Below are 72,089 nucleotides of genomic sequence, written 5' to 3' on the forward strand. Positions count from 1 at the left end.
GTTTATACCAATGCTGGCTGAACAATGAAGAGAGTACTGTTAAAATAACTGGGGATGTTAACACTCGGTAAAGTACAGTAAAATAGTGCCTGTCAGATAAGATGGTCCAAAAAATTTGTGATTAAGTCTTTTTGGACCATCTTATCTGACAGGCACTATTTTACTGTACTTTACCGAGTGTTAACATCCCCAGTTATTTTAACAGTACTCTCTTCATTGTTCAGCCAGCATTGGTATAAACATAGGCATTTTCGTTCTTTTGTCTATCATGTGTATCAGACCCCCCCTCCCCCTCTCTCTCCATTGTGTTGGCGTGTGCAGTAATTGGCCGCTTGCGCACAAGCGCTTCCACGTCCGTCGCCCACCCTTTGGCCTCGCCCCCCCCCCCCGCCCCCCCCCCTCCCTCCCGATACGTTCCATTCATTGGCTACCATAGTCTGATGAGCTCCCCCTAAGTTTGTACCCATCATCATTTTCGTTCTTTTGTCTGTCATGTGTATTAGACCTCCCCCTCCTCCTCTCTGCCCATTGTGTTGGCGGGTGCAGTGGCTGGCCGCTTGCGCACAATCGCTCCATTGTGTTGGCGTGTGCAGTAATTGGCCGCTTGCGCACAAGCGCTTCCACGTCCATCGCCCACCCTTTTGGCCTCGCCCCCCCTCCCTCCCGATACGTTCCTTTCATTGGCTACCATAGTCTGATGAGCTCCCCCCTCCCTCTCCCTCCCCCCTCAACTCGCTTTTAAGGGATTACATCTTGAATCATTGCCTCACTTGATACAGCTAATCTGGCTGTGACGGTCCCACCTGATGACGGAGACTTGTGTTGCCTCCGAAACGTCGTGATTTTTGTTTTTATTTTATTTTACTTTCTACGTGACTTTACCGGAAAAAACCTAAGAAGATGATTCCTTGCAGTCACGAAAGCTTCAAATCTAGAATGGAAGATATCGGTTGCGGCCGAGCGGAAGTGACGTCAGGAGGTGGGCGAATACCTTGGTGACATGACGTCACTAGCGAAGCACACCTCCCCCTGACGTTTGACGTCGATGAGGTCACGCTGAGCGGCGACGTCAGAGAGCGGGGTCAGAGTTCAAGTTTGTTGACAACAGTGGAGCGGCAGTGTCGTGGTGAGCGCTGCGCTCCGCACCGACCAGCCGAGTTCCATTCCCGCTCGTGGCCAACACCGCCAGTGACGACTTTCTGAACCGGTCCTGAGCCTCCCCTACGTCGACTCAGCCTCAAACGAGTACCCGGTGCGGTGTGTCAACATCGCCACTGGGGAGACAAAGGCGGCCGGGCGTGGTGCTGGCCACCCACCCCCTCGTGTGCCGTCCCACCCTTAATAGGTGCTCGCTAACAGCACTTGCCCCTGCAGTCTGTACGGGGGATCGTTGTCTTTGTGTGTTGGGAGCAAGTTTGTGTGGCGTGTAGCCTTGGGAGTTGAACGGGCGACTGCTGGTACTGACAGTCGTTGACTGCGGTTGGACAGACGCTGATAGACAGACACACACAGACAAGACAGGCGGACAGACACAGACAAGAGGAACACAGAGACACAGAGACGACATAGACAGAGACAGGCAGAGAGAGAGAGACACAGAGGCGAACAGAGACACAGACGGACAGAGAGATGTTGAATCGAACTCACTGAACTCGCTCCATTGAAAGAGATTCCTCGATCTTTGCCCATCCCCGGAAGTCGTTCTCGTTTCTATTTATTTCATTGTGTGTGGTGTGTAGTGTAATCAATGTGGGATATCGATGTACACGGATATGAACAAGATCAGCAGACAAGACGTCTTTCGTACTCTTTGGTTCTTTCGGTAAAGTCACGTAGGTAGAACAAGTAAAATAATAATAAATAAATCACGACGTTTGGATCGCAACACGAGCGGTCGTCCTCAGGCGAAAACATCCAGACATTGTCGCGGCAGAAGTCACGTGAGCTACAGCTGAGCATTGTTGTAATGCGGTGGGCTCACTCGAAATTGATTTCTGTAAGACGAAGGTACTTTGAAAACCCACTGGCGATGCTCTTTTATATAAGCGCACAACTTGATCTATCTGTATTCTTAGTTCTTTCTTAAAATTATTCATTTTGATTTCATTTTTTACCTACGTGACTTTACAGAAAGAACTAAGAATATGAATCCTTGCAGTCACGAAAGCTTCAAATCTAGAATTAATCTGTGATGAATGCTGCACTTTCCGTCGTTTTCATGCAGGGGGCGCTATAACCCTACGCGCCCCCTGCATGAACGACGGAGGCACAGGGACAGACGTTCGATCACGTTGGAATCGATCTGCAGACGGCGGTCTTCTCGCACGGCCAGCTCTGTGTCGCCTCATCTCAATCCCGCGATCCCAACCAGGTGAAAGTCCGCATCGAACCGAATCCCCGGCAAGGCCACCTACTTAACGACGAGAGAAAATTCACACGAAATGTCGTTTTCAATTAAGTCTTCCAGATGTAAAATTGTATTGAAGAAACACAATTCAAAACATAATACAATTCAAAGTTGTTTCATTTTAAAACTTCAAAACGGAGCATCGGGTGCTTGCGTGGATGCGTCCGTGTGCAATTTTTTCGTGACTTTCCTGGCCAAGGCCGTAAATGGTTGTGAGGGGCACCGCAGGCAGTCAGGCTTGCTTCAACCCATGGTTGTGAACATCCAGACGTTGATCGGCAAGGGCCATTTCTCGTCCTAATTCGACAAAATCTACGTCAACACGTAATACAAAATTATAATTCGTGTTGTTGAGAATGTATCTCCTCTACGTGTAACTTTTGGGTGGTATGCCTTGTAATTGATGAATGATCCGAGTGTGCTCCCTATTTCAAAGACAATGAGTTGCTCCAGAGAAAGATGCTTCCTGAAAACACAAAAATACCCTTTTACCTGTATCACAAGAACAATGAGTCTCACCTGAGTTATCTGTACAGGTTACTTGCAAAACACACATTGTGTCCTAACATCACTTATTCAATGTTTGACCCTCATAGACAAAAGGTTGCATGTACGCACACAATCAGACAAGTATTCATTGTAACTTATTGACAGGCATATGAACAAAATTGAATTACTGCACTGAAATATACTGCATCAGGTTACATCCTATAAACTAGAAGCTAATTAAAAAAACACGCACCGTCTATGCATGTACAACATACTAATGCACCATTCAAAACGAGTCGACCATTGCATGCTGGCATCTGGGTAAAAATTTAGCAAATTCTAAACATTACCTACAAACTCCACAACTGAGATGCCACATCAACCATCGCCCCCTACTGACAGGCTCTTGTCCACATGCAGGCCGGTAAAGGGCCACCACCTTGTGCCACACAGGGGCAGCTGCTACTTGGGGATGCTCTTCGAGTGTTTGAGACGAGATACGATGCAAAACTCCGAATTGCCGAGGCAATTAAGCAAGGACAATATAAATGCAATTGATAACAGTGAATGCTTGGGAGCTTATTGGCATTCGCTCCTGGTTAGAGATCTACCCAACACACAGGTTCACAAAGACTGGCCGCTCTTACCCTGCAGGTTGAACCTAGGAATTGAGTGTTCAACTTCACATTCTTGTCATTAAAAGCCTGTGACAAAGGTGCATCTACTGGAGCGACATCGTCTCAGGCTTACACATCTACCGTGTCTCCAATTGACTTTGTATTGTCTCGGAGGAAGTCCACCCACACCTCCACTTCCACAAACTGCTGGGAGTTGCCTCGCTCTGCCTCACAGTCAGAATTCTTCTCCTGCTTCACGTTGCCTCCATCAATGTGAAAGTCCGATTTTGGAATTTAATCTTCATTTTCACATTTTACCTTCACTTCTTCGCTCTTCACCATCACCTCTTCACATTTCACCTTCACCTCTTCATATTTCACCTTGTTACCTTTAAAAGTGTCCAAGCTGGGATTGTCATCCGGTTCTTGTTTGATGAGGGATGGGCTCATTGCGGCACTGACTTTCACAAGCTGATTTCACACTCCACTGCTAGTGGATCTTCTGATGCTTGTGTGTTCTCTGGTGTATTTGAAGATTTGATGAACGTGCAAACGCCTTCCCACACACACTGCACTTGAAGGGTTTTTCTCCCGTGTGTATTCTCTGGTGTGTTACAATAGTAGATGAAAGTGCAAACACCTTCCCACACACACTGCACTTGAATGGTTTCTCTCCTGTGCGAGTTCTCTGGTGCCGTGTCAAATGTGCAGGACAATCCGTGCTGTATGCACACCGGTCGCATTGATGCCTTTTTGCACCGAGCCACGCCGACTGCCTTTGCTCCATGAGACCAATTCTGCAGAGGCAGCGACAGCTGCAGACAGACAAAAAAGAATACCCACACCATCTACACGTCAGTATCGAGGCACCGAGGAATGCATATACACAGTCACACGTGACTTACACGTCTATAGTTATTCATATATTTATGATATAGTAAAAAAAAGTGTCCCAAATTCATCACACGGGCTGTTATGGCACACAATGAGAGGATAAATGGTCATAAACATGCCTGGAAGCCCTCGTATCTTCAAAATGAACGTTAACCCAAAACTCAGCACACAATTTCAACTGTCTGGCTTCAAAATAAATGTTTATGAAAGCTAAATTCAGCTGACATAGCAAAGGGTGTTGAAAATAATACTATTTGTGTTCTGCACAAATGCATAAATTAATGTTCAATTGCAACTTAGAGGTGTGAAGCCAGGCACAGATGTCCTTGATTGCTGGGATGAGCAGTTCCGACTTCAGCTGCTGCACGTGTGTGCAGTGATCACTTCCTGACTCCATTCTTACAAAGAGTTCCAGAGGAAAAATAAAATAAACTACCGTTTTGATATAACCTCTGTGCTCAATAGAGTTAATAGACTTTACTGCAAATACAAACTTGACACTGTTACACACTCAGAGGTGGAGCCAGGATTTTCAGGAAGGGGGGGGAACCCCTCCAGCAATGAAAAATTACAGGAGTTGTTAGTAAGTAAGGAGTTGTTAGTGAGAAAGGAGTTGTTAATAAGAAAGGACTTGTCCCTTGCTTTTCATTCGACGCGTGTGATCGTCATCGCGCTCGCTGAACGTGTTGATGCCTTCAGGAAAGAAAAATAGACTTTTGTATTTGGGGGGGGGGGGGGAATGACCATGACGTATGTGGCATCAACCCGCATCACACCTGAGCTAAGCGCTCTGCAATGCTTACCCCCCTACCACATGGCTCTTCGCGCACCGTACTTCTATAGCTGCTCACAGCGTGCCGGGAGATTTTAGGTGGCGCTTCGCTCCTGGCCGATTAAGTCAATGGCTTCTCGGAGTTTCAATAAAAATCCGTGTGAAGAACGGGTACAACTGCCATCTTAAATATATAGCAGAACTTACACCTGTTTGTTTGTGTGAATCAGCAAAAACTCTCCAACGCTGAGCTCTGGCGTCATGAAATTTTCACAGCTTATGCTGTCTGGAATTTCTAAGCGAACGCCACGTCATTCCCTTCCCGAGTGGCAAACATCGACCTGACGTAGCAGTGGGTTCAGGTTGAATTTCCTTGAGTGAAAACATCCGATTTAGGTAAATTGAAGTGTTTCGGCTTCCTTCTTGCAAGCATCAATTTTTCAGGGTTTTTCATTGAATTATGAGGAAATATTAAATTAATCCAAGACAAGAATCCAAGTCCCGGGCAAAGCCGGGTAGTGAAGCTAGTTATTAATAAACCCCAATGATCCTATCGAAATTAGGGATTTCTATCGGATCGTTGGGGGGGGGGGCACGTGCCACCCCACCCCCACTGGCTCCACCACTGTCACACACTGGTATGGTTCACAGGTGGTGGTGTGTCCAGACCCACGCCTGGCACCTTCACCTGCTCAGTATTAATGCTTCCTCACTCCACCAAGTAATTCATTGAGGATCAATCAACACAGCCGAGACTGCGTGTCTCTCTCTCCGCGTGGTCGTGTGGATTTCCTTCCCGATCCCCGGGTTTCCCCTCCACATGTAGAGAGTGAACACCGCCACGCGTCTAGAGTGAACACCGCCACGCGTCTAGAGTGAACACCGCCACGCGTCTAGAGTGAACACCGCCACGCGTCTAGAGTGAACTCCGCCACGCGTCTTGAGTGAACACCGCCACGCGTCTTGAGTGAACACCGCTACGCGTCTAGAGTGAACACCGCCACGCGTCTAGAGTGAACTCCGCCACGCGTCTAGAGTGAACTCCGCCACGCGTCTAGAGTGAACTCCGCCACGCGTCTAGAGTGAACTCCGCCACACGTCTAGAGTGAACACCGCCACGCGTCTAGAGTGAACACCGCCACGCGTCTAGAGTGAACTCCACCACGCGTCTAGAGCGAACACCGCCACACGTCTAGAGCGAACACCGCCACGCGTCTAGAGTGAACACCGCCACACGTCCAGAGTGAACTCCGCCACGTGTCTTGAGTGAACACCGCCACGCGTCTAGAGTGAACATCGCCACGTGTCTTGAGTGAACACCGCCACGTGTCTTGAGTGAACACCGCCACACGTCCAGAGTGAACTCCGCCACGTGTCTAGAGTGAACTCCGCCACGTGTCTAGAGTGAACTCCGCCACGTGTCTAGAGTGAACTCCGCCACACGTCTAGAGTGAACACCATCACGTGTCTAGAGTGAACACCACCACGTGTCTAGAGTGAACTCCGCCACGCATCTAGAGTGAACACCGCCACGCGTCTAGAGTGAACACTGCCACGCGTCTAGAGTGAACACCGCCACGCTGTTGACGAGCCCTCACCTTGTTGTTATTGTTGTTGTGGGCAAGTCATCTCAGTCATCTCGGTCATCTCGGTCAGTCGACCCGTGGCACCTGGGTCTGCCCCGTGACCTCCTGCCAGCGGGCGTTCGACACTTCACGTGGCCTCAGGGTGCACATGGCCTGGCACAAGCGTCGTGGTGACGTCACCGCCACTTAGTGGCGAATGGCGGTTGTTGTTTTATCTCTCAAATGTAGTTCTACCTGATGACGACTGCTTGTGTTGCAATCGAAACGTCGTACTTTATTATTAAATTTATTTTCTACCTACGTGACTTTACCGAAAGAACCAAATAGTAATTCCCAGAGGTGTGGACTCGAGTCATGTGACTTGGACTCGAGTCAGACTCGAGTCATGAATTTGATGACTTGCGACTCGACTTGGACTTGCATAACAATGACTTTGTCCCACCTATGAGATGTGGACTCGAGTCATGTGACTTGGACTCGAGTCAGACTCGAGTCATGAATTTGATGACTTGCGACTCGACTTGGACTTGCATAACAATGACTTTGTCCCACCTATGAGATGTGGACTCGAGTCATGTGACTTGGACTCGAGTCAGACTCGAGTCATGAATTTGATGACTTGCGACTCGACTTGGACTTGCATAACAATGACTTTGTCCCACCTCTGGTAATTCCTGCAGTCACGAAAGCTTAAAATCAAGGAGGGGAATTGTCCGCCTATTGATTATTTCGAAAACTGCACAGGAAATCGGGAATAGATCGTAGAGCGAGAATCGATTACTAGTGTAATATAACAAATCGATTCTCATGAGGGCGGATGTTCGTGTTGGAATCGAATCGCGACGTCACTCGCCCGGGGTGTGACGCGGAACATCGTGCGGACTCTACCAACACCGATCCCGTGCGCGAGTGGGGGGTGGGCGGCATTTAATAGCAACTCAAACTCCTTTAACCCGGATTTTTACTAAATGGCATCAAGTAATTCCGCATGTTAGTAAATAAAATAAAACTACATAAAGTACTTGAGACGAGGGATTATAAAATGTGCTGCTGGTGACAGGAATAGAGAGTGGGAGTCCCCACAGGGAGTGGTTTGGTCGCATTGTGGTGCGAAGCCGCCGCCGCCATTTCGAGCAGAGGAGACCAGCGGCCCTCAGAGGCAAGCGACTCGGGAAGAAGAGACACGGGGAGAGACACGTGGAGACACGGAGAGAGCCGCGGGGAGAGACACGTGGAGAGACGGTGACGATGGCAGACACGGTGAGACGAGCGAGAGGCTCTCTCCTTCGCTGGTGGCGGTGACGCGGGGCCCTGAAATGCGACCGCGCGCGCCTCGGCGCCGCTTCTGCCGCGGGGCCGCGGCTTCTTCGCCTTGCGCCGGCGCTCGCTGCTGCTGTTGTTGTTGTTGCTGCTGCTGTTGTTGTTGTTGTGTGGAGATTTTGCCGCACTGTTTTCAGTGCAACAAACATCGTCGCGATCGTCGGGGCAACTTCGGTAAGGCGCGGCCTTGACGTTCTCGTCGTCATCCAGCAGCGGATGGGTCGTGGCTGCTGCTGCTCATGAGCGAGTATCGTGCTCCTCGTAGAAGTGCCTCCCGCTGTTTGTAGCGCGGTGGTGGTGGTGGGTGGTGAAGCCGGGTCAGATGTAACCCTCCCCCGTCGCTGAGGTGGTGGTCGGGGTTAGTTTCGCAGTAACCAAACCACTGCGCCACCGCTCCAGTACCCTCACACACAGACCACACACACACAGACTACACACACACAGACTACACACACACACAGACTACACACACACACAGACTACACACACACACACAGACTACACACACACAGAGATACTACACACACACACAGAGATACTACACACACACAGAGATACTACACACACACAGAGATACTACACACACACAGAGATACTACACACGCAGACTACACACACAGACTACACACACACAGACTACACACACACAGACTACACACACACACACAGACTACACACACACACACAGACTACACACACACACAGACTACACACACACACAGACTACACACACACACAGACTACACACACACACAGACTACACACACACACTACACACACACACTACACACACACACTACACACACACACTACACACACACACTACACACACACACTACACACACACACTACACACACACACTACACACACACTACACACACACGCAGAGATACTACACACACACTACACACACACACAGACTACACACACAGACTACACACACACAGACTACACACACACACAGACTACACACACACACAGACTACACACACACACAGACTACACACACACACAGACTACACACACACACAGACTACACACACACAGACTACACACACACAGACTACACACACACAGACTACACACACTACACACACACTACACACACACACTACACACACACACTACACACACTACACACACACGCAGAGATACTACACACACTACACACACACAGACTACACACACTACACACAGAGATACTACACACACAGAGATACTACACACACACAGACTACACACACACTACACACACACACAGACTACACACACAGACTACACACACACACAGACTACACACACACACAGACTACACACACACACAGACTACACACACACACAGACTACACACACACACAGACTACACACACACAGATACTACACACACAGATGACTACACACACACAGACGACTACACACACACAGACGACTACACACACAGACGACTACACACACACAGACGACTACACACACACAGACGACTACACACACACAGACGACTACACACACACACAGACGGCTACACACACACACAGACGGCTACACACACACACAGACGACTACACACACAGACTGCTACACACACAGACTGCTACACACACAGACGGCTACACACACACACAGACGGCTACACACACACACAGACGACTGCACACACACACAGACTGCACACACACACAGAGATACTACACACACACAGACTACACACACGCAGAGATACTACACACACACAGAGATACTACACACACAGACTACACACACGCAGAGATACTACACACACGACTACACACACACACGGACGACTACACACACACACGGACGACTACACACACACACGGACGACTACACACACACACGGACGACTACACACACACGGACGACTACACACACACAGACTACACACACACACAGACCACACACACACAGACTACACACACAGACTACACACACAGACGACTACACACACAGACGACTACACACACACACAGACGACTACACACACACAGACGACTACACACACACAGACGACTACACACACACAGACGACTACACACACACACAGACGACTACACACACACACAGACGACTACACACACACAGACGACTACACACACACGACTACACACACACGACTACGCACACAGACGACTACGCACACAGACGACTACGCACACAGACGACTACGCACACAGACGACTACGCACACAGACTACTACGCACACAGACGACTACACACACAGACGACTACACACACAGACGACTACACACACAGACGACTACACACACACACAGACGACTACACACACACACAGACGACTACACACACACAGACGACTACACACACACACACGACTACGCACACAGACGACTACGCACACAGACGACTACGCACACAGACTACTACGCACACAGACGACTACACACACACACAGACGACTACACACACACACAGACGACTACACACACACACAGACGACTACACACACACACAGACGACTACACACACACACAGACGACTACACACACACACAGACGACTACACACACACACGACTACACACACAGACGACTACACACACAGACGACTACACACACAAAGACTACACACACACACTACACACACACGCAGAGATACTACACACACTACACACACACACTACACACACACACTACACACACACACACAGACTACACACACACACAGACTACACACACACACAGAGATACTACACACACACAGACTACACACACACTACACACACACACAGATATACTACACACACACAGATATACTACACACACAGACTACACACACGCAGGGATACTACACACACACACAGAGATACTACACACACAGACTACACACACACAGACGACTACACACACACAGAAGACTACACACACACACACAGACTACACACACACACAGACTACACACACACACAGACTACACACACAGATACTACACACACACAGACGACTACACACACACAGACGACTACACACACACAGACGACTACACACACACACAGACGACTACACACACAGACGACTACACACACACACAGACGACTACACACACACAGACGACTACACACACACACAGACGACTACACACACACAGACGACTACACACACACGACTACACACACACGACTACGCACAGACGACTACGCACACAGACGACTACGCACACAGACGACTACGCACACAGACGACTACGCACACAGACTACTACGCACACAGACGACTACACACACAGACGACTACACACACAGACGACTACACACACACACAGACGACTACACACACACACAGACGACTACACACACACACAGACGACTACACACACACAGACGACTACACACACACACACGACTACGCACACAGACGACTACGCACACAGACGACTACGCACACAGACTACTACGCACACAGACGACTACACACACACACACACAGACGACTACACACACACACAGACGACTACACACACACACAGACGACTACACACACACACAGACGACTACACACACACACAGACGACTACACACACACACAGACGACTACACACACACACAGACGACTACACACACACACGACTACACACACAGACGACTACACACACAGACGACTACACACACAAAGACTACACACACACACTACACACACACGCAGAGATACTACACACACTACACACACACACTACACACACACACTACACACACACACAGACTACACACACACACAGACTACACACACACACAGAGATACTACACACACACAGACTACACACACACTACACACACACAGATATACTACACACACACAGATATACTACACACACAGACTACACACACGCAGGGATACTACACACACACACAGAGATACTACACACACAGACTACACACACACAGACGACTACACACACACAGAAGACTACACACACACACACAGACTACACACACACACAGACTACACACACACACAGACTACACACACACACAGACTACACACACACAGACGACTACACACACACAGACGACTACACACACACAGACGACTACACACACACAGACGACTACACACACACAGACGACTACACACACACAGACGACTACACACACACAGACGACTACACACACACAGACGACTACACACACACAGACGACTACACACACACAGACGACTACACACACACAGACGACTACACACACACAGACGACTACACACACACAGACGACTACACACACACAGACGACTACACACACACAGACGACTACACACACACAGACGACTACACACACACAGACGACTACACACACACAGACGACTACACACACACAGACGACTACACACACACAGACGACTACACACACACAGACGACTACACACACACAGACGACTACACACACACAGACGACTACACACACACACAGACGGCTACACACACACACAGACGGCTACACACACACACAGACGGCTACACACACACACACACGACTACACACACACAAACGACTACACACACAACGACTACACACACAACGACTACACACACAGACGACTACACACACAGACGACTACACACACAAAGACTACACACACACTACACACACACGCAGAGACACTACACACACACTACACACACACTACACACACACTACACACACACTACACACACACTACACACACTACACACACACACACACAGACTACACACACACACACAGACTACACACACACACAGACTACACACACACACAGAGATACTACACACACACAGAGATGCTACACACACACAGACTACACACACACAGACTACACACACACACAGACGGCACACACACACATACTGCACACACACACAGACTGCACACACACACAGACTACACACACACACAGATATACTACACACACACAGATATACTACACACACAGACTACACACACGCAGGGATACTACACACACACAGAGATACTACACACACAGACTACACACACGCAGAGATACTACACACACACAGACGACTACACACACACAGAAGACTACACACACACATACTACACACACACACAGACTACACACACACAGACTACACACACAGATACTACACACACACAGATACTACACACACACAGACGACTACACACACACAGACGACTACACACACACAGACGACTACACACACACAGACGGCTACACACACACACAGACGACTACACACACAGACGACTACACACACACAGACGACTACACACAGACGACTACACACAGACGACTACACACACACAGACTGCACACACAGACAGATACTACACACACGCAGAGATACTACACACACGCAGAGATACTACACACACGCAGAGATACTACACACACGCAGAGATACTACACACACGCAGAGATACTACACACGCAGAGATACTACACACACAGACTACACACACGCAGAGATATTACACACACGACTACACACACACAGACGACTACACACACACACGGACGACTACACACACACACACGGACGACTACACACACGGACGACTACACACACACACGGACGACTACACACACACACGGACGACTACACACACAGACGACTACACACACGGACGACTACACACACGGACGACTACACACACACACAGACGACTACACACACACAGAGACTACACACACAGACTACACACACACAGAGATACTACACACACACAGAGATACTACACACACGCAGAGATACTACACACACGCAGAGATACTACACACACGCAGAGATACTACACACACGCAGAGATACTACACACACGCAGAGATACTACACACACACAGACTACACACACACACGACTACACACACACAGACGACCACACACACACACGACTACACACACACGTCTACACACACACGACTACACACACAACGACTACACACACGACGACTACGCACACAGACGACTACACACACACAGACGACTACACACACACACACGACTACACACACAACGACTACACACACAGACGACTACACACACACAAAGACTACACACACACAAAGACTACACACACACAGACCACACACACACACAGACCACACACACACAGACTACACAGACGACTACACACACACAGACTACACACACACAGACTACACACACACAGACTACACACACACAGACTACACACACACAGACTACACACACACACGGAGACAACAGACATCACTTTTAAAGTTTCTTGAATTGAGTAAGGATATCATTGTGTGAAGAGCTTGAGGGAGGGGTTTTGAAATGTTCCTATTTTCAATGAGAAAACGTGGTGTGTATTAGTGTCTTTCGTTCACATAAAGTCCTGGTCACAAAAGCAAAGTTTGTGGGGAATAATTGCCATTTTCTATACTTTTTAGGCATAAGCAATTAAAAAATCACACCGAGTACCCAGGCACAACAATTGTGTTACATACTGTGATCACTCCCTCCACCCTTGACTGCTGGTTTAGGAACTGGGTGCTCCAGCTCATATTTCCAGATTTGTGTGACAGCAGCAGGATTCCAGCTTGGGCCTCATTTGTGTTATGTGTAGTCGCAGTAGTAGTGTTCATTGTGGCAGAGCCATCCTGAAAGGCTTGAGATTCAACATTGCTTCCCTATGTAAATGGTATCCGTAAATCATCCCATAACTCAAACATTAACGTCGGTGTTGTAAACAACATAGCAGCCATTTTACTTAACGACGTTAACACCGTTACGAACATCGTATTGAATGTAAATCTTCATATTCGTACACTTGTACACGTCACATTCATCAACGTAAACATCGTCTCCGTTACAACTCGCAGTTATCAGCGCGCCAACATCACGCTCGTTATCATCAGCTCCCGTCATCAATCGCCAAACTGCAGGCCATGCTCACGCCCACTCACAAAGTTACTGGCCCACTTGCACCCATTCACTCACTCGCCCGCTCGCCCAACCACGAGTTCACCCGCCGACTCGCCCACCACACCGAAGGTCACAATACTGCTCTTCCTGCATGTCTGCACTGTTCCACTTTGGAAATCCCTGCCATTGTCTCTATCAAAGCCCTGACAAGAACTTTGCTCAATTCAAGCAACGTGTTACACTTGGCTATTACAATTTATTTCTGATTGCCGGAATTTTTTGGCTTTGCTCCGCAGTCGTGCTGTGATGGTTACGATGTATACAATTTTGTGTACTGGTCAAACCATTGCCTTGTTAAAAAAATAATCAATTTAAATGTAAACTACAGAATTGTCTTCAACTTGACACCCCCCAAATGTGTTATGATGATTTTCAATTTTGGCTAAGGTTGCGTAATGTGCAGAACTACATGATGTTGCCAAGTAACATAGGGGTTGTGGTTATCAAACAAACTGTTCCTTTTTGAAAAATAGTGCTCGTGACTGAACGTGTACGAACGCATCGCGATGTGAATCTTTATCTACTCTCTCCCGGCCTGACGGTTCAGTCCCTGTGCCACAAGCAGTAGGGCTCCCATCTATTTACGTCACAGATGAGCAGTTGGGTTTGCTCCCATGTCAATACTTTCTTTGCTTATTGGCACACAGACATTCACAATAACAACAGCCGCCATTCACCACTGAGTGGTGGTGCTGTCACCATGGCTCTCGGAGGCCTCTTGAAGTGTCGACGGCTCACTGGCAGGAGGTCACGGGACCAACCCAGGTGCCATGGATTGATTGGCTGCGATTTAATGCGGCAGCAACCATTCGCCACTAAGTGGTTGTAACATTACCACGGCGTCTGTGCCAGGCTAGGTGTACTTTGAGGCCATGTGGAGTGTTCAAAGCTCTTGATGTTGCCAAGCCACAGTATAGACCCAGGTGTTTATAGGTTGACTGAGGTGACTGGCAGATGCACCATCTGTGCTCCCCACTGTGCCAACTTGCTGCGTTTAGTCGCCCAGCGCTCTGTTCGTTGTTGTAAGCGTCACTTCTCCGCCCTCCGCTGTTGTTGGAAGGCGACCGTCTCCAACTGCTCAGTGGCATTCTGCACAAGCCGCCTCCATGGAGGCTGATCCAGGCACCTCAGTCATTGGCAAGTCCACTCAGCTCCACATCCTCCTATACCACATAGGTCCAGCTATCTATTCTCTGGCCCATACTGCATCCGTTTAGCCCCCTCTATTTGACTAAACAAGCAGCTTGGGCATGGGGGCTGCATGACCCAGCCAATCGCAGACACAATCACCTACATATACAGCCACAGACGAACAAAGACAGAAACGAACACACCTCTCGTTTCGAAGGAGGCCTCTTGGTGAGTGTGCCAGCAGTGCAATCATCCATCTATTTCTGTCACAGATGGGCTGCTGGCATTGTGCCCATGTTGGTCTTGTTTACGAAGATGGCTTCAGCACCCCCACCATATCCGCCACAGACCGTTGCTCTTGCGGGTTATCTATTGCTCCTGCTGGTAGTGTATGTGAATAATCTGCGTTATTTTTGAGGAGTGAAACCCCAGGATGAACGTGTAATTGGCCGTGTGCGGTGAACGGGGGGGTTTCCAGATGCCGTGCCCGAAGCAGCAGCAGCAGCAGCGGCGCCGCTGCTCGTCCGAACGAGACGGCTGCCGCTTTGAGGTTTCCAGCCCCTCTCGGAGAAACCGGCGCCGGCTGGATGCGGAGGAGCGATTAGTGCGTGCTCGCCACCGGGACAGCTACCAGACCCGCTCACGCCTCTCATACAGGTGAGCCCCGGCTGCCTCCTGCGCGTCGCTAACCCCAACAGGCTCGCTCTCTAGAATGCGCCGCCGGTATCAACCCATTTAAATATTTAATTTAAACTCGTGCGACATTTGCGACCGCTTATTCTCGTTTCTTATGTTTGCTATCAAAGTCTATATCCAAGCCAATGAACTACGGTACTTAGTCATCACAATTTCATTGCCTTGGCTTGGCCTTCTCTCTCCACAGTTTCTGTTGTGAGAAACAGTTCTCGACAATGGGCAGCTGTCTGCTGGCCAGCTCCACAGCAGTCACACGCAGTAGGAATGACACGGTGCTAAGACGCCCAGACCCACACTCCGGCCTGTTGAGCCTGGGCTCGTATGGTGTGGATAGCTTTTTGTCTGGTGCCCAATGTGAACGAGTGGCAGACGGGCAGTGGAGGTGTAATGCAGTCCGATCTTAGTCCCAGGCATTCTGCCACCACTCGGCAAGGAACCGACTGAATGAGCTCCTACGATGAGCAGCCGCAGCCGAGGAGATGATTCCACAGCTATAAGCCGGCAGACCGTGAGCTGTTGTCACAAAGGTGCAGCCTCACCTTCGGCCTTGTTGACACTGGGGGCGCCGTGGCGATCGCAGGTGTTTATGCCGATTGGTGGGATTGGCACTGCATGGGTATCTGCAGCTGTTACAGTTTAGAGTACGTGCTGTATGAACTGTGGTGTGCACTACGTTAGCCAATGGCTGATAAGGTGTAGCAACGGCAAGAGTTGAGTAAACATTACGGCGACCCCCAGCGAACCGCATCTCATTGGTATTGGCACGGAACAGGGAGGTAGTGAGAGTGGCATTGAGAGAGAGGGTGGGGCAGAGAGATTTGAAAGAGAGGGGGGCAGGGGGGAGATTGAGTGAAGAGGCTATATAGGGAGGCAGATATCTTTTCAAATGGTGTTCTTCAGAGCAGCAGCAGCAGTGTTATATTTCACAAGCTGATGCCGTCGTTTTGCCATTGGTCTCCACAGCTCGGAGCGGTTGTGTCGCGCGTACGACGCGCCGGAACCCAGAAGGCGGAGGGAGGAGCGAGCCGCCGCTGCCGGCGATTTCTGCTGCGAGCGGAGCAAGCGACCCAGCTGCAGCCGGTGCTGGCGTTCACGCTCACGCCGGCGCACCCGCTCGCGCCGGCGCTCGCGTCGCTGCCACGCGCGGGAAGGCAGCTGCTCGCCTGACAGCTACGAGCGGCGTCAAAAGAAGCGGAGGCGGCGGCAGCAGCAGCAGCCGCGGAACCGGAGTGCATCGGTGAGTACCGGGGGGAGGGGTTGTGGTGGCGGCTGTGGTGGCGGCTGTGGTGGCGGCGCTGTTGGTGTTTGTTTGCCTGCCCACGCCGCGTAGTGCTAACGGCAACTCGCGTGCCATGTGAGGTCTTGGAGAGCGGCAGGGTCGATCGTTAAACTAATTTCTGAAATGATTTGCCTTGTTTACCGTGCGTGTGTACGCATTGTGTGTATGAACTGCAAGTGTGATGTTTTTTCTGTGGTAGGGAGTTGATAGCGTGTAAAATTTACGATGAAGTTCTTGATTTTGTTTTCTGTAATGGGTTAATGTGTGAGGTATTCATTTTCGTAAAAGTTTGTTTTTAACTTCTGTAATTTTTTTTGTTAACTCTTAGGGGTGCTTTTTGGTGTAGCGTTACGTGCCAAAGATTAACTTGTTTACATTCATAAACCCGTTGCAGGTAAGTGTGTTATCGCTAGTGTAGATGATTGCCTATTAGTAGCAAGCGGTAGCCAATTTATTGTACTGTCCTGCATGCGCTGACGGGTCGACTTGCCGCAAGTCTGTTTGAAAAAAAAGTGTAAGTTTGAACATATGACCGTGTTGTAGCCGTGCCTGTATCTTCACATGTCCCTTGCGATATCCCTATCGTTTATACATCCCATGTGCCACAAATGCATTGCCGGGCATCGACACAATGCCATTGCCGACCACCCACCACCTGCCGTCGCTGCCGTTGAAACGCGTTTTTGCGGACATCCCCGGGGCACCCTGCTCGCGCGCGCCACTTTGGCTGCCGCCCCCCTTCTGCCGCCGCGGGCGATTTGGCCGGGTCTTTACGGTGTGCCGCTTGACCGCTGGTCCGGGAAACTGGGTGGCGACCACAGAGGAGCAAGGAGAGGCATCAGCGGCGGGCCAAGATTGTTCAAGATGACTCAGACGGCCACCTAATCTATCGGATCGGCGACTGGCTGCAAGCGAGATGTACAGCTCCTTCCGTAACCATTTAGCGCTCTCTAGTGTCAAATTTTTTTTGTCAGAACCTGTCATAGTATTTTTGTGTGTTTCTTCACATGTTTCCTCTCTCGTTCTTATCATCTGTTACTTACGAGCACCAATTATTCAGATAACATGTTTTGATGTTATGATGCATTGCATCACAAACGCACAAGCATATAGTTTAACGTAAACCTCGCACAGCAAACACCTTGTGCAGATCTGAAAGGCAATATTTACCTTTGCAGTAATTCATAATTGAAAAGTATTTTTTGTTTGCGTACAGTTGTCACTGACTTTGTGTTTGTCTTCCTGTTTAGATGAAGTTATTTCCACCTTAGGGGAAGGGACCTTTGGTAAAGTTGTTCGATGTGCCGACCACCTCGGGTAAGCGCAGCGTCACACCGGTACCTTCCCATCTTGTGCGTTTTATCTGCTGCATGAATTGCCTTAGTGGCCATGTGGCTCAGCGGCAGAGCGAGTGGCTAGTAAACGGAAGGTCACAAGTTCACACCATAGTGGGGGTTGACTTGCTCCCTTCCCCCCCTTTTCTGAAGGGGTCCAAATTATGTACTAAGTTAAACGAGTACCACTTTGTGGGGAAGATCAACAGTGGTCTTCATGGATACGCTTGCCCCCCACCCACCATAAGAATGTGGAATTGCAACCGCTGCCTCCACCCATTTGAGCAGAAATCATTCTTGTCTTGTTGCAAATGCAGTTTTGCAGGTGACATCTGTATTCACGTTTCCTTTTTAATAATAAGTGGCAACTTTCTCGTTCACAGGGGCAAATCTGAGGTGGCTGTAAAAATTATAAAAAATGTGGACAAATACAGAGAAGCCGCAAAGTTAGAAATCAACGTGCTCGAAAAAATCAACGAGAAACATTGCGATGGCAAACAGTGAGTACAAGAGCGTCCGTCTCGTTTGCACCCCGGTCACTGGCGTCTGTCTGCGTGCGAGTGTCCACTCCCGATAGCTGAGGCGTAGCAGTGTGCCCCCCCCCCCCCCCCGCGTTGTATTTGAAGGGTAAAGAGGCAACCCTGCAATTCCTTGTTCATGCCACTGCAGGCAGAGAGCCTCCTCCACTATTGGGGGCTCTGGAGAGCTCCTCTGGGAGGGTATTTTTCGGCCTACTCTTCCACGCTGGCCAGACTCTTTGGGAAGAGGTCTTCAGATTGTATGTATTTATTTAACACATGTTCTCCTGTGACATTTACAATTCGATACGGCTATTGCGAGATCAGGAATTGGTGCCACTGATGTTGAGTGACAAGACACGAGTTGCCGGATGTGTCTTGACAATGAGCGGTGTAGGCACCTGCACGTACATTGGTGCCAGCTTAACACATCTCATCTGAACTTATTCCATTGCCCCGCTGCAACCTAGCCAAGGGAGGACCCCAGTGGCAGCAAGCCCCTGTGCGGCACAAGGCGCACGGAAGCGTAGAGGGAAGTCGCCCCGCTTCACTGGGCCTGCCCAGTAGATGCCATCGTGCGTGCGCGCCGTGACGCCACTGTGTCCTCGTATGGCAGGCTGTGTGTGCAGATGTACGACTGGTTCGACTACCATGGCCACATTTGCATCGTCTTCCAGCTGCTCGGCCTCAGCACCTTCGATTTTCTCCGGGACAACCTCTACCTGCCTTTCCCTCTCCATCAAGTGCGGCATATGGCCCACCAGCTGTGCCGCGCCGTCAAATGTGAGTACACGGAGTTCCACCTCCACTACGACCACCGTTGATTGAACATACAAATTTTTAACGCCCCACATGGTTGTTTCACACTTGGAGAGAGTGGTTCGGAGGTGCTGGAAACCACAGGCAAGTGGGAAGGCAGCCAGAATCTGTCAACAATTTCCCAGGCCCTCTATTGAGATGTTCGATTTCTGGCTCGGGCACTTTTATGTGTGGAGTTTGTATATTCTTTAAGATGTTCTTTGTTCATGTTTTAGTTTGTTGCGGTCACACCCGAGTCAAGAGCCGCATGGCTCACAGGGCTATACCTAATACATTAAACTTAAACTGTTCTCTGGTTTCCTCCCATAGATAAAACAGTGTATCTGGTATTGGCCATAACATCCCAATGCTGAAAATTTACCAGCAAATTACTCAATTTGGGATCATGCATAGTAACATCACACCCTGCTGTGCAAACTTTACAGGACCCTTCTGGCTGACGTTATATTGGAATATGGTTCCACAGTGAATGCCCGAGCTTATTTGGAATTAGATGAGTGAATGTGAATGCTGGCATGGGTGGAGGAACGGTGAACCTGGTCGTAGCAATAAGAGCGTGCTGAGGCGACCGACTACCGGTGAGCGAGTGAATGGAGTGAATCGGCGAGGTCTGGATCATTCATCAACAAGAGCGGTGTGGACGTCATTGGCGTGGCTGTCGGTCTGATGTAGCCGAGTGGCTGGTGGACGTGCCGTCTGCTGAGGGGGGGGGGAGGGTGTGAACGGCGACTCGGAGACGGCGTGCGTGGTGGAGCTGTTCTGCCTCGCGAATGACCCCGTGGTGATGGTGCCGTCCCCCTATTTTGTCTCCGCATCACAGTTTTGCACGACAACAAGCTGACGCACACCGATCTGAAGCCCGAGAACATCTTGTTTGTGAATTCCGACTTTCACGTGAAGTACAACTCCTACAAGGTGCGTCAGGTCGCCCGCCCATCTCCCTGCCCACCGCCCCCCAGTGATCCTGATTTCAATCCATGAATCGAAGCACCCTTCCTTGCCTATTTACTAATACAACGATGATAATGAAAAGCGTAGGTTATTTCGAGTCGTCATTGATGTCTGGTTGAGTACAATACATTTACAAACACTCATGCGCCCACAGCAAATATACAAAAAAAAGCAATCTACGACTTGCACATTATGCATTGGTACAGTGAAAAGTATCTCCACCTTCACCAAGGATAACATTTTAATTGAAAAAAATTCGGTGCTTGCAACTTGATGGTGAGAACCGGTTCTGATGGCTGCACGGGTATGCGAGCTCACACTGTAAGTTAGCGCGTGGGCTGGTGACGCGCTAGTGGCACCGAGGTAACACTGGTGACACTGGTGGTGCGATGGTGGTGCTGTGGTTTCAACAGAGAAGGAACGAACGCACAGTGAAGGACCCGACCCTGCAGGTCGTGGATTTCGGCAGCGCGACCTTCGACCACGAGTACCACAGCACAACGGTGTCGACGCGCCACTACCGCCCGCCCGAGGTCATCCTGGGTGAGTGTGCCATGCAGGAGTGGACAACTGAGTTCACCAGGGAAATCCGAGGCTCGCGCACGATGCTCGCTCCTGAAACTCCCCATGTAGAAGACTCCTCCCACTAAGTGGATAGCAGAGCCATGCCAATACTAAGTAATCAAACTGCCTGCTGTTATAAAGACTACTGTAGAGGCAATCACTTGGATTTCAGATTAACTGGAGCACATACGTTCAGGTTAAGCACGTGACTTGTAATAAACATGTCCAGGAATAGCAACCTAAAACTTTTTTAGATTGTTCATTTGGATTTAAGAGAAAAGACATTAGCTTTTAATCCACAAATCAGATAAACTGCACGCGGATAAGAGTACTGTTATAATAACAGAGACTGTTATTACGCTTTGCTATTGGCTAAGGGTCTGGCTGCCATATTGTCTCCCCCCCCCCCCCCCCCAACAGAGCTCGGCTGGTCGCACCCTTGCGACGTGTGGAGCCTCGGGTGCATCTTTTTCGAGTACTACGCAGGGTACACACTGTTCCAGGTGAGACACCTGTGAGGTTGGACAGGCGCTGCGATCGGCAAGTGTTCATGCACGGGTCCGCGGGGGAGCGTTATTCAGCTCACGGGAATCGTGTGTGTAAAAGCGTGCGTGCTGTTTGAGTAACACACTTGCTGAGCCACAGGCCCAAAGGCCCAAAATGTCAAGCTGCCAGCAACAAAACAGAAAATTCTCAGTTGTAACGGGTAAAGCGTGTGATGCGTTTCTTCATTTAAGCGAGATTGTTAAAGTGTTGGGACCTGTGGTATGATGTGTGGGTGGGGGAGTGAGTAACTGCACAAATAGGTGGTTGAGTGAGAATGGATTGGTGAGCAAGTAGTTGGGTGAGTGAGCGAGTGTGCGTGGGTGGGTTAGTGAGTGGGTAGGGGAGTGTGTTGTAATCTGCAGTGTGGTGGGTGAGTAAGAGTGTGAGGTTCGTGAGTTGTGACTAGCAGTTTAGTGGGTGATTAGGTGGATGAATGAGTGAGTTGTTGTGACCTGTAGTGCGGTGGTTGAACAATGGATGAGACGGGTGTGAGTCTGGGCTCGAGACGATCATCAGCGCTCACTGCTTTCCCCTTGACAGACCCACGACAATATGGAGCACTTGGCAATGATGGAGAGGATTCTGGGACGGATTCCCTCTGACATGATCAGAGCGACGAGGTGAATGCTGGCTCAAGCCCGTTTTCTCCTGTCTTACTGCCTCTTCCCCCAAAATGAATAAGCCCCCATGGTTTCTGTTTAGTCTTGAGATGCGGCCACATTATGTAAAACGCTACATAAATCCACATTTTGTATAAAAAAATATTTGAAAAGCCGATCTCCGTCACGCTTTGTGTCAGTGCCGCTCTGGATGCTGGTACTGCATGCCACTACCTGTATTCATTGTCACCTTCTCTCTTTAAATATATCCTACCAATTTTAAAATGTTTAATTTTATATTTAATTTCCAATGCGGCATCAAATCCTGAGCCAAAGTATTCATTTTGGCAACTCGCAGTGCAGCGCAACCCCCTGTGTATTATATAATGGCTCTCGGAGGTGGATAGCATAGAGCTACCCTCTCGCAGTGGGCAGACGTTGCCACTCACACTGCCACTGAGAGTAATGATTGATAGCATAGAGCTACCCTCTCGCAGTGGGCAGACGTTGCCACTCACCCTGCCACTGAGAGTAATGATTGTGATTGCCGTTCTTCTGAATGTTCCGTGTAGGAAGCAGAAGTATTTCCGTCGCCGGCGGCTGGACTGGGACGAGGATGGCATGGCCGGCAGGTTCGTGCGTCAAAACTGCAAGCCCCTGAAGGTACCTGCTGGCTGGCGAATGTTCTTTACATATATACCCACACACAGGAGACGAACCAGGGTAACAACAACATCAAGGAAAATTATGTTTTGGGTAGAGCCCGCCCTCCTTTATGCTGGGGCATCTTGGCTTCACCTGCGTTAAGTGACTTTCATCTCATCTTATTACAAACATTTGAAAGGGACACCTCCAGTGGGAGTTGTCTCTCTGTGGCACAGGTTGACTCGGCACATGACCTGCAAGGGGTAATTATTCGGCCAATAGTGGGCGATGATTGTTGCCCATGTGTGATCCCCATTGAGTAATTCGCGGTGTAATTTTTTGGGCATTTGGTAAATTTGGACCGTGACACTGGCCCACAATGGCCGACTCTATTTGATTGACGTCACGGGCTCTTTATCGACCACCACTGCAGCAAAGGACGTGTGGTGTTCAACAGTTAATAATTCACTCTCTGCATCGCCGTGGATATTTAAAATCCTGTGATGTTCTAAATCGAGTCGTTCTTGCGTTCTGATGTAATGTTCCAACAATGGTTTCTCACAAATTACTTCACTGGAAAATCCAATCGCAGCATTGCCCCCTATTGGCAGATGCATTCCTATTCACAAGCCGGTGCTCGGTTCACCTTGCGCCAAACAAGGGACACCTGCACAGGGAGTCCTCTGGGCTGAACTTCAGCAGGGCAGTGGAATAGTTGAAATTTACAATTTTAAATATTGTGGGTTCACTCTCCAACACACCAGTGTGCTAAACTAGTCATGAATTGGCAAGTTTTGTTACTAATTGGCTATGGCGAGTTTAACGACACATTTATATTTATGAGATCTAACCTAAAAAACCTCTTATGGATTATATTGGTCGCGAAAGCCTGCTACTACGTGTTTAAACTACGATTGGATGTTGAGGCACTTTGAGTTGTTGAGGCTTTTAAGCAAGCACCACTGAACATGCACCTCCTTAAATCCTTATGTATGACTATCTTGAGTCGTTGGGCCTCTGAGTCGGAGTCTCTACATGAGTTTGTCTGCATGAACCTGTGGATCTGTGAAGTCCGATAGCCCTGTGCGAGTTTCTGGGTTTTTGTGTGTGTGGATCTGTGCAAGTTTTTTATGGCTCTTGCCGAGTCTGCTTCTCGATGCGAGTCTGGGTTGCTGTGCGAGTGGCTGTCTGTCAATGTATGGCTCTCTTGCTGAGTCTGTGTGTGTCTTTGGCCTCTACGTTAGTCTGTGGCTATCTTTGTGAGTTTATGGCTCGTTCTCAGTCTGTGTCCCTGTGAGTCTGGGTGTCTTGTGTGAATTTGTGTTTCTCTACAAGTCTTTAAATTTATGTTCTTCCAAACAACTATTTTTGGCACCTGGACTATCTGTAGAAGAATCCGTATCCCCGTGTGTGTGTGCGCACAGCGCTGTATGCTGGCCTCCAGCCAGGAGCACTTGGAGCTGCTGGACCTGCTGCAGCGCATGCTGGAGTACGAGCCGTCCCGACGCATCACGCTCGCGCAGGCGCTGCGCCACCCCTTCTTCAGCGGCATGGATCCCTACTTCCCTCCCTCCGCGTGCGATCTGAGCGCTGGAGTCGGCGCACGCGACCTCAGCCGGTGACTGAGCCGTGCTCGCTAGCGTCGCCCGACAATGCCGCGCGCCGGCGCCTCCCGTGCCTGTCCTTCAGCCAGCGGCGCGCTGGCGCATTCGTCTTTGCCACCGGCGCGATACGGCCGACGGCCGGTGCGGCAGCTTTGCCTGCCCCGAAGCTCACTTGGCTCTCCCCGAAGCTTGCTTGACTTTCTGCAGGAACTGGGGGGGGGGGGGCGCTTGCGAGAAATGCCGCAGCTGCTACTGCTGCGGCCAGTAGGGGGCCGTCGTTGCAGAACTAAGACTCGCGAGGAGTGGTGAAGCCGTGATGAGGAAGACGTGTGCCAAAGCAATGAAGGCTGGAGTGCTGGCCGTCAATTCTGAAGACTGCCGCTAAAACAATTGCTCGGCACCAAGTCGCGTTGTTTTCATTGCGGAGTTCATTGGGGCTCTGTTTTGGCGGTTCTGGTTCGTACAACAAAAGCTCTCCCCAAAAAATGATGTTGGATAAATCAGAAGTGTTTTTAACAATCCGAAGAGGGCTTGGTCCACAGCGTGAGGGGAGGGTCATATTTTCTCGATGTAAAACTCTCATCTCAAGTTGAGGTCGTATCACTCGTGCAAAGTTTGAATGTTTTGTTGACGAAAACAAGTGGAAGGTAATGTACATAAGTATGCCTTGGAGGTTGGTGTGTTTTTTAAGTGTGTGGTGTTGGTGCCTGGCGGCATGCATGCGTGTGTGCGTTGTGAATAAGAGCTGAGGATCTGCATCGCCTCTTCGGCAGAGGCCCTGTGATGCATGCAGTTCAGTGGCTGAGAGGCTTCTCATTGCGCTGGCATGGAAGTGAAATGGGTATCAAGTTTTAAGTGCAGAGCCACGGCCACTGCCTCGCACGGGAATCCCCTTATCCCTCCAATCTCCCTCCACCAGTTAATTGGCAAGAGCGTGGAGGAGTTCCCATACCTCAGCAGTGTTATGACGAGCCCTGGTTTGGCAGTGGAGGTTCCTTTTCAAATTAGTTGTGTTGCATCTTTTATCAGCTGCGTAACACTTTGGGCCTGGTAATTGCTAAATTCCAAGCTCCAGGTTTTCTTCGCCAGTTTTTACCACTCTTTATGTGGAGCAGACTTGTGAAGAACGCCACAGCATCTTCTTGGTTCTTTCGGTAAAGTCACGTAGAAGGGAAATAATACGAATAAAACAATACAATTCTCACGACGTTTCGACCACAACACAAGCAGCCGTCCTCAGGTGAAGACAGAGCTGTCTGAAAGACAGCGCTCCAATGAACACGGCTAAGCTTGGCAGCGTATTTTAAACTGTGTGGGAGGAGAAGAGTGCCTTGACAAAGGAATTTACATATCAACAGAATATTTTTTCATTGAATAAACCGTGTTAATGTGAGAGAATTAGCAGGATGTTAAAGTCATAAATTAGCATGTAACTGGTAGATTCTTTAGCGTCAATATACTAAATGCCTCTGTTGATATGTAAACTCTTACTTTAACACAGCCACTTCCGTGACCAGTTACATGCTAATTCCTCACATTAACATGCTAATCTCCCAGTTACATGCTTATTTCTGACTTTAACATCCTGCTAATTCTCTCACATTAACACGGTTTATTAAATGCTAAATTATTCTGTTGATATGTAAACTCCTTTGTCTAGGCGCTCTTCTCCTCCCACCCAGCATAAAATACGCTTCCAAGCTTAGCCGTGTTCATTGGAGCGCTGTCTTTCAGACAGCTCTGTCTTCACCCGAGGACGGCTGCTTGTGTTGTGGCCGAAACGTGAGAATTTAATTTTATTATGTTTAATTTTTATTATTTCCCTTCTACGTGACTTTACCGAAAGAACCAAGAAGATAAATCCCTGCAGTCACGAAAGCTTTAAATCGAAACGCCACAGCAGTTCGAGGCAATCGCCCTCCGATAACAACGGGCAGAGGAGCGCCGCTCGTAACAACGAGCGGCGTGTTTGGCGGACAACGTAACTTGGCAGTGGGGAGCACAGGTGGTGCATCTGCCAGTCGTCTCGGTCAACCTACAAACGCCTCGGCCTATCCTCTCACTTGGCAGTAGCGAGAGCCTTGCACACTCCACATGGCCTCAGCGTCCACCAAGCCTGGCACAGGCGCCGTGGTGATGTTACAACCATCTCGTGGTGAATGGCTGCTGCCCCAATCGCCTAACGTAGTGAAGTACTCTGAAATGCCCCCAGCTTGAAGGGCGGGGGTGATTATGAGTTGAGTAGTCACTATGAATCTACTTAGAGTGGCTATGCCATTCCATGCCTGTGTGCATACGTGCAGGTGCGTGAGGCTTGTGTATGGCTGCCCGGGTCGTTGGTAGGTTGTGGCTGTGCGAGAGACGGCCATTATATTGCCTCTCGCCACAGCCAAACCTGATAATCGGATGCACCGGATGTTTGGCAAGTGTCGGATATAAATATATTTGTATACAGTTTTTAGGAAACGGTGTAAATACGTTTTTAGAAATAAAGGCGGCTCTGTTTACACGAAGGCGCTGGGCTTATCCTGGGGGTTTTCCAAGAAAGGGAACATGGAAATAGTCATTCTGAGTAAGTGGTCCCCAGTAAAGTGGTAATGCCACCCTGCCCTGCCCATTCCTTCAGGGCTTACCACTCGCCCAACCCCAACCCTTTGGCTATTCGGTTGTTCACCTTGGGGTGAATCTAGCGGCCATTAGTGGCCGCAGAAGTTGCACAGCAAACCCATATGCATCACCGGTCATTCCACTGCCGTGTGCAAGCCTTCCCACTCCGTGCGGGTCGTGGGGTTTGTTTGACCATAATTCGCTACGCTGGGCAGTGCGTGTTTGGTGAAGGCGGGCAACGTAGACACGTGGGAGCGTCGATCTTGCTGAAATTGATACGGCACTGCCCTCTACTGGCCACTAGCCCTGCAGCAGCCTCACGTTTGTCCAAGCGATCCAATTCACATGGGGTGAGTTCACACGGCTACAACAAGCAGCCGCCCATTCGACACTCAGTAGCGGTGACGTCGGCACGGCGTTTGTGCCAGGTTAGGTGCACTTTGAGGGCCGTCTGCGTGCAGTATGGAAAGCTCGCTGCTGGCAGGAGGTAACGAGACGGACACAGGTGCCGAGATGACCGGCAGGGTGTACACGGACGTTGAACACACTCGGGAAGTTTATTTCCCGAGTAAAGGCCATTGAGCTAATAATCTCTTTTTCAAGGGGGGCGATTCGGCCGGCAGACAACATCAAAGCATGTCACGATTACACTCGGGCTGTTTACATCGGGCATTATGCGTTGTCGGTAACTGCATGGGACAATCTTCCTGGCTTGCCACACACATCTCTCGTAACGACCACGACAGCTTTACCTTGTTTTTGTTGGCTGTCGTGTGGTGGGTAGCACACTGGACTCGCAATCCAGAGGTCGTCGATTCAATTTCATCTTCCGGAGCGGCATTAGGAACCGAGGTAACTCCCCCGTGACCCCCCACGTCTCTTCACCCAGCTGCGTAAACGGGGTCACACCGCAGTCGACCGCAAGCTCGCGTTCGGTGCGATAGATTGTGGATACGCCCACCTATTACGAGACGCCTGGAAGAGTAGACCAATACACTCTCAAGAGCTCCCCTCTCGTGGCGGCCTTTCTGCCAGCAGTGGTGTAAACGTGCACTTGCAGGGCTGCGCTTTTACAGTTGAGCTAAGGACGAGGGCAATTGCACCACAGAGCATCACGCCCGGCCGCCTTTGTCTCCCTAGTAAGCGGTTTACACAATGTAGCAGGTACTCATTTTGAGGCTGAGTTGACCTAGAGGAGGCCCCGGGCCGGTTCAAATCATTGTCGCTGGTGTTGGCCAGGTTCGTAGCGCGTTGGGGGTTAATCGCTCCCCTACCGCTATCGTTGTACAACCCAAGTAGCCCCACACAGACCCGCGTGAGCGGCACTGGCGCTCTGGAGTGCAGCCAGAGTGTGGGTGCCTTCTCTGGGCTGACGCTAGTGAGACGAGGCCCTCGGGAAGGATGTAGCTGGAATAGGCCAATCTGTTTCGATGGCGATGCCTATATCAAAGCACGATTGCATGTTCACGAGTTAATTCAGACTTAATTCCTTGCATAAAGTTTCTATTTGGTGTTTGAACATCTTAACACCTGTTTTATTGCCAGAAACGGTGAAACCGATTCTTATTTCTTCATACTTTGATACTGGCAAACAGGTCCCATGTTGTGGCTGCGCCCTCCACGGCCGCCCTGTAGGTGGCGTGATGACACCACACGACAGGTCCCTCCGCATCGCCTGCAACAGGCTGTTCGCGAACACTCGACACGCAATGCCATTTCGACATTGACATCATGGCGAGCTGTTGGAGCAAGGCTGTTGGGACAAAGCTGTTGGGGCAAGGCTGTTGGAGCAAGGCTGTTGGGGCAAGGCTGTTGGAGCAAGGCTGTTGGGGCAAGGCTGTTGGGGCAAGGTGTGTTCGCGAACACTCGACACGCAACGCCATTTCAACATTGACATCATGGCGAGCATGCTGTCTCCCCTGCTGGATGAGAGCCACAGTGGCAGCTGCTGGAGAAAAGGCACATTCAGCAGTTGTCTTGGTCAATCCGCTGGTGGATGATGGCCACTATCAAGTCATGACAATAACACATCAAACAGTACTGGTAATACCACAGTCCCATATTTGACGATGGTATTCTTATCCATAGGAAAACCACGACTGCTTTGCACGAACATTTTTCCTTGAGCTGTCGAGGATTGGCTGCATCTTTCACCTGGGTGAGGAGGCACCGTGGTTTGCTTTTCCGTGCCAAAGCTGCTCTACCCGGTGCACATTCGGTTGAGGATGGCATTCTGCTGCTGCTGTCGCTTATACCCCACTGCATTGGACATAATTCAGAGGCCTGAAGCAGTCGGGGATGATTCACGGTCCAGCACTGACGTATTCCCTCCAAATAGCAAAGATTCCCCGTATAGCCTTAACAGACTTGCGGCAAGTGCGAGCACCTATGAAGGTGCTACATCGCACACGAGGGGGTGGGTGGCCAGCACCACGCCCGGCCGCCTTTGTCTCCCGATTGGCGATGGTTACACACCGCACCACGTACTCATTTGAGGCTAAGTCAACCTAGGGGACGCCCAGGATCGGTTCAGATAATCGTCGCTGGTGTTGGCCGTGAGTGGGAATCAAACTTGTGTCACTGGACTCGTCGGCTCCACTGCCGCTCCCCAGTCACTCGCTCACCGGCAGTCGATCGCCTGCTGATCGCCCTTCTGTCCATGTGTAGTGGTGGTGCGGACGCGCGCCCGCAGTGAGAGATCACGGGGCAGCGCGGGGTGCGTGGTTGTGCGCGCTGACACAAGGTGGGAAAGAGGATCGTGGGCAGCGCGCAGTGATTGGTCAACTGGGGTGGGTGCTCTCAGCGACGTCCGCATGAAGGACTATAAATGGGGACGCGCGGGAGCACTCGGGGAGTTGTTAACCAGTCGCAGACCGAAGACGGAGTTCAGAGGTAGGCCCTGAGACCCCTAGTCCCGCTGTCCTTGTGAGGGCCGGGGCCCTGTGTGGCTCGGAGGCGAGACTGTGGGACCCGTGGTCTGACGTCCCTGTGGACCGAGACTGTGGGACCCAGAGTCGAGACGGACACCCCGGCTGGGTGTGTTCCGAGAGGCTACGGGGCGTAAGAGCCCGTGTGGGTGTAGCCGGGGGAACCCTGTGGGTTAAGGCTGGAGTTAGCCACCCGTGTAATATAAGTTGGTGTTAATAAAAGAGTGTGCTACCCGTAAGGTCGTCTCCCGCCAAGTTCCTACATTACAACTGGCGTCAGAAGTAAACCTGTCTTCAAAAGGATGGATACTAGGAAGACTACCCGTACCCACGAGCGAGATCGGGAAGACGACGGCGTACCGGAGCCACAAACCTCGGAAGGAGAGGACGAGGAGTTGCCGCGTCATCGGCGCGCGCCAGAGCTCTCCACCATGCGCCTGCCGACGGAGCCGACATTTTCGTCAACCACAGCGGCGCGCGGGAAAAGCATTCCTCGGAGGACGACGACCAGGTCTTCCAGCAACGACTGCCCGCGCTGACGGCGTTCAAGGCAGACGGGGGCGACTGGGGGGCCTTCCAACGAAGGTTCCTCGCACATCAAGAAATGTCGGGGTGGTCCGACACCACTGCCCTACGCGCGCTGCCAGCGACGCTCGACGACGACGCGCTTGCGGCCTTCACATCCGCCCCAAGGTCGTCCCGCTCAACGCTCCAGGCCGCGCTACATCTAATGGCTAAGGTGTTCGGACCGCCCTCGACCTGTCGCCACCAGTTCTACGAACGGCGCAAGATGGTTGGAGAAACTACGCTCGCCTATCGCACGGCGCTGCTCGCCCTGGCGGACGCTGCTTTTCCCCGCATGGACAAGGAGGGGAAGGACGCCATGGTGACAGAGCAGCTGCTGGCGTTGGCTCACGACCTGGGAGTCCCCATCAATACGGCGGACGAAATGGACATCTGCTCCTTGGGGATTGCTACAAGTATTCACGCACACGAGGTCCTCAAGCGCAAGCGGACGGTCGTCTGTGCATCGGCGGGGATCGCGGCACCTGCCGCCACGGTCGCCGAGCCTCAGACTGCTACGGCTCGGGAGGAGGCCTTCACCGTGTCGAGACCGGGGGAGTGGAGAGCGGGAGGTCGTTCGCCCACACGTTCGTCCCGCAAGCTGGAGCAACCGAAACCCACGACGTCCCTCGTCATGTGTTACAACTGCGGCCTTCGGGGTCACGTCGCGGCCGGGTGCCGGGCTCCGCGTCAGCGCGCCACGGGACCACGTCCGGACGACGACCAAGGCCCCAAGTCGTCCCAGCTAACCCCGGCAAGTCGCGGCACCCCACACGCTCAGTCCACATACACGGCACACTCGGGTCGCCGCTTCGCGGTGGGGGGACCGCGTATGGGTACCGGGGATTCGGTTCGGCGAGGGGGGTTTGTACATGGCCCGAAAGCAGTCGAATGGTCCGAATTGGCCCACAGGATAGTGGCTGCGTCGGCCGGGTCGTCCGTGGTAACGGGTTTTATTGACGGGGTTGAGGTCCGGGTGCTGGTGGACATGGGTGCGTCAGCCACTATCATTTCGGACCTTATTTATAACATCCTTCCCGTCCAATGTCGACCCCTTTTGCCGGTGGACGTACCATTTTACGCGGCGAACGGGGGATCCTTGGGAATCATCGGACAGATTCGGGCGACTATTTGTATTGGCGATATCAAATTGGCGGGTCCTATTTTTGTATCATCATCTCTGGCAGTTCCTTGTTTACTGGGTACGGACTTTCTGGCTAAAATGCCCATCAAAATTCTCATCGATCAGGCCTGCATTGAGCTTCCATCGGGACGGCGGGTTGCATTTTTGACGAGTCCTACAAAAATACGCATGGTTTGTGCGACGGTTCAGGCGCTGGCAACTCAGACTGTACGGGTACCCCCGGGATCGCAAATGTTGGTACCCCTTCGATTGAGGAAACCCCTCGGGGTGGATGCGGCGGGACAGGGTGTTCTGTTGGGGCCGTCAAACAGAGCTGTTGGGGGCCTCGACTTAGCGGTAGCTCAGACCATGGTGCGGGCGGACAGTGAGCCGTTCGTTATGGTTCTGAATACGGGGTCGCGGCCAGCCGTAATTACACAGGGCACGGTGCTGGCTCACGCGGCGCCGCTACCCGTCGATGAACAGCTCGTTGCACACGCGGATTCGGGCCTTGATACGCATCCTCCATTTGAGGAGGGGACAGAGTGGTTGGACTCGTTGTGTGCTGGGTCTGGTAACTTGTCTAGTGTGCAGTTGGGAGCGTTGAGGGGCTTGCTACTCGAATTCGCTGACGTGTTTAGCAGACACAAGTACGATATTGGCTGCACAGACCTGTTGCGCCACCACATAGCGACGGGTGACGCGGCCCCTATTCGGCAGAATCCCTTCCGGCTCAGCCTTGCCGAGAAGGAGCATGTGCAGTCAGCTGTTAATGACATGTTGGCGGCCGACATCATTTCGCCCTCTTCCAGTCCGTGGGGTGCTCCCATCGTCCTTGTTAAAAAACAGGACGGGTCCTTGCGGTTCTGTGTGGATTTCCGCCGCCTAAACAAAATCTCAATGGCCGACGCGTATCCACTCCCCAGGATGGATGAGTCGCTGGATGCCTTGGCGGGAGCACAGTTTTTTTCGACGCTTGACCTGTTTTCGGGATTTTGGCAATTGCCCCTCGATGACGAATCGAAACCAAAGACCGCTTTCCGGACACCAGGAGGCCTATTTGAATTCAATCGATTACCCATGGGCTTACATTCCGCTCCCGCCACGTTTCAGAGGCTCATGGAATTGGTTTTGTCAGGACTCCAATGGGACACCTGTTTGATTTACCTCGATGATATCATCGTTTTCAGCCGGACTTTCGAGGAGCACCTCCAGCGACTGAGAGCGGTGTTCCTCAGGATGCGTTCCGCTAAATTAAAATTTAAACCGGCGAAATGTTACCTGCTTCGGGAATCGGTCAGGTACTTGGGGCATATCGTTGGCCATTCAGGGATCTCTACAGACCCTGCTAAGACGCACTGCGTCAGCTCATGGCCAACGCCAACCTCAGTCACTGAAGTCCGCAGCTTCATAGGATTCGCCTCCTACTACCGCCGTTTTGTCGAATATTTTGCCACCATAGCCAGGCCCCTGCACGCTTTGACGGCTAAAGGAGTAAGGTTTCACTGGGGACCGGAAGAGGAGGCTGCGTTCTGCTCCCTTCGAGACGCCTTGGTGCGGGCTCCCCCCTTGTGTTACCCCGATTTCACGCAACCGTTCCTACTTGACACGGATGCCAGTAACACGGGTATCGGGGGAGTGCTCTCACAGGTGGTCGGGGGGGTCGAACGGGTGGTCGCCTACGGTAGCAGAGTTTTGTCACCTGCGGAACAACGCTACTGTGTAACACGTTGTGAATTGCTAGCGATCGTTTTTTTTATACAGCAATTCAGGCCGTATCTCTACGGCCGTCATTTTACTGTTCGTACGGACCACGCGGCTCTTCAATACGCTATGCGGGTGGCGCAACCCTCCGGCCAATTGTCCCGATGGCTGGAGGTCCTCCAAGACTACCAATTCACGACGATTTACCGTAAGGGATTGCGGCACTCGAATGCGGATGCCTTGTCGCGATTGCCGCCCCGCTCGGAATGCACATGTCTTCTGGGATCGGCGCGGTGTAAACCCCCTGTCGCCGTCCCCACGGAAGTTTTGCTCGCCGCCACTGACGCCCCGGGGGTCGACGCGCCCGCCGCTCCCACGGGGTGGGACTCGTTACTAGCGTTGCCTCTTATCGAGTGGGGCCGTCTCCAAATGGCCGACAGCTCCCTACTCACGCTGCGTCAGAAGGCTGACGCTCCCGGGGGGTGGGAGACGCGGGTCGGTTCCTGGGTGGTCAGACAGGGCCTCCTGATGAAGTAGGACAACATGTCTCGGCGTCATGCGCTCGTTGTGCCATTTGCTATGCGGGGTAGGGTCGTTCTGGCTGCTCACGAACGACTCATGCATTTGGGATTTCACAAAACGCTCGCCCTAATCCAACGGGACTATTATTGGCCGGGTATGGGCAACGACGTGGCAAACATCCTTAAGGGATGTGTGGGGTGCGCCCAAAGGAAACCGCCACCAATAGCGGCTAATCCACCGCTACAATCCATTCAGGTTTCGCGCACAAACGAACTTGTTGCGCTCGACATCTTGGGGCCCTTTCCCGCTACACCTAGGGGTAATAAGTACCTGCTGGTTGGCGTAGAATACTTCACCCGATGGCCCATGGCATGGCCACTCGCCAACCAGTCGGCTGCGGCAGTGGCGGACGCCTTTGTCCAGGGCTATGTTTTGGACAAAGGCGCCCCCGAACGCTTGCTGACGGACCAAGGGAAGAATTTTTCGAGCGTTTTGTTGCGCGAGGTGTGCGACCTGTTGGGTACAAAGAAAGTGCGTACCTCCCCGTACCACCCGCAGACTGATGGAATGGTTGAACGTCTGAACAGGACGATTACTTCTATGCTGTGCCAACAGGTTTGCAACGATCAGGTTGATTGGGACTTACAGGTACCTGGGGTACTCGCGGCCTATCGAATGGCCCCTCATGCGGCGACGGGGTTTTCCCCATTTTTTCTCATGTATGGGCGGGAGGCCGATCCGGCCATGGATGTCCAACTGGGGATTTCCCAGCCACGTGCGAAATCTAAATTGGCCGACAACATCAAATTTAATATCGCCAAACTGGCTGAAGCGCAAGAGGCTGCGAGGTTGAATTCGAGGTCTCGCCAGATCGCTAACGAAAGATTGCATGAACGAAAGGTGTATACGCACGATTGGAAACCAGGCGATAAGGCCTGGCTGCACTGTCCACATGCACCGTTGGCTACGTCCCCTAAATTGTTGAGACCATGGAGGGGACTGGTGGAAATTGTGCGTGTTGCACGACCCCAGAGTATCCAGATTAAATGGGAAAAACGCCGTTGGTACGTACACCGCTCCCGGCTGAAATCCTTCGCGGCACCGCATGGCCTCCCTTTGTGCCGTAACGACCGAGCGTGTGATGTGGCCGTCGACTCAGGGAGGGATGTGTCGCAGGCTGATCCTCACGTGTCTCCACCTGACCCACTCCCAGGTGTCTCGGACCTGACGGCTGTTCACCGTCGGGAACCGGAACCCCGCGGCACGCGCGGATCTCCGATGCCTGCCCCGTGCCTTCCTGGACTGCCGGCACCACCGGACGGTCAACCGCGTCTGGTGCCGTACGACGGACCGGCCAGGCGGACTCGTGCTAAGACACAACACTTTTCATGAAAAAAAAAAAACCGAGCTCGCCGCCGCGTTCCCCTTCTGCCCGGTGTAATGTCCCGTTCAAGGGGTGCTCGGAAATGAAGGGACGCTGCACGAGTCATTTTTTTGCATACACATTTATTGTTGTCGCCCGCCGCGTTGTACATATTGTTCTTGGTGTGTTGTGTTGTTGTTGTTGTTGTTGCTTGTGTTACGGGACACACACGGGGGGGGGGGGGGTAATAAGAATGTTTTTTATAGCAGCCGGGTCGGCTGCGAGCTATGTGGTAGGGGGTGATGTAGTGGTGGTGCGGACGCGCGCCCGCAGTGAGAAATCACGGGGCGGCGCGGGGTGCGTGGTTGGGCACGCGATGTAGGCGTGGTGTTGACGCGCGCGCCGGGAGTGAGAGATTACGGGGCGGCGCGGGGTGCGTGGTTGTGCGCGCTGACACAAGGTGGGAAAGAGGATCGTGGGCAGCGCGCAGTGATTGGTCAACTGGGGTGGGTGCTCTCAGCGACGTCCGCATGAAGGACTATAAAGGGGGACGCGCGGGAGCACTCGGGGAGTTGTTAACCAGTCGAAGACCGAAGACGGAGTTCAGAGGTAGGCCCTGAGACCCCTAGTCCCGCTGTCCTTGTGAGGGCCGGGGGCCTGTGTGGCTCGGAGGCGAGACTGTGGGACCCGTGGTCTGAAGTCCCTGTGGACCGAGACTGTGGGACCCAGAGTCGAGACGGACACCCCGGCTGGGTGTGTTCCGAGAGGCTACGGGGCGTAAGAGCCCATGTGGGTGTAGCCGGGGGAACCCTGTGGGTTAAGGCTGGAGTTAGCCACCCGTGTAATATAAGTTGGTGTTAATAAAAGAGTGTGCTACCCGTAAGGTCGTCTCCCGCCAAGTTCCTACATTACACATGCTACCACGGTCACTGTCCCCATGAACTCGCCTCGTTGATTCATCCTCTAGCGTTGACGACTCGCCCCACCATACACTTGAGTTTCACCCACACTGCTTCACCACACTGCAGGTCACAACATTGGCCGCCAGTCAGTCGCCCACTCATCCAGCACTCACTCGCCACACTGCACGTCACCTCACCCCTCTTGCTGCATATTCCCGTATACATCATTATCTATTACAGCTTTGACGGTGCTGTTTGTTGCTGGCTGCTCAAGTTATGGTCGTGTACTCAGCAGCTGTGTAAACCGGAAAGACCAATGCGTGTGGCATGCGGCTAGTACAAAATGTTCGGAATGGCGTGTATGTGTCACAAGGGGGTGTGTGTGCGCATTGTGTGTGAATGTTACTAGGCGTGTGTGTGCGCGTAGCAGTGAAGGAATGTGTGCGGCTGTGATCTAATCCAGAGCGGTGGCGCAATGGTTAGCACACAGCATTACGAATCTAGCCTCCCAATTTAGATTCCCACCCACGGCCCACATGAAGACGAGTTTTATCTGCACTGGTCCTTGAGCCTATATTGTATGCAAGTAGGTGAGTATATGTTCGCATGTATAGGTGAACTCAGCCTCAAATGAGTACCTGTTGCTATGTGTAAACATCGCCACTAAGGACACGAAGGCGGCCAGGCGTGGTGCTGGCCCGGCCAGCACCACCACCATGATGCTGGTGATGGGAGGAGGGAAATGAACAGTGCAGCAGCAGTGCGAGGGGAAATGCCGAGACAGGGGAGGTCACCTGCAGTGCGGTGATTGGGTGGGTGAATGAGTGGTTTTGTGGGTGAGTGTGTTTGTGACCTGTGACTTGTGTTCTTCACAACGACACGAATGAGGATTTGTGGCAGTATGTGCGGTGGTTCAATACAGTCCGATGGATGGGACTTAACAGTCGGTGCCTCGTACACGGAATCCTCGACACGGGTGGTTGATTCAATGAGCGAGTGGATGAGTGGGTGTGATTGCTCGGGGCGTGTTCAGTTGTAGTTGAAAGCCACGGGAAGAGGACTGGAGTCACAGATGGGGGTAAACCTGCTCCGAGGCACGCGCGCCCTACAATGACAAAAGCGATGCTGCTGGTGGTGGTGGTGGGGGTGGTAGGGGTGACGATGCGCATTCCAGGCTAGTAAGTCACACTCGCTGTGGATTGAGGGTCGTCGAGTTGTAACAGTTTATTTGTACGACCCCCAGGTAAGGGGACCCCACGTGAAGTTGGCTGACGTGACGGAACTGCAACGCGCACATCGCCATACATGGCAAGGAACGCAGTTCATGGCTTCGCACGGCGACCGCAATAGCCCAGAAGTATCCGGAAGCTACGACTGCTTGCCCAACCCACAGGCGGCAGAACAAACACGCCGACTATTCTATCTTTATCCCGCGATATAGGGAAATAAAAGTATCCAATTAACACATCCCATCAGCTACACGGCCTTCTCGGAGCGTGGAATCTTTAATCAGCGTTCGTTCAACAAGCACACTTTTGGATGGGTTTCAACATCGCCTTATAGTATCCACGGCGACGCTAATGCTTGTGTCGAGTTGTGTATTACGCACGGTTTTTACGTGGAACTAGGACCCACGTCTAACAGAGAGCGTTCGATGCCCCGAGCATTTCATAAGCATCGGTCCCAGCGAGCCGTGCTCTGCTGACGAGACACCGAAATAGGTAGATTGTTTTCTTGTGGGGTATTTGTTTCCGTTCAAATATCCAGAAAATAAAAACGACTATTAGTGTAGCTGGATTGGAAACAAAATATTGGCGCGTTTTACCTCAGCAAGCCGAGTCTCAAGACTACCTCTCGCTCTCAGGAGGGTCCTGCCAAGTTTCCCTAATCGGGGATGGGGGGCGATGTTGCTGCTGCAGCTGCTGTGTTATCCCAATTGAGTATTTGGCAGATCATTTGTCGGAATTGGGGAATGTTCGGCCAGTAGTACCAGGTACACTGTGTGGGTTTTACTCAATGTAACAATGTGCCCCTCCCTCTCCAAAGCATGGAAAGGGTGAGAACATCGTAAACGTAGCGTTTTGAAAAAAATCTTCCAGCTTATAAAATATTTAGTTACACATTTTCTCTGACTTGGGTAAAAAAAACAAAGTAAAAAAAATCCCCCGCTCCGAAAACAATTATTGATGGAGAGAGCAAAGTCGGAAATGTGTTTTTTATTATTATATTATTTCATGCGATACCTGGAAACCGCGTTTTTCAAAACCTCCAGATACAAAACATCCCCAAGGGCTGCCCTTCAACGACATCGATCGCTTTCCCATGCGAGGTGCGGTGGGAAACTCGGAAATGTAGAAATTTGAAATGCCGATTTTCTTTAGACTTCAGAACCTCCACCGGTCAACTTCGTTATATCCTAAGTACAGGCGTAAAGCACACGCGCCATCACGGTTTTATATACTGTTCCTATACACTATTTGCGGGCGAGGTAAATTAAGGTTTTGACGTGCGCTCACTTGCGTCGTAGAACTCTCAAATATTCTCCTCGTGCTAAAAATGTCATCTCTCTAGCCCCCCCGCGCCCCCGTGCAGAAAATAAACAGCGTCGCTCTTTAAACGTACAAGCAGTACTGATGTAATTTTTCAAAGGTTCAAAAAATATATACACCTCAGTGAGTCTCAAGACTCGTCACGTTTGGTCAGATCGGACGTTCATGAAAACGCAGTGGCCTGGTTTCCTGTTGGGAGGAACCCGGGAGTGAAACTAGGAAATCCCAGGGCTCAGAAGCTGCATCACACCAACAGCACCCGCCTGTGTCTTATCTCTGCGCATTTCATGTCTGTACTTTCTCCCTGTGCCGCTGCGCCATTCGCGTTTTGGCGATGTGCCCAGCGCCAGGTTTCCTTGCGGAGAAGCGGGCGGGGCACACTGGCACACACCCCGTCCGGACCTTTTGCTCGCTCTGCCCCAAGCAGCAGCAGCAGTCTCGGCAGGGGCGTGGCGACTGAGAGGTTGGGGGGCTTTGTGGAGCCGATATACACGCAACCACTCGCAGCCCTGCACACACACACAGAGGCAGCGCTAACCTTCACACACCGCCACGCACGCAGGGGCGCGGAGTGACAGCCGTACAGAGATACCAACAGAGAACACGGGGAGACAGCCACACACGCGCGCGCTCAGACGCACAGGGACACACGCACACAGCCGCACCGCAGGCGCTCTCGCGGCACACAGCCCGCAATGTGTTGGACGTGCCGCCCGGAGCTCAAGGTCGACTCTTGCGCGGGACTGGCGGACGACTCGAGCATGGAACCTGTGGGCGACTGGCTGACTGAGCCGACGCAGGACGACGCGATCGGGGCGATGGACAAAGGGTCGCGGACCCTGGAGGCCGACTCGACACCCCTGCAGGTGGTCGCGGGCCCCCCCTCCCCTCTCCCCTCGCCGCCGCTGGCGCTGCAGACCCCCGCCCTGGTGAGGCACCTGCTGCTGTGGACGATGGAGCCCGGCGGGGGCCACCGGGCGCCGAGCGCCGCGGCCGAGGCGCTGGAGGCGGCCGCGCTCGAGATGACGTCGCGCTTCGGGGCGACGCTCGCGCAGATGGCGGTGGCCATGGAGGCGGCCGAGGGCCCCGTGGGGTCCACGCGCGACGCGGAGCGCACGCTGCGCGCCGTGGCCGACAGGATGTTCGAGGACCGCGTCACCAACTGGGGCCGCATCGTGAGCGTCGTGGTGTTCGCGGGCTTCGTGGCGCGGCGCGCGACCCGCGCCGGCGTCGTGGTGGACGCCGAGGCGCTCGCCGAGGGCGTGTCCCGGTACCTGCTGGAGACTCGCGGCGCGTGGATGAGTAAGCACGGAGGATGGGTGAGTGGCGGCGAGGAGGGATATGGGTGGCGGACCGATTGGGTTGGAGGTGGCCAGAGGGGGACGCGAGCCGGAATGCCGGGCCACGCGGCCCGGGCCTCACGGCGACTGGGTGAGGAATGGGATCGCGGCTCCGGGTTTTGTTCGACTTTAGTTGGGGGTTTGGGGCCGTGGTTGAGATTGCGCGCGCACCATCTCGGCATTCACGGCCCCGTTTGTCAATCAGCTGCTTTGGTCGATGACTCCAAAGTAGCCTCGGATCGCCATGGAAATCATTCCGTGCTTGTATTGCACCGCCGTTCAAACTATGTGAAGCGCCTTCAGCGAAAGGCGCCCGAAACATATCAAATAAGATGACATGGGAACGTGGAATTTTCACCACCGGTGGCGGTACACGGATGGGCACCAATGCCTCATTCTGTGTTTGTCGATACATTTCTGGACGAGAGCCTCCCGACACCGTGCGAGTCGTGGGGTGGGAGGTGTTGACCATACTTCCCCTCCGCCGGTGAGTGCGGGGTAGGTGAAGGAAGAAGGCCACGCCGGTGTGGTCGCAGTCGTGGTGGAAGCCACCGGGTTTCGTGCAGGGACGGGTCCCGGGGTCCAGTCACGAGGTTCGGGCCATAGACGGGTCCGGTCATGAGGTTCGGGGTTTGGGGGGGCTCAAGGTTGGGAATTGAGTGTCCGTCTGGGTTCAGAGGCTGGGACCCGGCGTTATTCGAGGCGTCGTCGCTGGTGATGTCGGGGGAGGGAGAGGTCGAGGGGGGAATTCCTCGGCCTGGGCCGCTGGGGGGGGCGAGTTTCGAGGGTGGCAGCAGCGGCAGTAGCAGCAGGCGGAGGATGGCAGCCAGACGCGGCACCGCGCTCTTTGGAACCTTCTCCCCTGCTGAGCACGGTAACGCTTAACCCCATTATTCATTATGTTTACTTGGGCACACCCGCTGTCACTTTGACCTCTGCTGAGTACAGTACGCTGCGACCTCCAATTGGATAGTCTCGTTTATGTTGGCCGCGATCCCGATACGTTTGGCCTCGTCAAATGTACAGTGGCAGCGGATTAACGAAGCGTTTACACATCAGCATCGTCGTCGTCGACACGACGTTGACTCACTTCGTTCACCTGCTGTACTGCTGTGAAGAGTCGCGTGGCGAGCGCGCATTGCCTGGCCTGGTGGCCGTGACCCCGATCGCTTCCGAGTGGTCGCTTTGATGACGGCGTCCTTCGTCTCGTGGTTGCCATCGGAGGTTCGCGGAGGACAGAGGAGCGACGCTCACAACAACGAGCGGAGCGACGCTAAATAGAGAATCAGAATATTTATACTGCAGTAATCCGATGAGTTATGAAGCTCGTTTTCACAGATGCAGCTTGGTGGCACAGCGGGGAGCACAGGTGGTGCATCTGTCAGTCATCTCAGTCAGTCAACCCATGGCAAATGGGTCGTCTGTCCCGTGGCCTGCCAGCGCTGTGGTGACATCACCACCAACCACTTCGTGGCCAATGACGATTGCTATTATGAAGCATATAGCAATGCCACTTGCCGTCCCCCTGACGTCATTTGCAAGAGTACAGCCCATTGTGTGGCCATTCGCGAAATGGCTCCGTTGCATGTATGTTGAACTTCTCTCGCACCGTACGTAGCCAACCATGCTACTTCCGGTTGTACAGCACAACCGTCGCCTCCTACCTGGCCGACTCACGCCGCCGGTCGCCCTTGCAAATGAGACCCTTCCTGACCTCTTGAGGCCTGAAGCCTGTTTCCACAAAGTGAACCTGACAACTCGTTAAACGTCTCGATTTGGTGCGGCGATGACGACGATGACGACGATGACGACGATCCACCTGGTGTCTGTCTGCAGGAAGGTTGCGCCAGCCAACTCCGAGGAGCCAGCCCGGAGGACGCCCTGTGGAGCGGCCTGCTGAGGGTGGTGGGGATCGGGTTCGGCATCGGGGTCCTCCTCACCACCTGGAGGGTCCTGCGGGGGATCTGAGGGCGCAGTTGGTGGGTGGGCGGGGAGCCCTCGACCACGTCTCAAGGACTGCGTGAACGCGCTCGAAGTCGAGGAACGCGTCACGCTCTCGCCCCAACCCCCCCCCCCCCCCCCGAGGGACTGCACGCAGGGGCTCCCCGTGTCGCCCGTCTCCACAGCCCTCCGGGAGGAGCGGCGGGAGAGGAGAGCGTGAAGTCACACGGATTCAATCCCTGCTCAGCCACTCGAGACCTTGCTGTGGGTATAGCCAAGGGAACGCCCCCCCCTCCCCCGGTGGCGGCTGTCTCTACCTGGCCCAGCACATGCGGCATTCGTGTGCTGGCAGCGGACGATGGACATACAGACGACGGGTTTGGGGATGTGAAGATCAGGAGCCCGTGGCCTCTGAAGTTTGCACGCAGGTTTAGACAACTGTTGTGTGCACGTGTGGCGCTCCAGCACTTTGGAGGTGGTGGTTGGTGGCTCACTTCGAGATCTGTGAAACGCTCAAACCCTGCTGGACTGCCAGGTGGTGGCCAAGAGACGGAAGCACAGGAAGTGGAATTAGGGAATCGATCTGCGTGGAGCTTTGAGCATCACCCCTTCGTCGACAGTGGCGCGGTGCTGGGTTTTGTCAGGGGTCTTCCATGAGTAGCCAAACGCGCACCTCTCATGGAATGCATGGCCACGCGTCCCATTGTAACAGCACCCTCTGACAATGTGGGTTCCCAAATCAGAGACGACTCGTTAGAAACGTCGTTGTGCGCTACCATGCATTTGTGCACAATCGCGAGATCGCCAGAGTCGTTTTATCCTACGCGCGCGATGATTGGTTTGTGTTGTGGCCACTTTATTTATTTATTTGCCCGGCCAGACGACCCGGCTGTGGAGTGTGGCTCACGGCAAGCGGAAGGTCGCGAGGTCAAATCTCATCGTCAGCACCCTCCGGTGGTCGATAAAACGAGAACCACTTTGTGGGGAAGATCAACAGTGGTTGTCTTATGGATAGACTCGTCACCGCCATAGGAATGTGGAATTCCCACCACTGGCTCTGCATGGCTGTGAACTGGAAAGATGAGCACCCAACGCCTCAACGCCAACTTGAGCACGAAGTCACTTCTACTTTTTAATTTAACCGTTGCAAATCTAAGCACGTGGTACACTCACGGCTATGGCGATGCCAGTGTGCGAGTGAGTGTGCGAGTGAGTGTGCGAGTGAGTGTGTGCGAGTGAGTGTGCGAGTGTGTGTGCGAGTGTGTGTGTGCGAGTGAGTGTGCGAGTGTGTGTGCGAGTGAGTGTGCGAGTGAGTGTGCTAGTGAGTGTGCGAGTGAGTGTGTGCGAGTGAGTGTGCGAGTGTGTGTGCGAGTGAGTGTGCGAGTGAGTGTGTGCGAGTGAGTGTGCGAGTGTGTGTGCGAGTGAGTGTGCGAGTGTGTGTGCGAGTGAGTGTGCGAGTGAGTGTGCGAGTGAGTGTGCGAGTGAGTGTGTGCACTTTATTTATTCCCCGCCGATTGACTGTGCACTTTAACCTCATCTTTTATATATTTGTTTCGCACCTTAACCCAAGGCGCTTCAAGCTGATTGTGAAATTGTAAATTGAGTTGATCGTGGCCCTGTGGCCATACTTGGCACGTGTCCAGCGGTGCATGCCGGACTCTGCGTGTCCGTCGTGACCGATAAGGTTCCTCTCCCCAGACGCGATTTGTCCTCGCCATGTTACCCGATGTTTGACTACGTTATGAAGATGCGGTAATTCCCAACTTTCAAACAAATACAGGAATTGGAAAGAGAGCTCCAGAAAGTGATCGAATCTCTGATGATTGCCGCGGGGAAAACATTTGGTCACGTATATTTCGTTTCCTCCGAGATTAAATGTCAAATGTAGTAAATAGGTCATCATCGTTACCGTGGGCCCCCGAGTCCGAGAGTTGAGTTCTGGACTCGACTCGGCGGGATGAGAGTGGCCCGAGTCAGCGCTCGGATCAGTGCAAGTTCTCGTCTCGACGCTGTGCGCTGGGAGGGTCGACCGCCACAGTGGTGAGATGTTAACTCACTTGCCTGGTATGCAGGAGGTCGTGGGTTCGATCCCAACCCCTGATGCCTGCTGATGTACATTTGGAGTTCGCATGTTTTCTCTTCCCGTGGTCGTGTGTTTTTTTCTCCTGGTCCTCCGGTTTTTCCACCACATTTAGAATCAACATCACGCGTTTTGAGTAGTTGGCTGCTATAAAATTCCACATGATAAGCCACTTCGTTGAGCTATCATTTGTGGCCAGGTCACTTCTTAAAAAAGAACTACGTAGCTTAGTGGGCCTTACCTGGTAAAACAAAATGAATGTTTTAATAGGTTTAATAAAGAACAGTTTTGTACTGTGCTGGGGCAGGACACTTCACGGCGACCAGGGGCGACAAGCCAGTGGACGAGGCTAGCTCGTGAGCGGCAGCCAAACGAGGGAGTGCGCCGGCGTGGGCATCCATTGAGCAGCACGGAGCGACGAGATCAGGCTGCATGTGGGACCGTGAGAGATGGGAACGTTTTGCGAACGCCTTTGTCCAGCAGTGGATATATCATGATGCTGATGTTGTCCAGAGTGAATGAAGGATGTCTGTGGTGTTAATTTAATGCGCGTCTGTTGTGAATAAAGCTCGAATCTATTCATCGTCTCAGCGTGGTACTCATGACACCATCGACACAGGGAGAGAATCAACAGTGGAGCCGGGAGTCAGGTGTGTCACCTGGTGCAGGTGTGTCGCCTGCATCCGGTGTCGCCTGCGGCAGACGTGTCACCTGCACAGGTGCAGCAGCACACAGGTGTGTCACCTGTGCAGGCGTGTCACGTGCACCAGGTGTGTCACGTGCACCAGGTGTGTCACGTGCACCAGGTGTGTCACGTGCACCAGGTGTGTCACGTGCACCAGGTGTGTCACGTGCACCAGGCGTGTCACCTGCTCCAGGTGTTCCAGCCGCAGGTGAGGCGTGAACCGGTGAGGTTCTCACTGACATCACGTGATCAGATTACCTACAATGCAGCAAAACACGTCCGGGGTTCACCGTCTCCCTGCTCCTGTAGCTGCATTCCACCTACAGCAGGCCCGTGCGCGTGGCGGGTGCGAGGTTGATCACGTGACGCTGTGCTTGGTGATGGTTGTCGCTCTGAACCCAATTCTCGTGTGGGGTGTGGATCGCTCTCCAAAAACATCATCAGCTGTGGTGTTGGTGCCGAAGCGGTAATAAACTTGCACGTGACAACTTTATTAATTGGCCGTGTCAATTAGCTGTTAGCGAGGAGCACCTATGAAGGCCGGCACGGCACACCATGGCGTGGGTGGCCAGCACCACGCCCGGCCGCCTTTGTCTCCCCAGTGACAGTGTTTTTTTTTAAAACACCGCACCAAGTACTAATTTGAGGCTGAATCAACCTAGGGGAAGCCCAGGGCCGTTACAAATAATCGTCACTGGTGTTGGCCGTGAGCGGGAATCGAACTCGGTTAACTGGGTTAGTAGTGTAGCACGCTGACCGCTACACTGCCGCTCCCCGCACACGTCCGTCCCCCAACACAGACACCGGACGCACTGACTCCCACACTGGGTCACTGATCTCACCCACCCCGCGTCTCTGCGCGTGTGAGTGGCATTACATCACTCGCCATCGCTCGCATCGTCGTCGTCATCGTCGTCCACCGCCCCTCGTGACCACCCACGCAGCGCTCAGCAGGGGGCGACCTCGCACCGCAGCGAGGCGGGGGAACAGGACTCACTCCGCGGACATTGATCAGTCCCCCTCCCTCCCTCCTGTCCCCAATACCAATCACCCCGCCACTCGCCACCACGTGACGCTGACGTCACCACGTCGCCTGTGCCAGGCCAGGTGCGCTTCGAGGCCCACGTAAAGTGTCGAAGGCTCGCCGCTGACTGGAGGTCACGGAAAAGACCCTGCGCCATGGGTTTGGCTGACTAAGATGACTGGAAGATGCACCAGCTGTACCCTCGACTGTGCCAACTTGCTGAGTTTTATCCGCCCGGCGCTCCGCTCGTTGTTGTGAGCGTCGCTCCTCTGCCCTCCATTGTTGCTGGAGGGCGACTGCCTCCAACTGCCCAGTAGCAGCAGCGTCCTTCACGAGCCTCCTCCATAGAAGTCGATCTTGACGACCACTCACCCCCATACAAACAACCGCCGTGACGTCACCACGGCGCTTGTGCCAGGCAAGGTGCACTTTGAGGCCACGTGAAGTGTCAAAGTGTCCCTGGAAAGGAGGCCACGGGACAGACCCACGTGCCAGGGGTTAGCACCTCCGATTATCGCGGTTGGCTACGTACGGCGCAAAAGAAGTTCAACATGGATACATACAGGGGTTGACTCAGCCGGCCCAGCCACTAAGCGACCCTTACAATTGCAAAGGGCCCCGTGGCCAGCAGAGCCCCCCCTAGAGTCACTGCTCGCGAGTGGGTGAAAAAAATCATACATCAAAGGGGCCTCCAACCAAATTTTGCTTAGGGCCCCCAAAGGTCTAGGGCCGGTTCTGGGTTGACTGACTGAGATGACTGGCAGATGCACCACTTGTGCCCCTTTGACGCTCTGCTCGGCGCTCCGCTCGTTGTTGTGAGCGTCGCTCCTCCGCCCTCTGCTGTCCTAAGAGCGCGACTGCCTCCAACTGCCCAAGAGCAGCGTCCTTCACGAGCCTCCTCCACAGTCCGACCTGGACACCGTTGACCAGAATATTTATTTGTACTGGAGGAATCCGATGAGCTATGGAGCTCTTTTTCACAGATGCTCAGTAGTTTTCACAGATGTCCAGATGGTACCGGTCATCGGCAAGTCCACTCAGCTCCACGTCCTCCTGTACCACACCAGCCCATCTCTTCCCCAGCCCGTACCGCGCCCGTTTAGCCCCCGCTATCCGACCAAACAAAAGCTGCTTGACCATGCAGGGGCTGGGCATGCGGGCTACATGACCCAGCAAACGCACCTCATTAATAATCATGAGCGGGTGACGTCACTCCGCATGGGGAACCCCCCTCATTAATAATCATGAGCAGGTGGGGTTCTCCAAATTGACACCTCCCCCCCATTAATAATTAGCGGGTGACGTCACTCCGCATGGGGAACCCCCCTCATTAATAATCATGAGCAGGTGGGGTCCTCCAAATGGACACCTCCCCCCCATTAATAATTAGCGGGTGACGTCACTCTACGTGGGGGGGCGAGGCGCCTCCTCCCCACTCCCGTCAACTCACACGTCACGCCATCTCCGTAACGCTATTAAGACATCAAAGTAAAAAGGACGTCATGATGAACAAGGGATTATAACCTCTAAATGAAATAGGTCTGTGTCACCGCGCCCTTACAAATTGCACACGAATGGATGCAATGAATATCTCACGTCGCGCTCTGCTTTTTGCTTGCAAGTTTCACATTTACTGCAATACGCTCATCCTTGGACGGGCTCTAGGCTATTATATATAGTAGTACTATACTGCCTTCAACTTTTATGGACGACTAGCGATTTGTCGTATTATCTGGCTGTATAGCAAATACAAAAATACAATTGCTTTAAAATGCAAGTACAAAATGCGTGTTCTAATATGTATGTGTTTTTGAAAAAAAGATGTAGGGCCCCTTTATAACATATGCTACAGGCCCCGGCACTGCTCACATTCTCCACCGCGACGCGAGCGAGTGTTGTGCGTCGTGCATTGAGTAACGTGGGGGGGGGGGGGTCCTGTCGAACTGGCGACCCGCGTGGCGTCAGAAAGAGGGAGCGGCGGAGAGGCGCCTCGCCCCCCCCCCTGGCAGCAACTGGCAGCGGCTGGCGGCATCGGCGCTGCTGGCGAGGCGCAGCGCCACGAGGCGTTGATGTCGCCGCGACTTCCACCGCCTCGCGGCTCTCCGAGCCTCTGGGCGCAGCTCGGCGCTCCGCCTCTGGGTGCGGGGAGCAGCGGGCAGAGCGCCTCGCGGGGCCCCTCCGCTTAGCGTGGCCGAGACAGCGAATTCGCGGGGTCGAGGGGAGCCATCGAACGCCCCCCCTCTCGCCTCCTGCTCCCCGCCCATGCCCCCCCCTCGACCACGCGCGATCCGAGTCGCGTGAATAAAAACAAACTACCGGATAGAACGCGAATGGGAATCGGCACAGAAACAATCGCATTACAGAACAACATGGACACCGTTGCTCCAACCTAAGCAGTGTTCAATGTAATACCTTTCCTGTCACACAAGTTGGCTCGGATAAACGACTTTATATTCATGACAAAGAATTCCTCGTGACATCACGTGGCAGGAACATGAATCACATTGATTGGGTGATTATTGCGCTGGAAGTAAACTGACAATGACGTATTCGAGTCTGCTTGTAGAGTGGGGGGGCAGAGGGGGGGGGGGCAGAGGGGGGCGAGTGGGGGGGCGAGAGTGGGGGAGGGGGGCGAGGATTGGGGAGGGTGAGAGTGGGGGGGGGAGGGGGGGGAGAGGGGGGGGTTGAGAGTGGGGGGAGGCGAGTGGGGGGGCGAGAGTCGGGGGGGGGCGAGGGTTGGGGGGGGAGAGAGGGGGGGAGAGGGGGGGGCTAGAGTGGGGGGGGAGGCCGCGACTCTCACTGCCAGCGAGAATCCCAACCCAGGAGACGGGCAGAGAGGACGTGACGATGACGCACATGATGACATCACCACCACCACTACTTCCATGACTAACATTACCACCAGCGTCACTAACATCACCACTATCACCACTACTTCCATGACTAACATCATCACCAGCATCACTAACATCACCACTATCACCACTACTTCCATGACTAACATCATCACCAGCATCACTAACATCACCACTATTACCATGACTAACATCACCACCAACATCACCACTACCATCACCACTACCATCACCATCACCACCACCATCACCACTACCATCATCATCACCACCACCATCATCATCACCACCATCACCACTACCATCATCATCACCACCACCACCATCATCACCACCACCATCACCACCACCATCACCACTACCATCACCAGCACCATCACCACTACCATCATCACCATCACCACCACCATCACCACTACCATCATCATCACCACCACCATCATCACCACCACCATCACCACCATCACCACTACCACCACCATCACCACCACCATCACCACTACCATCACCATCACCACCACCATCACCACTACCACCATCATCACCACCACCATCACCACTACCATCACCATCACCACCATCATCCCCACTACCATCACCACCACCACCACCATCACCACCACCATCACCACTACCATCACCATCACCACCACCATCACCACCATCACCACTACCATCATCACCATCACCAGCACCATCACCACCACCATCACCACTACCACCACCATCACCACTACCATCACCATCACCACCACCATCACCATCACCACTACCATCACCATCACCACCACCATCACCACCACCATCACCACTACCATCACCACCACCATCACCACTACCACCATCATCACCACCACTATCACCACTACCATCACCACCACCATCACCACTACCATCACCACCACCATCACCACCATCACCACTACCATCATCACCATCACCAGCACCATCACCACCACCATCACCACTACCATCACCATCATCACCACCATCACCACCACCATCATCACCACCATCATCACCACTACCATCATCACCATCACCACCACCATCACCACTACCATCACCATCACCACCATCACCACCATCACCATCACCACCACCATCACCACTACCATCACCACCACCATCACCACTACCATCACCATCACCACCACCATCACCACCACCATCACCACTACCATCACCATCACCACCACCATCACCACCACACCACCACCATGCTGCCGACACGGCCGTGGGGACATAATGAGGGGGAAATGAGACAGAAGTAGCTGCTGCGCTGATGCGATTTTGGTAAAATGGGCGCGTGATTTTGGTAATGGGCGCGTGATTGGATTGCAGCGCGCGGCACGCGACTGCGATGGGAGCGGAGGTCGCGACTCGGGCCCTGGGTCCCGGGGTTTGGAATCGGAGCGGATCGCGGCTTAAAAGCCACCCCCACCCCCTCCCCTCACCCACGAGCACTCACCCCGCCATTCACCCCAGCCAGGCAGCCCGTAACCCAATCACGAGTGAATAATTCAGTGAGACTCTCAACGACTCTCGACGCCCCCCCCCTTCCTTTTATAACAATTACCGATAGCCCCCCAACTCCACCCGAAGACCCTCTCACCCCCCTCCACCCCGCCCCTTCGACCCCCACCTCCACAGTGTAGCGCTATGATTCATGTCGATCGCTGGTGTGTGCCGAGAGCTGCTGGGGAGCTGTCTCTTAAGTAGTATGATAATCATCGTAATTATCATCATCATCATGAGTAGTAATATCAGATGATTTGTCCACTGCTGGATGAAAGCCTCCTTAGCCAAACCGACGCCCTTTGTCACGGTCCGGCGATCTATCCACACAGCCGGCACGTGCGCCCTTCATCGCCACAGTCTACTGGGGACATTAGCATCCACCTGTGTGGTTTGGACACGCACACACAATGACACGCCTGACTACATGCCATGCGTGTCGTTGTGTGCGCGCGCATGTGTGTGTATGTCTTTGTGCGCGTGTGTGTGTGCAGTTAGCGGAGCCAAGCTCAGAGTCACTCGAAAGCGTGGTTGTAGAGGTGAGCTTTTAAGTGTCTCTTGAAGGACACCGTCCTGGATCTTGGTATCACGAGGAGGTGGTGAGTCGCACTGCGCAGGCATCTGCCGCGTGCTGTGCTGCACGCCGGCAATAATGAAGAGAGGTTCGAGGGGCAGGCAGATGTGAAGGCGCGGTGGCAGAGGCAGGCGGTGTTGTATGTGATCCCTGCTGGCGATGGGGAGCCAGTGGAGGGCACGGAGAGAGGCGAGTGAGTCTAGACGGGGATGAGTGTTGCCGATGGCGACGCGTGCCAGGTTGTTTTGCCGTCTTTGACGTGTTTTGAGGTTGCCAGAGGAGGACTGGACTAGGACGGAGTCGCGATGGTCGAGGCGAGACCCAACGATGCAGCGTGCCGATGTGTTGGCAGTTTCAGTGGAGATCAGAGGACGTAGGTGTCTGAGAGCCTTCAGGTGAAAGTTACATGAACTGATGATATGGTTGGTTTGACGGTCGAAGGATAAAGTTGAATCTAGGATGACACCGAGGTAGCTGAAGTGATCGGTGAATCTGATGCTGTGACCAAAGATGTGTCTGTGTGTTGGGAGCGCGGATGAGTTGAGACGTTGCCTGGTACCTAACACGATGGCCACTGACTCTGACGGATTAAGGGCAAGGTTGTGTGCAGAGAACCACTGTTCCAAGGCGGCGGTGCATTCCGAGAGTCTGTTGAGGTCGCTGGTCACCCCGAGGCCTCTCCCTGCTGGGCACCGATCGTAGGGGGTCCGCCGTCTCCCGATCCCTCGCTCGTGTGAGAGCAGCTGCTGCTGCTGTGCTCATCGCTCGCGGGAGAAGGGCTGCCGCCCACCGGCTCTCCTTCCTGGGTCACCCCCCCGCGAGTCCGCGAGTCCTGCTTGGGGGGCATGACTCGTCGCTGGCGCACGGTCGCCTGAGAGCACCCTGTTGCCTCTCCGCCAATCAAACGCGACGCCTCCCCTCACACAGCCTCGCGCAGCAATCACACGCTCTGAACGGGGGGTCAGGGGTCGGAGGGCAATTGACGTTGCTCGCGCCCGCGTCGCCGATTGGGGGTTTTCTTTACGGGTGGTTTAAAGGGCTGTGGGACGGGTGTTTGCAAGGGGAGTTAGTCCGCACGCAGGGCGGGGGGTTCGCAGCAGCAAGACGAAGCGCACACCCGTGGCGCACCGACTACACACGTTGTGAGCGCACATACACACAGCACCCCGCGCTTCCCACACGCTCGCCGAATCCACACGAGGCTGTGTTTAGTTATTAACAATGTATTATCGGCGCGACGGCTAGCCACCCTCACTGAGTCAGTAGGAATCGGCAAGGCAGGATTAAACTATCTCCCGATGGTCTGTACCCGATTTATCTAGTTTGATAGGACTTAAGCTGCTTTGGTTTTTAGGCTAAATCTCAACACTCCCTCTCTCTCTTACTCACAGTTCGATGCGTACGGCGCTCCGGCGGGCCCGTCCTCTCTGCACACCTCGACTCGTCGCACGGACGTTCGAGTGGCCGAACTGGAGAGCGTCCCGCTGGCTGACTTGAGGAGCAAGACCCTTTTCCCCTTTCTGCGTCCCCCTTTTATTGTTTACCTACATCAAAGAAAAGCCGTCGCTAATCCGAGGGCCCTCTCGGCCAATCAGATTGCTCGTCTGTCCTACAGCATTCGGCGCCCTCAGCGCCGTGCACATCCCGGTTTCCATATCAAAGGGACCGCCGCTGGCTGCCGCGCTGGCGGCCGCGCACAACACATTCGTCCTGCCACTCAGACGCCCACCCTGGTTTACCGCCGCCCGTGGCTCTGTCCCCCCCCCCACCTGCCTGCCTGCCGATCCGTGTGTGGGGTGCGTGTGCTAACCGCGGTGGCTGGGCAGCCCCGTCGTGACCATGTAATTTCAACCCAAGTCACGGCGCCGCGGTGCGAGTTAGCATCGGGGGAGGTCGCCCAATTCCTTGGCCGCAGGAAACCGTGAAGATTATCCCTATGAGAGGGCTTCTGGGTGAAAACCTGTCGGCCAGGTGACCTCCCCTCGGAGCTCTATGTGGGGGGGAAATGCGTGAGGGTGTGTTTATGTGGGGGGCGGTGAGGGGGGAGCAGCGTCGGCCCCGTCGCTTGGCGGTGGTCGAGTCGTAGGTGGGGCTCCCGCAGAGCGGCTTCGTGGCTGCGGCATCACAAGCCTCTCAAATCCAGACGCGTTGGGAGAATTGATGGCGGTGAACAGAATAGTGTCATCCGCATATGAGTGGTGCTTGACACCGAAGCTTGCGATGAGGCAGCGGATCGGCGAAGTGTAGGCCGTGAACAGCAGGGGACCGAGCACGGAGCCCTGGGGGACGCCACGTGACGCTTTTGTTTCAGGAGATGTGGACGAGCCCACCCTGACTGAGGATTGCTGATCAGAAGGTACGACAGTATCCACTTGAGTGCTGAGCCACATATACCGAAGTCGGATTTCAGGAGGGAAGTAATGAGCGAGTGGTTGACCGTGTCAAAAGCTGATGAAATTCCCAGACTTACAAGAGCAACGATGGAGCCGAAGTCAATAATCATTAAAATGTCATCGAGCACTCTGGTGAGTGCTGTTTCTGTGGAGTAGTTGTGACGGCAAGCCGACTGGAAGCAGCAGTAGTTTGGGGAGGAGGTGATGTGGGGTCTGAGCTGGGCGAGTCTTTCGAGGAGTTTAGAGAGGTTCGAGAGAATAGTGATGGGACGATAGCTAGACGGGGCATCAGGATCGAGACTTGGTTTCTTTAACAGGGGGGAAACCAGGCCAGATTTGAGGTTGGACGGAAAACACCCCATAGAGAATGAGGGATTTGCGATGTTCCTGATCATGATGGCGACTTCCGGAGCACATTGCTTGAACAAGGAACCTGGGAGAACGCCGAGTGGAGATGACTTCGTGTGAAGTGATTGAATCAAAGAGAAAACGTCGTTTGAAGACACCGGCTTGAACGTGGTTAGAAAGGTGTTTGGGCGAGTGCTTACAATTTCAGAAACGGGAGCGGGGTACGATGGTGCGATGTGAGGGAAGACGTGCAGGAGTTTGCGATGGTGATCAGCTCGTTGGTGAAGTCAGTTTTGAAAGAGGTGGCAAGTTTCAGTGAGGCCAGGGGATCGCTAAGGTGAGGGACCACGTTGCTACCAGGATGTAGAATATCTTTTAGGGTCTTCCAAAGGATGCGTAGTTTTCCGGTAGCTGTTCTGATGCGTTCTTCAATGTAGGAGGAACGTGAGGCAAGGAGGATAATTTCGTTGGTTTTCCTGCAGGCAGCTTTGTAGGCAACTCGATCAGCAGGAAGACCACTGCGGGACCCGATCGTTTCAAGGAACCTCCTGCTTCGCTTAGCAAGGATGGCGCCTCTTGAGAGCCAGCGAGCGTCGTGGGAAGGCTACCGAGTTGTTCGTGGTTTTAATGGTGCCAGCTTGTCCAGAGCACTGTCCTCAGGTCAGCTTCTAGTTGAAGAGCGCAGAGTGTTGGATCGGAAAAGTTGATACCCTTGAAATGACGGGAGTGGCGGGTGATTTTGATGGTGATTAGCTTGGGAATTTTAAGGAAAAATAGTATGAGGTGGTGGTCGGAGTAACCAGTTTGGGAAACTCCCAGTGCAGAAATGCAACGATCCAGGTAAGGTTCCAGAACCAAGTCGAGCATACTCTCAACATTTGTTGAGGAAGCTCTGGTGGGGCCTGAGTTGGTGATGACCAGGTTATGGCAGGCCAAGGTTGACTCGAGGTGGCTATCAATGGAGGCTGGGATATTGCCGGGGCAGCTTAAGTCTCCAGTAAGCACGAGCCTGTGAGATGGGTTAGGAATGAGGTAACGATATTCGGAAAGCTCGTTTGAGAAGGTAGTGATGCTGCCATCTGGAGGGCGATAGATGGAAATGAGGGAAAATCACTCGGTGTTAGTAGTGGGGGACACGGACTGGACCTCAAAGATGGCGGGAGCCATCGGTAGATAGAGCTCTTTAATTTTCAAGTGAGCATTGTGGACGACTGCTAAGCCACCGCCCCGCTGGTTAGTTGTGCGAGGTTTGTGAAGAACCTTGTATCCCTGGGGCGCGACTTCCAAAGAGATGGCTGGCGGGGAGTCTGGCCTGCACCGGGTCTCGGTAATAAGCAAAAGGTCGATGCGGTGGTCCAAGATGGTATTTGAGAATCGGGCTGATTTGTTGGGAATGGAGCGTGAGTTGAGGAGGCGGATGGGTGAAGGTGGATGTGAAGATCCGAAGAGGTGCGGCGTCGAGAGGTCAGAGGAAGTAGCTGGTTGAAGGTTGACCTGTCAACAGCGGCCCCTACCGCCTCTGCCACCACGGCGCCGATGCAGTCTCTGACGTTGACCGCGAAGAAGCCCGAGGACAGAGAGTGTCCTCGGGAGCGCGGATTCCAGGCGCAGGTGATGAAGAGATGGTGCGTGTCGAAGCCCTGTTATATCAGCCCACCCTGTACGGGTGGTGGTGTTGGGGGGGGGGGGGCAGGTTTCGGGTGGACTCCGATCAGCGGCTGTGCTGCCCGCAGCAGCAAGTCCAGGTAGTGGTGGCCAGGATCCACGCGTCAGCACGCGCTGCCACGCACGCGGGCGGACACGCACGCCACTCCCTCGTGTTGAGTCCACTCCCTCGTGTTGAGTGGTGGACAAAGCCACTCTCTCGTGTTGAGTGGTGGACAGTCTGCGTCACGTTCCCACTCGCGGGTGGTGTTGAGCGGTGAATGTTGCTGTTGTTGTGTGTGAGAATGCGTGTGTGTGCCGAGGGAGGCTGTTATGTTATAACAAGCAGACACTTGGCTTCACCACGATAAGCCATGACACTGCATTGACGGCGGTGCGCAACAGCACGCTCGTCAACAACACGGCCTTAAGAATAAACACGTTTGAAATAGGCGACGTTTTGGCATTTGGCCCTTATTCAGAGCACACAAAGATACCAGAGAGGTATTCAGAGTCTCTGAAGAAGAGCTATTGCCCAGTACGTTAGACTTCCTGTCGCTAAGGCCGCGTTATTCGTGAATGTGTTGAGGCATGGTGACGCTGCGCTAAGGATCGTACACGGCCTGTGTGTCAAACCGCCGTTATATTTGCAACACAGGCGGAGGTCAAACTCGGGTGGGCGAGGGTATGAGGGCAGTGGGGAAGGTTGGAGGGGTGTGGAGGTGGGGTGAGGGGGAAAGAGTGAGGCGGGGGGGGCTGTGAATTATTAATGGGGTCGCGGTGGTTGGGGTCAAATTGCCGAGCACACAGTTCACTGTCTCTCCACACCGGGGGGGGGGAGAGCGGGAAAGATGCAGGGAGAGAGATAAGAGAGTGGGGAAGATGAAGGGGAGAGCGGAAAATGGAGGCAGAGTTGTAGGGAGTGGTGAGACAATTCAGGGACGCCTCAGGACCGACTCGGACGTCGCTCAACGCGGGTGTCGTTTCCGTGGCTGGGATTCGAACTCGCTGGGCTCGTAGCGCAACTAACCGCGCACGTGAACACAATCTATGAGCACGTGGCAGCCCCCATTGAGGCGCGGTCTCGTTTGCAGAGAGGGTCCCAATGTCGCCACCGCTGGGCCAGTTGGGAGTCGTGCGCGCACGGTCGAGTCTGGCTGGTGGTTGGCATGGCCCTGTGCGCAGTTGTACCGCCGGCGCACTCGACAGCTGACGCTGCTCACGGGACTCGTCGTCTGTTCCCCGTCACCGCCAACCCCCCATCCTCCTCCCTGCGTGAGACGCGCAGGAGGCCGAGCGGCGGCGTGGACACGTTGGGGTTGGGGGATCCGAGGGAAGGGGCTCTGCGAGAACCGAGGGATGAAGGGAGGCGGCAATTGGTGGGGGGGGGAGGGGGAGGGGTCGCGCTCTGTTCTTTCCGCGCCGATCCTAATTGGGGAGTCGAGGGGGTCGTGACCTCAACATTACGGGCCAGTCGTTCCCACTCCCCCCCTCCCGCCCTCTCCATTACCCCCCCCCCTCCCTCAACATCGTCTCAGAGCACCCTCCACAACTCGGACCCCCTTGGCTTTTGACTGTCCGAGGCGAGCGCTGTCAGAGGCCACCTACTATTGTTGTTATTGTTGTTGTAACCGCATGCGGGGGGGGGGGGGGAGCGGGGGGCCTTCCTCATCCTCATTGCTCCTCGTCCTCCTCGCTCCTTTAAGGTCCTCCGACCTCCGCATTGCTCCTCCTTCCACCTCCTCCTACATCCTCCTACATCCTCCTACCTCTTCCTCACCACCCCCTCCCTCCTCCTTCTCCTCCTCCTACATCCTCCTACCTCTTCCTCACCACCCCCTCCCTCCTCCTTCCACCTCCTCCTACATCCTCCTACCTCTTCCTCACCACCCCCTCCCTCCTCCTCCATGGACCCCCCCCCCAATCGTCACCCTCGTCCATGCGAACAGTCCTCGACTTACGCACATAACTCGTTCATGAGGGCGGTCCGTAAGTCGAACGGTTCGTAAGTCGGAACACAATGTACCGTATTTCAATGCCAACGCGCACAAACGCTCACTCACAGCGCGAGGTTGACTCATTTACATCTCGCGGAGGATCGCTCAGCCGGACAAAATAGTGCCGCGGTTTAATCTGCAAGTGCGAGTTCGCGTTTTAAGTCGATAAAAAAATTGTATATGTCACGGAAGCTGGTTTAACTCGTAGGGCTTTGGCGACCAATATTATGCATAATAGAGGGGTGTTTTTGTTTTTATCGCGTAAATATTTATGTAAATATTTTTTTTAAAATTAAGTAAATCTTTACTTAAATATTTACCTAAATATTTACGCGATCTAACCCAAAACACGTCGATTATGGATTCATGGAAGCTGGTTCGTAAGTCGGGTGTTCATGAGACGAGGTGTTCATGAGTCGAGGACTGTCTGCATTGCGAGCGACTCCCCCCCCCCCCCCACTGCGCTATTCGCGGGGCCGTTCGCTAGGGGGAGACCGTGGCGCGTGGAGTGACGACGAGAGCAGGCAGGTCGTGTCTCCTCGGTGATCATCACTAACCAGGTCAACACCACCACTAGCACGGGTACAAGTGGCAAGGTGACCATCATCACTAACCAGGTCACACTACCACTATCACTGAGTATTACGGACTTGATCAGCATCAATAATACCCAGGTGAACACCACCATCAGTACTAATGTGATGTGTAATATAGGGAACCATGTCATATAGGTGCCGTGCAATATAGTTCACTGTGTAATGTAATGCACCGTGTAATGTAGGTGCTTTTTAATACAGTGTACAGTGCAGGGACTCGCGGGAGGCAGAGCCTCACCTGCCATACTCCAATGAAAATAGCTGTTACGAAAAGGAAAAAAATAATAATAGTAAAATAAAATAAATATTAAGATTTTTCCACTGATCTGTGTTATACGATTCCAATCATTTTTATAGTAAAAATCGCCAAATTTGCGGAGCTCCGCTGCAAATACAGGAAGAGACGAGAGGTGAGGCAGCGACGAGCTCAGCCTCCCCTCTGATTGCGCAACCCCTCAGTAACTGGATGGAGCGCGGGCAATAAGCGCGTGCCTGTTACTATCTCTCAGTATGTCACCAATGTAATGTTTGTAGACCCCTTCATTTCATGTTCTCGCCTTCCATACTCCAGGTAACTTATTTCACGTATGTGTATAAATATATTTAGGCTCGCTGGTCTCGTCATGAAACTGCAATGAAAAAGCACCAGGGGAGGCAGCTTTCACATCTGCCTCACTGAGGGGACGTGTCTAACACGCCCCCCTCAGTGAGGCCACGCCCCCCTCCGTGAGGCCACGCCCCTTCCGTGTGTGAATCTGGCTCTGACACGAGCCAGTGTCTCCCCAGCCATTGACCTGACCGCACGTCACTGGTGCCGTGTAACATGGGGTGCGGTGTGTATTTGTAGTGTCCTGCATCATTTAGGCTACCAGGTAATATAGGGTACTGTGTATACATCGTTTCCTGTGCAGGGGTACAGGCAAGAGCTCTCTTTGCGCGACTCCGTAGAACACTGATTCGTTATAGCGCTTTTTTGACTTGGAGAAAATGTTTACGCGCAGAAATGAAATCAAATAATCTACAAAGCGCTTACGAGTGACGATCGGCAGCAGCGCCGGGCGAGGAGACGTGCCCTGTCCCCGGCATTCGCTCAGCCAATGAGAGCGACGAACTCCTCTGAGCGAACCAGACCCCCGAGATTTTATTATCACGAATCGTGGTCACGAATACATTACACTCGCACACGAAATAAAACATGTTGCCAGGTAAGAACTCACGAGGCCAGGATAGAGTATCAGGCTCCACCCAAAAGCAACCGTGGCGCAGACATTTAGACTCAAGGCATCAACTAAGGTCACATACGTGTCTGGGAGCTCTTCCCTGAAGATGACCCAGAATGAGAACCTTTTGTTTATTACTGGAGGAGGAATCCGATGAGCTATAAAGCTGTTTTTCACAGGTGTCCAGTAGGGGCACTGGGTAAGAACGTCACTACAACAACAAACAATACTAAAATACCTCGTCTCGCGAGTACAGTGCAGAGTATTCACTGATGCTATTCGATTAGCGCTCACTTCTCCAGGAACGCATCTCGAGCGCCAAGTGAGGCCGCCTGCACGAGGCACTGAGTGTGGCTGAGTCGCGCAGCGCGCGGGTGATGCCGCCTCCAGGGGCTGGCCGGCTCACGCCGTGCCGGCTGCTCCTGTGGTGAGTCTCCCAAGACGAAGTCGTGGGATGATGCGCACAGAGGGCACCACCCCTCCCTGCTCCCCCCCACCCCCCAGGATGATTTACTCGCGAGAGCCGGACCGCTTTTGTCTCCCCTTCCCAAGGGACCCCAGGTCACAGCTCAGCGAATGTATTATACAGGGGTCCGGCACGACCCTACAAACCGACCCCTTCCGCCCAAAATCAAGACTCGCGCCAGCGGACACACACAGCTCGTAGTGCTAAAACATCAAGCGGCCAGCAACAAATAGCACCACGAAAGTTGTCCTGGAGGAGAGGGATGGGGGGGGGGGGGGAGGTTGAGTCGGGTCCAGGAGGAACTTGATCCCGGGTATCCATGGAGATGCGCAGGCCCTCGGTTGCCATGGCGACTGCGCGTGCCGCTATTGATCCGCACTTGGAGCAGAGAACACAGAGACACAATCGGCAGGGTAGGGGGGGGGGGCAGCGGGGCAGGAAGGATGCAGACGGAGAAGGGCAAGCCGGGTCACGGAAGAAACAGTCGAGGCAGGGCACCGACCCGGGGGAAGCGCTTTCCCTGTAGAACAGATGCGCTGCTCGTACCGCATCAGTGCCATGCCGACAGTATACACGTGCACTGCCAGTGCTGTGGTGACGTCACTGCCGTGATGCATTGCGAAGTCACGGAGTGACGCCACGCGCTGCCTTGGTTTGCAGTCGCCTCGTCTGTAAAAACGAAAGTTTTCGTCTCGAATCGGATGTGATCCGAGCTGTGAGGTTTAGCGCTTGAATTGCAGAGCGTGGGTCCATTGTGGGCTGAATCTGGGAGAGGGGCTGGAAACATCGGAAATCAGGGAGATGGAAACACCTGGGGAGTTGGGAGGACCTGGGGAGTTGGGAGGACCTGGGGAGTTGGGAGGACCTGGGGAGGTGGAAGGACCTGGGGAGATGGGAGGACCTGGGGAGATGGGAGGACCTGGGGAGTTGGGAGGACCTGGGGAGATGGGAGGACCTGGGGAGATGGGAGGACCTGGTGAGATGGGAGGACCTGGGGAGATGGGAGGACCTGGGGAGTTGGGAGGACCTGGGGAGTTGGGAGGACCTGGGGAGATGGGAGGACCTGGGGAGATGGGAGGACCTGGGAAGATGGGAGGATCTGGGGAGATGGGAGGACCTGGGGAGTTTGGAGGACCTGGGAAGATGGAGACACCTGGGGAGTTGGGAGAACCTGGGGAGATGGGAGGACCTGGGGAGATGGAGACACCTGGGGAGATAGGCGGACCTGGGGAGAGGGGAGGACCTGGGGAGATGGAGACACCTGGGGAGATGGGAGGACCTGGGGAGGTGGGAGGACCTGGGGAGATGGAGACACCTGGGGAGATGGGAGGACCTGGGGAGTTGGGAGGACCTGGGGAGATGGGAGGACCTGGGAAGATGGGAGGATCTGGGGAGATGGGAGGACCTGGGGAGATGAGAGGACCTGGGGAGATGGGAGGACCTGGGGAGTTTGGAGGACCTGGGAAGATGGAGACACCTGGGGAGTTGGGAAAACCTGGGGAGATGGGAGGACCTGGGGAGATGGAGACACCTGGGGAGATGGGAGGACCTGGGGAGAGGGGAGGACCTGGGGAGGTGGGAGGACTTGGGGAGATGGGAGGACCTGGGGAGATGGAGACACCTGGGGAGATGGGAGGACCTGGGGAGAGGGGAGGACCTGGGGAGGTGGGAGGACTTGGGGAGATGGGAGGACCTGGGGAGATGGAGACACCTGGGGAGATGGGAGGACCTGGGGAGTTGGGAGGACCTGGGGAGGTGGGAGGACTTGGGGAGATGGGAGGACCTGGGGAGATGGAGACACCTGGGGAGTTGGGAGGACCTGGGGAGTTGGGAGGACCTGGGCAGTTGGAGACACCTGGAAGAGGAGGAGCTGAGAGAGTTGGACCGGGAGAGATGGGCGAGATCTGAGCGAGAAAAATGAAGGCCTCATTCCTTTCACTTCCTGTGTCTCACCCCCCGCCCCCCCTCTCTATATCCCATCCCTCCTTCTCCTCTCCCTGCAGTGGAGGCTCCTGTAAGTGGAGCCGCCACTCCACGGATGAAATGGAGACGTCGCCCGCTCTGGGGACCCTAAGCGCTCCGCGCGGTGGGGGGAGGGGCGGGTGGGGGGTCTGGGGAGAGGTGGATGGCGATAGGGGGGCGGAGGGGATGATGATGGTGGTGACGATGGTGATGTATGTTGAACTTCTTTCGTGCCGTACGTAGCCAACCTTGGTGATGTATTTAGGGAGAGTGGCTACAACGCTTCCGTTTGAGGTGAAGTTTCGATATCAAGTCAAGAGCTCTGGGTAGTCACGGAGTGGATTTCTGAGACTCGACAACAGAGCAACTGTCGAACACGACAATCCAGCAGCAGGCGATCCTCCTGCTTCACACATCCGTCTCTCCACGTCAACAATCAAAGTGGTTTTACACATCAAATCAGCCGCACGGCCTTCCCCCCGTGGGAAATGCGGAATTTCAGAAGCATTACCCATTGCGGAAAATCATCATGGCCTCCTACCGGTGAATTTATTTCCGTTCGCAGTCCAGGTGCTGAGTCACTTTGTGCCGCACAGGGGCAGCTACCACTGGGAGTGCCCTTCAAAGTAGTGGAGATGTGGTGTGACGCCAGGCCCTGTGGATTTACGAGGCATTGAATGACGATGATTCCGTGATGGACAGCGCGTGTTCACACCATGCCAACACAGCGAGCCTCACTAGAACAAGCTGCAGCTTCACTAGAACAAGCTCTAGCCTCACGAAAACAAGCTGCAGCCTCACTAGAACAAGCTGTGGCCTCACTAGAACAAGCTGCAGTTTCACTAGAACAAGCTGTAGCTTCACTAAAACAAGCTGCAACTTCACTAGAACAAGCTGTAGCTTCACTAGAACAAGGTGTAACTTCACTAGAACAAACTTATGCGTCACTAGAACAAGGAGGAGCGGAAGCTGCAGCTTATTCTAGTGAGGCTCCAGCTTCCGCTCCTCCCTGAACACAACCTCCTTCTCTTCTCCGTAGTCCATCCTACTCTACTCCCTGCCCCTGCCCCCTACCCTCCCACTACCCCTATCACTTTCTCTGCCCCTATCACTGCACCCTCCCACGACTCCTATCAGTAACCCTATTACTACCTCTATCACTACACCTAACACTGCACCTCCCCACTACTCTGATGACTACCTCTACCCCTTTCGCTACTCCTACCTCGACCCCACCTTAACCACTCCTGCCTGTTTCCCTGCCACCATAACCACACCACCACTTTTAATAACAACCCCACTCTTTCTGATCTCAACCACTGCCATCTTGTGTACACGGGTACGTGTGGTTCATGTAGACTTGATGCCTTGAAAAGGGTATCTATTTGGTATTTTAACATATTAACATCTGTTTTTTTGCCAGAAAGGGTAAAAACATCCTCTTTTTGAATAAATGTTATAACCTTTATAAAGCACCTCGGATAAACTAGCTATATACGGTGAATATATTTAAGATATGATCACCCCTCCTTGGGGGGTTTCCTTATAGCTTTTCAATGCCCTGCAGTAGCCAACGGGACCCTGGAGTGGCAGCTGTCTCGAGCTTTCCAGTAGGAGAGATGGACATTGTGGGGGGGGGGGGGGGGAGGCTGAATGACTCCACACGCAGCGATGATGTTGGCGACCCTCCGGCTGCTGCTTTACCAGTGGCACACAAGCACCGCGAGCACATCCTCAACACATTCGTCTATGACTCTTATGAGAGGCGACGTTTCGGGTAGTAGTCCTTCTGCATCACAAAGTGATGAATGCTGTGCTCATCATGTATGTGTTACGAAGCACGGCCATTGCTTAAAGGCCACCTAATAAACACTTTCAATCCTTTTAATGCCACAGCGTTTGCGACGAACATTGTTGTTTTTTTGGGTCGGGCCACTTGGCGGTTATATTACCAAGTTATTATCGTCAGTCGTCCACCACCCCACGAGATTGACACTTTCACGGAGGCGTTGTTTACGCGCGCCAATGCATCTATCAGACTTTGACCGACAAGAGGAGCTCCTCCTCACCGACGCCTTGAGACCTCCCCGTGGACGAATCTAACACCAAACGGCACGACAGAAACTGGCTCTGGGCTTCATCAAGTCGTGAACTGGGTAATCCATGGCATCAGAATTTGGCCAATGCATCGGAACGTCTAAATCAATATCTCTCTGTAAACGTGCCAATCTCGTGGGGGTGGTGGAGAGCCAATGGCACAAATTTTTACATAAAGCCACTTGGCCGAACCCAAGAACATGACCACTGTACATGGACCACGTGGCGTGCGCTGAAGTTGCACGGAGGCGCCCAGCCTGGCGCTACTTTAGGGGGGGGGGGGGTGGTGGCTGCGGGGGGAGATGGATGGGGGGGCGTGCACCCCCACGGATGATGACGGAGTTTGAGCTGCCAGGCCATCAGTGCGACTGACTTGCCCCCCCCCCTCCCCCCACGCTCTCTTCCACATGCAGCTGATTTTTTTATTCTCTCCCCACAAGCCCCCACCATGAATCCCCCAAACCCCCTCCCCACTTTTCATCCCACTTGCCCCCCCTCACCCCCATCTCACCCCCCCCCCCCGACAGCCCCACCCCCCACTCGTGTCCTTCCCCGAGCTCTCTATCCTGCCCCCCAAGGGCTTATTAAGATCATTTTCCGTGTTATCACTGCCACGATGCATCCGCGCGCCGTGTTGGCTTCCTCTGCAAAAAGCATTTCTCTCTACCCCCCCCCGCACTCCACCCCCCTCCCCGCGGCAGAGAGGAGATGGAGCCGGGAGAGCAGTTTTGAGCCACAGTGGCCCAACGGCCAGCAACAAACAGCACCATCGGAGCTGTAATAAATAATAGTATAACGCGGTTTTTTTTATTCAGTGAGGTTGTTGTTGTTGCATAAGACCTTGGGGGGAGACGACGGGAGGGAATTCCAGAGTGCAGTAGTGCGAGGGGAAAAGCAGAGAGAGAAGTGAGTTGACCTGCAGTGTGGTGCGTATGTGGGTGAGTGAGTGAGAGGGTGAGGGGTTACGTATGGGGAGCGGTAGTGTAGCGGTTAGCGGCGCTGCGCTTCAAACTCGGAAACCCAATTTCGATTCCCGCTCACGACCAACACCATTGACAATTATATGAACTGGTCCTGCACCTCCCGTAGGTCGACTCAGCCTCAAATGAGACCTTGGTGCGGTGTGTGAACATTGCAACTGGGGAGACAAAGGCGGTGTTGGCCACCTACCCCCTCGTGTCCCGTGGCGTCCTTCATAGGTGCTCGCTAACGGCACTTGCTCCAACAGTCTGTTGAGGCTATAGGGAGGATCTTTGTCTTTGTATTTTGAGGAGTTAAGCGAGTATGTGAATGAGTGAGCCGGTGAGTGTGTTGTGACTTGTTATTTGTGTCCTTTACAACGATGCGAACGATAATTAGGTTGAAGAGTTGTGACCAGCAGTGTGGTGAGCGTGGGTGGCGGGTGGGTGAGTAAGATAGACGGTGGGTGGATGAGTGGGGGAGTGGGTAAGTGAGGGGCGGGTGGGTGGGTGAGTGGGTGGCTGGGTGGGTGAGAGAGTGAGAGAGACGGTGGGTGTATGAGTGGGGGAGTGGGTAAGAGTGAGTGAGCGGCGGGTAGGTGGGTGAGTGGGTGGCTGGGTGGGTGAGAGAGTGAGAGAGACGGTGGGTGAGAGAGTGAGAGAGACGGTGGGTGAGAGAATGAGAGAGACGGTGGGTGGATGAGTGGGGAAGTGGGTAAGAGTGAGTGAGGGGTGGGTGGGTGAGTGGGTGAGTGGGTGGGTGAGTGGGTGGGTGAGTGGGTGGCTGGGTGGGTGGCGGGTGGGTGCGTGAGAGAGACGGTGGGTGGATGAGTGGGTGAGTGGGTAAGAGTGAGTAAGGGGCGGGGGGGTGGGTGAGTGGGTGGGTGAGTGGGCGGCGGGTGGGTGCGTGAGAAAGACGGTGGGTGGATGAGTGGGTAAGAGTGAGTGAGTGAGGGGCGGGGGGGGGGGCGGCTGGGTGAGAGAGTGAGGGAGACGGTGGGTGACGAGACGCCGCCTCTAGTCGGCGTGGAGGCGAATCGCTCGTCACTCAGACTCCGCCGCTCTCGCGCTATTGATCAAAATCGTCCAACAAGTTTCATTTGCCGGGTGTAATTTACTTTACCGCACTCATTTGATATTAGATCGTGTTCTACAACAAGGGAAGCGATTTCGAATGTTGATGGGCGAGTCACTCAGACTGGAAATCAAAGCACTTACTCCATATTATCCCTTTATTGGGCATTGTTTGCCAACTCGAGTTTCCGACTTTGCCAGCGAAGCGATAAATCAGAAGCCGCCTCCTCCTCCTCTGGGAGCCTCGTGCCCAGCGCAACCGCGGCTCAGCGAGGAGGGAGGGGGTGACGAGGAGGATGACGGAGTGGAGGAGAAGAGGCGGGAGGATGAGGGTGGGTGAGGAGGCGGTAGTAGGAGGTAGGAAGAGGTGGGAGGAGGAGCAATGAGGTGTTAGAAGGAGCGAGGATGACGAGGAGCAATGATGATGTAGCAGGAGGTAGGGGGAGGTGGGAGGATGAGCAATGAGGTGGTAGGAGAAGATTGGAGCAATGAGGAGGTAAATTTCGATTTAAAGCTTTCGTGACTGTAGGGATTCATCTTCTTGGTACTTTCGGTAAAGTCACGTAGAAGGGAAATTATTAAATAATGAAATAAAACTTTTTTAAATAATAAAATAATATGATAAAATATCTTATTTTATAATGTTTTATTTTTTTTATTTTTTTATTTCCCTTCTACGTGACTTTACCGAAAGAACCAAGAAAATGAACAGGTAGTCATAGCGAGGACGAGAAGCAATGAGGAGGTAGGGGGAGGTGGGAAGAGCGAGGAGGAGCAATGAGGAGGAGCAATGAGGAGGTAGGGGGAGGAGGTGGGAGGAAGCACGGCCCACTGGGCGTGGTGGGTGAGAGCGCGACACGCGCGGCCGCTAGGAAGCAGCACTCAGCCGCTGCTGTCGGCGTGGTTCAGCACCACGGACAGCGCCAGTGCAGTGGACGTCCCCCGCGCTCGCTCGCACGCATTGCTGCTGCTGTTGCCCTTCTTAAGTGGTCACAATGCGTGGAGGGCACGGGGGGTGGCCGCGGGGTGGGGGGCGGAGGGATGGGAGGCGGAGCGTTGGAGCTTGTCACGTGGGGCAAGGGGCCGTGTGTACTGGGGGGGGAGGGTTGTGGGGGAAAGGCGGGGTGGGTTGGTGGGGGGTGGGGCTATGCACACAGTTGTGGTGCCTATTGAGTGGGACGCACGGCCTCGATGGCTATTTCTGTACCCGGTCTGCGGACAGCGTAATTATTATATCAACGCCCATATAAGTGGTATCCATATAAGTGTTACACTCGGATTGTTATAACACTCGCGGTCCACCCTGCTCCCACAGTCCCCCCATCCCAACCTTGCGTCGATGAAGTTTACGACACGAAATGACAGTAATGGCATCTAAAATTGGTTCAGTAAAAATGAAATAAATATTGCGTCGCGGAATCGGAAGGGATGGCACGATTTGGGGAGAGGTCTTCATCCAGCAGCGGATAGATCACGGCTGATGTTGACGACGATGATGAGCTGAACGCGGGTGAACGATGTCAGGGTTTTATTTTCACATCTCTCGCGTTTCCATTCTAATTCGCGTTTCCAGCGCAGCGCCGTCACGAGACGAACACGCACCTCCATCGCCCCCCCCCTCCTGACGTCACCGCGGCGTCTGACGCCCCTTCGATCGCTTCTTCATCCACCGCGCGCACTCGCGAGATCTGTTTGCCTTTTAAACGAAACGATCCGCGACTTCTCGGCCATCCTCTGCGCGCTGGGCCACTCCTGGCGCGTGGTTCAGGGTTTGTTGAGCCGGAGTGGTTCTCGACATCAGTGGAGGAGACAAACCATCCCAATAGAAAACACAACAACAGAGATTGATGCCAACGCCACCAAGGTTCCGAAAACCACCTCCCTCTCTCTTGCTCCACAGCTGTGGGCTTTATTAATCCAGGAGGTTGTAGTTTATGGGGCCGCGCGCTTCGATCCGCCGGGCGCTTGAGGGATGATTCCGCGCGATGGCCGCGCTTCATTAGTGAGCAGCCGGGCTCGCCAATTACCCCGGGGGCTGAAGGTCAGGGCCCCGAGGGGTCGAAGGTTATGGGGCAGATGGGCAGCACCGTGCCGCGTCGTCGGGGCCTCGTGTCTCTGCGAGGGCGGCCCGATCGGCTGCTGCCCGCGCAGTGGCGTGGGATTCGTGTGTTTGTGGACAAATTCCCCTCCTCACTCCCCTCCTCCACTCCCCTCGTGCTCTCCCCGCCCTCGCGCCGCTCACCGCTTCGGGGGGTTCGTGACGGGAGAGCCCCGCGCTAGCGCGGTCGCTGCTCGTTGCAGAGGTTAGCGGTTCGACTCCAGCAGGCCGCCCTGGTTATTGACCGTAAAATAAAACGACTACGCGCCGTCGGCTTCACTCACCAGTGGATGTGAAAGATTCCGTCGCTTCATTCGGAACGGGTAGGACGCCAGTGTGTGCCAGCGTCAAGGTTTCATATTTTCCAAACTTGAAAAAATTGCACCGCACATTAAACCATTACGCACGGCCACATCGCACCCTATACTGTGAAACGACTGCAGAATCTGTCTGTTAAAAGAAAGCAGCAGCGGCTTCCTCCTTAGTGACGATAGCCCTGCGCTACCTACAGAGGCTGCTGCTGCTGCTACTGCTGGAGGAGGAGGACGGACGCGAGGGCAGCCACGGCGCGCGCAGAGGTCGCCGTGGCGAAGAAGAGGAGGAAGGGGAAGGCGGGGGAGGAGAGAGGAGGGAGGAGAGAGAGGGGGGGGGGGCAGGCGAGTGGAGTCTGTCGAGTGAGAAGGTAGGAGGTGAAAGGTTCGGGGTTGTGAGGAGTGCGGTGGCGCGGGATGAGCGTTCCGGTCGGATACGGGGTCAGGGTTCAAGGAAACACGGGATCAGGGTTTAGTGGTTGGGGTCAGACACTAGCTTAGATACGCGCAAGGTGAAGGTTTAAAGTTGAGTAGTGGGTGGGGGTTTATCGAGCTATAGACACCAGTTGTCTTTAGGGTTGAACACGCCAATAAAACACGTGGCTGGGGATTATGTATAGTCGCGAGTTTTGGTTCATTACGGTATCTATTTAGACATGGTGGCTAGGGTTAGAATTATTGCAAAATACAAGGTTAGTCAGTTTAACTCGTAGGCTTTCGCGACCAATATTATTCATAATGAAGGTTTTTGGGTTTTGCCAGAATAGGCAAATTGCCCGATGATGCTGGTTGATGTAATTACAAGCGAAACGTCGTACTACTCAAAAATTGTAAACGTTGTTGATTCACTCTTCAACACACCAGTGGGCTAAAGTAGTGAACTATTTGTCTTTTGTCAACGTGACACAAGGTTAGTGTTTACGTTTAGACAATGAGTTTATGTTTAGTATTAGAGATAAATACGATGTTAAGGTTAACGTCTAAGCACTGGGTGTAGCGTTAGTATTAGAGTAAAAAAATTAACCCGTAAAAACAAAAATTTTCACTATAAATCCTTATTATGCGTGGCGGCTAGAGTCCTCTCGTCCTCTGGCTTGAGATGGCTGCCACCTATGGGTCAGATGATTGCCTGCCACCATTAAGCAATTGGTAATTAAATATAATGTATTTTTTCCTAAAAAGTGTAAAATTTTGGAAAACATTTTTCACGAAAATACATTGTCACGCACAACGAGTCTGTGTGCAAAATGTCAGCTCGATTAGATCACGGGAAGTGGGTAAAAAAACGACCGAAATATTTGCACGGTCGTAAGCGCGCAAGCAAGCACGCAAGCACGCAAGCAAGCGAACTTAATATAAAGGATTTAAAAAATGGGTTACAGTTTATGTTCAGACAATACGTTGAGATTTCGATTTGAAGCTTTCGTGACTGCAGGGATTCATATTATTGGTTCTTTCGGTTAAGTCACGTAGAAGGGGAACAATACAAATACTAGTTTTATTTTCATTATTTAAGTTTAGAGTTCATCATCGAGTTAGAAACTTGGGGTCTCGGAGCGCACGGAGACTCGGGGGGGTCCGGGCCGCAGCTGCCGAGGGACCTGCAGATCCTCCGAGTGTCACGTCGGGTCCAGGAGAGGTTTTAGTTCGGGTTAAACACCGTGACAAGGTATATCTTTAAACACCGCCTCGGGGTTTATGCAGAATGGAACACAACCATCGTGAAGATTTTGCCTCGCGCGCCAGGGGCTTGAGGGAGCGTCAAGGTACCGGCACCGCGACAAGGAGAGACGACGGGGATGAGACTCCCGACTCGTGGAGCTGAATGTGAATGCCAACAGCACCGCTGCGTGGACATCGGCCTGGCCCTGCAGCTCGTGGCTGTTACGTGGAGTGTGCTCAGCGGATAGACACAAGGCTGTCGGATAAAGGGCAGTCAAGTTGTGTCGTCGTCATCATCATCACAATAATTAATCACCGCAGTGTCACAGTGACAGGAGACACAATAAGGATTGTTGCGAGTGTGGACCGGTATATTCTATTAGTTCATCAAATCGTTTTATCCATGTGGGTTTACGCGTACAATATTGCCAGTCGTTTCTTACTGTTAACATTAGGCGACATTTAGACACGGAATTAATGTTCAGTATTCGAGATAATCGTGGACTCGGCATTCACGCCAATACACAGGGTATAGAATTCGAGATAAACTCGGATTTATGGTTTATGTTTCGACACTGGCTTTATGGTTAGAGTGTAACGGGCTGGGGGTATGGTTTATATTTAGACACGGGGTTTGGATTTAGTTTTAGGGTTAAATGCAAGCACCACTTGTTTAGATCGAGTCGAACGCTAGGCTCGTGTTTGTGTTTAGACACGGGGTGAAGTTTTAGTATTCGAGTTGCACAGCGGGCATGGGGTAAGCGCGAGTACTCGACATATGCACAGCGGGCTCAGGTCTCGTGTCTCGAGCACGTGCTTTGGGTTGTGCAAGTCGACTCGCTGTGAGCGACGTTCGTAGTGGACACGACACACGACGCATCAGAGGCCGTCGGGTCAGGCTGCTCACAATTGTCGCTGTTTGTTGCTGGCAGTTTGTGCATTTACTCGGCAAACGTTTTACAATCGGCTGCATCATACATCGAGATATGGACGATTCATCAGTCTGTTCACGTGACAGACTGTTCACGTGACAGGCTGTTCACGCGACACACTGTGCACACGCATAATGTACTTTGACTCAGTAATCCCCCCCCCCCCCACTTGGCGCAAGAGCGCAGAAGGGTGGTCGCCACATCTACGCCTCTATAGAAGGAACGAAACAGACTTCTCCACAAATCTGGCTGTCGCCTGATGAAGCCAGTTGTAATTACTGGCGAAACGTCGTACTCAGATTGTAAATGTTGTGGCTTGGTTCTCCTACACACCGGTTAGT

At 53.3% G+C, this 72,089-nt stretch overlaps 3 protein-coding genes across 6 annotated transcripts; all 3 read left to right on the forward strand.

The window, feature by feature from the left end:
- Positions 1-7,862: 7,862 nt before the first annotated feature.
- LOC144945796 (dual specificity protein kinase CLK2-like) lies at positions 7,863-28,231 on the forward strand. Of its 2 annotated transcripts, XM_078874318.1 has the most exons (13): positions 7,863-8,025; positions 16,635-16,813; positions 17,816-18,089; positions 18,953-19,049; positions 19,382-19,448; positions 19,849-19,965; positions 20,600-20,766; positions 21,623-21,717; positions 22,167-22,296; positions 22,738-22,820; positions 23,404-23,483; positions 24,035-24,125; positions 25,532-28,230. In XM_078874318.1, the coding sequence occupies exons 1-13, from the start codon at positions 8,014-8,016 to the stop codon at positions 25,727-25,729; spliced, it is 1,590 nt and encodes a 529-aa protein (XP_078730444.1). In that variant the 5' UTR covers positions 7,863-8,013; the 3' UTR covers positions 25,730-28,230. The 2 variants fall into 2 exon arrangements, with proteins under 2 accessions (XP_078730444.1, XP_078730445.1); XM_078874319.1 differs by lacking the exons at positions 7,863-8,025; positions 16,635-16,813; positions 18,953-19,049 and having other exon boundaries at positions 18,040-18,089; positions 25,532-28,231.
- Positions 28,232-31,700: 3,469 nt separating this feature from the next.
- LOC144946007 (uncharacterized) lies at positions 31,701-36,725 on the forward strand. The gene is made up of 2 exons (XM_078874744.1): positions 31,701-32,563; positions 36,372-36,725. Exons 1-2 carry the CDS (start codon positions 31,850-31,852, stop codon positions 36,384-36,386), a joined length of 729 nt encoding a protein of 242 aa, XP_078730870.1. The 5' UTR covers positions 31,701-31,849; the 3' UTR covers positions 36,387-36,725.
- A 3,706-nt stretch (positions 36,726-40,431) lies between these two features.
- LOC144945797 (anti-apoptotic protein NR13-like) lies at positions 40,432-46,480 on the forward strand. Of its 3 annotated transcripts, none has more exons than XM_078874320.1 (2): positions 40,432-41,403; positions 43,149-46,480. In XM_078874320.1, the coding sequence occupies exons 1-2, from the start codon at positions 40,668-40,670 to the stop codon at positions 43,334-43,336; spliced, it is 924 nt and encodes a 307-aa protein (XP_078730446.1). In that variant the 5' UTR covers positions 40,432-40,667; the 3' UTR covers positions 43,337-46,480. The 3 variants fall into 3 exon arrangements, with proteins under 3 accessions (XP_078730446.1, XP_078730447.1, XP_078730448.1); XM_078874321.1 differs by having other exon boundaries at positions 40,432-41,291; XM_078874322.1 differs by having other exon boundaries at positions 40,432-41,291; positions 43,153-43,304.
- The last annotated feature ends 25,609 nt before the right edge of the window (positions 46,481-72,089 follow it).

The sequence above is a fragment of the Lampetra fluviatilis genome, chromosome 39 (genome assembly GCF_964198595.1).
Source record: "Lampetra fluviatilis chromosome 39, kcLamFluv1.1, whole genome shotgun sequence".
NCBI classification, from domain to species: domain Eukaryota; kingdom Metazoa; phylum Chordata; class Hyperoartia; order Petromyzontiformes; family Petromyzontidae; genus Lampetra; species Lampetra fluviatilis.

What these genes read in the sequence shown, in the direction of transcription:
- LOC144946007 (XM_078874744.1), top strand. Translation starts at nt 31,850, where the DNA reads ATGTCGGGGTGGTCCGACACCACTGCCCTACGCGCGCTGCCAGCGACG.
- LOC144945797 (XM_078874320.1), top strand. Translation starts at nt 40,668, where the DNA reads ATGTGTTGGACGTGCCGCCCGGAGCTCAAGGTCGACTCTTGCGCGGGA. An exon ending in CCGGGCCTCACGGCGACTGG is followed by an intron (nt 41,404 to 43,148) that starts GTGAGGAATGGG and finishes GTCTGTCTGCAG; the next exon opens with GAAGGTTGCGCCAGCCAACT.
- LOC144945796 (XM_078874318.1), top strand. An exon ending in AAACATTGCGATGGCAAACA is followed by an intron (nt 19,966 to 20,599) that starts GTGAGTACAAGA and finishes CTCGTATGGCAG; the next exon opens with GCTGTGTGTGCAGATGTACG. An exon ending in CCCGCCCGAGGTCATCCTGG is followed by an intron (nt 22,297 to 22,737) that starts GTGAGTGTGCCA and finishes CCCCCCCAACAG; the next exon opens with AGCTCGGCTGGTCGCACCCT.